General features: G+C 38.9%; 5 protein-coding genes across 16 annotated transcripts; 3 read left to right on the top strand and 2 right to left on the bottom strand.

Moving 5' to 3' along the window:
- Positions 1-14,261: 14,261 nt before the first annotated feature.
- Positions 14,262-28,647, top strand: LOC104437242 (protein FAR1-RELATED SEQUENCE 6). 5 transcript variants are annotated; one of them, XM_039308292.1, is made up of 6 exons: positions 14,262-14,732; positions 17,887-20,122; positions 20,878-21,339; positions 21,442-21,639; positions 27,785-28,006; positions 28,130-28,647. In XM_039308292.1, the coding sequence occupies exon 2, from the start codon at positions 17,934-17,936 to the stop codon at positions 19,968-19,970; it is 2,037 nt and encodes a 678-aa protein (XP_039164226.1). In that variant the 5' UTR covers positions 14,262-14,732; positions 17,887-17,933; the 3' UTR covers positions 19,971-20,122; positions 20,878-21,339; positions 21,442-21,639; positions 27,785-28,006; positions 28,130-28,647. The 5 variants fall into 5 exon arrangements, with proteins under 5 accessions (XP_039164226.1, XP_039164225.1, XP_018726447.2 ...); XM_039308291.1 differs by having other exon boundaries at positions 27,785-28,024; XM_018870902.2 differs by lacking the exons at positions 27,785-28,006; positions 28,130-28,647 and adding exons at positions 22,001-22,223; positions 22,347-22,864.
- A 2,913-nt stretch (positions 28,648-31,560) lies between these two features.
- On the bottom strand, positions 31,561-33,677 carry LOC104437240 (transcription factor MYB1). Its single transcript, XM_010050152.3, has 3 exons — positions 33,382-33,677; positions 32,552-32,681; positions 31,561-32,435 (listed from the first exon to the last, which is right to left on the bottom strand). Exons 1-3 carry the CDS (start codon positions 33,557-33,559, stop codon positions 31,775-31,777), a joined length of 969 nt encoding a protein of 322 aa, XP_010048454.1. The 5' UTR covers positions 33,560-33,677; the 3' UTR covers positions 31,561-31,774.
- A 9,151-nt stretch (positions 33,678-42,828) lies between these two features.
- Positions 42,829-46,431, bottom strand: LOC104437239 (replication protein A 32 kDa subunit A). The gene is made up of 10 exons (XM_010050151.3): positions 46,267-46,431; positions 45,988-46,098; positions 45,790-45,887; positions 45,532-45,573; positions 45,299-45,376; positions 44,081-44,159; positions 43,850-43,945; positions 43,657-43,730; positions 43,277-43,345; positions 42,829-43,130 (listed from the first exon to the last, which is right to left on the bottom strand). Exons 1-10 carry the CDS (start codon positions 46,348-46,350, stop codon positions 43,046-43,048), a joined length of 816 nt encoding a protein of 271 aa, XP_010048453.1. The 5' UTR covers positions 46,351-46,431; the 3' UTR covers positions 42,829-43,045.
- Positions 46,432-54,724: 8,293 nt separating this feature from the next.
- On the top strand, positions 54,725-59,056 carry LOC104437237. 8 transcript variants are annotated; one of them, XR_005549644.1, is made up of 5 exons: positions 54,726-55,063; positions 56,420-57,131; positions 57,265-57,340; positions 58,138-58,174; positions 58,426-59,019. XR_005549644.1 is itself a non-coding variant. In XM_039309107.1 (4 exons), the coding sequence occupies exons 2-3, from the start codon at positions 56,493-56,495 to the stop codon at positions 58,172-58,174; spliced, it is 885 nt and encodes a 294-aa protein (XP_039165041.1). In that variant the 5' UTR covers positions 54,726-55,063; positions 56,420-56,492; the 3' UTR covers positions 58,595-59,056. The 8 variants fall into 8 exon arrangements, 5 of the variants coding, with proteins under 5 accessions (XP_039165039.1, XP_039165040.1, XP_039165041.1 ...); XR_005549645.1 differs by lacking the exon at positions 58,138-58,174 and having other exon boundaries at positions 58,595-59,056; XR_724344.3 differs by lacking the exon at positions 58,138-58,174.
- Positions 59,057-65,838: 6,782 nt separating this feature from the next.
- LOC104437236 (COP9 signalosome complex subunit 5a) lies at positions 65,839-69,602 on the top strand. Its single transcript, XM_010050145.3, has 6 exons — positions 65,839-66,333; positions 66,613-66,894; positions 66,980-67,127; positions 67,235-67,317; positions 68,766-68,843; positions 68,960-69,602. Exons 1-6 carry the CDS (start codon positions 65,887-65,889, stop codon positions 69,047-69,049), a joined length of 1,128 nt encoding a protein of 375 aa, XP_010048447.1. The 5' UTR covers positions 65,839-65,886; the 3' UTR covers positions 69,050-69,602.
- The last annotated feature ends 1,099 nt before the right edge of the window (positions 69,603-70,701 follow it).

Raw genomic sequence — 70,701 nt, 5'->3', positions numbered from 1 at the left:
TTCTTTACCTACATAACTCACTGGAAAGTTGACTTAGCAAAGAAATGCAAAAATGACGTCATTTTGAAGCGGATTTGAATTTTAATATATAATTTAATTTAATTATAAAAATTAATTAAAATTAAATAAATTAATAAATTAAAAAGGGAGGGAGGGAGGAAGAAGGCGGTTGGCCGTGGCTCGGCGACCCCGGCCGACACTTCCCCCACCTTCGCCGGCCCTTCCCGGCGATGGCGGGAAGGCGGTGGCGGCGAGGGCTCAACCCTCGCTGTGTGCCTCCTTCCTCTTTTTTTTTTTTTTTTTAAATAAATTTTTAAATATTTTTTAAATTTAATTTAATTAATTTTTATATTAATTATTTATCACGTCAAAAGCAAAACAACGTTATTTTTGCATTTGTCTAAACGCGTCAACATCTAAAATGACATTGTTTTACACTTACCTCACCGAAAAATCGCCACGTCAACATTTTGGTCGGATTTTCTCGCAATTAGCACTTAAGTGATCAATTTTACTCTAATTTTGACACTTAAGTGTTACTTTCCTAACTTTTGGCACTTAAATATCCATCCACTCCAAGTGTCTAGCACTCGATCTTTGTACATTGTTTGAGTTTTTATAAATTCATATGGCACAAATCATTAAATGCATGCTTCACGAAAGTTTCAAACAACTTTTTAATCTTTTATTTGGCATTAGATTCGTTAAGTTTGAAATTCTTTATGGTATTCAAAAGAGAGTTTGATCAAAGTGCCATTAATTACGCACCCAAGTTCTCATTGGACACCCAAAGGTATTTCACAACTTTAATGAAATCAATGACCTTTTATGAAAATTATCAAAACCCAAAAGTTTTATATGTCGATCTAAGCTTTCTTTTGATATCAAGTTTGTCATGATCAAATCATATTTGATGGTTCAAAGGACCCAATTAGTGTGCCGACATTATTCGCACCCTGGTCTTGGAATTTATTTTCCAAGAACATCCAACCTGTCTCAAAATTTAAACAAACTTAATATCCTTGTTTGGTATCACTTGTAACTTGAAAACTTTCTTTTAAGGACTGAATTGCAATTTTAAAAACTTATGTCCTTGATTGCAATTTTTCAAAATTTATATCCTAGATTACAAATCTTTAAAAAGTTAAATCCTTTTGTCGCGACCTACCCCTCGAGGGGAGGGAGTAGGTTTATGGGGTATTGCCTAAAAGACGGGCCTATGGCTCATGATTAGGCTTGGGCTCTCCCAAGCCCATATCTTGTGCGACATTAAGGTATTTTCAAGAATTTTGTAAAAAAGAGTCGCCACTATATTGGGGTCGTCAAGAAACCAAGTGAGGCATAAGAGTGTATCTCACTTCCTATGCAATAAGAGAATCTAGGGTTGGAAACTTGATTACACTAATTGTCCAATTAATGTTATTTCGGTACCTAATTTTATTCATTTAAAAAAAAAATATTTTTGTCAAGCAATTTGAATTGATTTTAGGCATATCTACTAACACGTGAAGTGATCATGCATGTACATATTCATCAACATAATAATCAACAATCAAAGAAAGCATTAAATGCACATCATGGGATAGCAAAAATTTAACATTAAGAACATAAATACTAATCCTAGCTAGACTAAATGGAAGTCAAAATCATCAACATACCAAAATTGCAAAATTAAGGATATTCGTCCTTAAGGACAGCTAAAACCTCTTGAGCAAGATTCTAAATTGAAAGACTTCCATTTTTTTTAAAAGAAAAAAATAAACCAAGAGATTAATTTTAACATTTTTGAATATTTTTTTAATTTTTTAGAGTTTTTTTGGATTTTTTATTTTTTTTTTTTTAAAAGGTCGAATTTTTTTTTATGTTTTCTGAGTTTTTGAATTTTCAGAAAATTTTTTGAATTTTTTTGAAATTTTTTGAATTTTTAATATGTTTTTAATATTTATTATTATTATTATTATTATTATTATTATTATTATTATTATTATATTCAGGAAAACGGGTTTGGATCGGGTAAAACCAATTCGGCCCACTGATCCGATCCGAGCCCAGTCCAACCCACGTCGGATAAAAAAAGATTCTCTCTTTCTTTCTTTTTTAGTTTAGTTTTTTTTAAAGAAAAAAATATTTTTTCCCTTTTTTTTTCTTTTAATCTTATCCCGACTTTATCTTTTCTGCTGCTCCATCTTCTGCTCAATGGTCCTTCCCGAAGCCATTTTTTGCCATTTTATAGTTTTCTATTTTTTTTTTGTTTTGCTTTTTTTCTTATTCTTTACTTTTCTTTTTCTTTTGCTTTTTTATTTGTCTTTTTCCCATGGTCTTCTTCCCCACGAATTTTTTTCTCCGCCTGAAGCCTCCTCCTTCTGCACCATACATCAACGCCGGCCGAAGCAACTAGCGTCGACCGCCGGACCACCGCTGCCCACCGGTCATCCCCTCGACCGGCGCTGGCCATCGCCGGCTACCTATTCCGGCGACCACTAACCCATTTCCGATGCAACGAGAAGTTTCGTCGACTCAAATACATGCAAATATCTCGCGCAAATCGCTCGAAAACACGATGAATACAGGCAAGGCAACAAGGATTCAGCAAGCACGGGGGCAAAAACGAGCCGGTCCAGCGTTAAAACGCAGGCTACTTTTTGGTTTTCTCTAAGGCATTTTGTCGAGCACATGGTCTGCACTAATGAAACGAGAAGGTTTTCCCTCGATCGAAACTCAAATCGAGCTTAGGCTTCTACATGAGCATACTAGCACGCCCAAAAACATTAATGGAGGCTCAATGGGACCGAAGCTCGCTTGAACTGGTCAACCGCGAGTCCCGATCCGACGCCTTACAAAAATGGAGCATACATGAGTAGAGAAGACAAAACGAGAAGAGCTGCGACGGACAGCAACTCACGAACGGACGACCGATGGCAGCCAAAACCCTCCTTTGACTTCACTCTCTCGGATATCTCTCGCTTCAATCTCCCTCTCAGTTCTCTTGGTGCTTCCGTTCTCCCCCTTGCTCCCCTTTTGAGGGCATCGGCCAGTGCGCATGGCTTCTGCCATCACCAACTCGTTGGTCGGTCTGGCCCCGACCCACGGAACGTGCTGCCTTCTGCCGCTTGCCATTCGTTTCCTCTCTCTGACCTGTACTCCTCTTTTTTTGCAGAGCGTGACCAGCATGAGGAGGAAGAAGACTAGCACGCGGGCTGGGCTTATGGAAAAGTAAATGAAGCTGGGCTTGGCCCAAGCGAAAAGACATACAAAGGAGAGGAGAAAAGAGAAGGATCGGACCAAGCCCAATCTGCCTTCTTCTTTTTTATATTGTTAGATTTACTAATTAGTGATAGTTATGTAAATGCTCCTAATATCTATGCGTAATGGATTTTAAAGAAAATATACACGATGTATTTTAATGAAAGCTATTTATTTTACTCTTTGCTTCCTCATTTTTGTTAGTGACTAATTCCTAATATTGTATGCGATTAAGTCCTAAATAAAATAGTAAAATTTAGGTGTCAACATCCTTTTGGTTTTCTTTCTTGTGTGTATACTTGAATTTTTATGTTTGCCTTGATTGTGAAAGTGAACTGAAAGTGAACTGAAATGTGTAAGTGACCCATTTCAGTTCACTTTCATTGGTTGATTGATTGAGAACCAAGGTCTTATGACGTAAGTGCATGACTTTATGTTTCTTTTGCATGTGTTTTCTAGATGAACGGTCTAGGACTGATGCATGTACATGAGGTAAACCAAAGAGACACACTTAGACATAAGGGATGGCCAAATACTGATGGCTAAAAACAATCAATTAGTGGTTATAGGATGGCTCGAAATGCATGAATATCAAAGGCCAATCCCTAGGCCATGCCTTGTGTTTTGAATTGCTTTAGAATGTTTGCACTTGTTTAATTGTATTTGATTGCCCCCTTGATTGCTATTTTAGCATTAATTAGTATGAGACTAGTTCCAAAGGTGCCCCTTGGAGGAGGTGATTATAGGGACCTGAAGAGAGTGGAATAGCCGATGTCCAATTTGGTTTTGATAATTTGTATCAATTCATTTCTCGATATATGTGTTGGGCTTCCCTTTGTGTTGTATAAATATTCGACGAGTTGTGGGTTTATTTTCTTTCTTACACTTGGAATAATCATCTCTATGATTGTCTTGGTGTTTATTTCTCGTGATACAATTTGAATTTACTCGATTGATTTTTTCTTTCATTTCAATAGTTTAAATAGAATCACACGAATGGACCATCCATATGTGATCACTTAGTATCAAAATTTGAACTTTCTTGAAAAAGTAAAAAGGCCGCTTGATCACTTTAGATAATAACCATACTCATAGGTATCGAAAGGACGCCAATAGAAATCTTTAGTGTAACCCAAGTCTCCGAACCCATGAAATCTCTGGTTTCATGGAAATCAAGGGTGGCCTCTTAGCCCTTGATTGGGTTTCTAGCCGACCCCCAACAAAGAGGCTAGTGGTGACTTCTAGAAAACGTTTTTAGGTTGCCTAAGAACTTCTAATGAACCATTATCACGCGAAGCATGAGTTTGAGAGGACTCAAGTTTATAAATTGACAACATGATTGCGATGTTAGCAAATTGGGAATTCATTTGAAACTGTCGTTCATATGTACTATTCGGATTATACATCCGTTTACAAGGTTGAATGGTTTTTTTATTTGAGATCCATTTGCATGTACCATTCGGATTGACTTTACAAACAACTTTTAAACTTATTCCTTGGGATCAAAAGCCCGGAGAGGTAGATCGCAATAAGGTAGATTAGCTTTCCAATGAGCCTCTCATAGCTTGATGGGTCTTTGAGTAATGGATCATCATTGGGATAATAATCCTACATCATAATCAACCATGGTCAATTTGGCATTCTACTTGATGAGAATAATAGCTAGTTTGCATCCTGATAAGCTTGCTTCTGATGTAATTTCCAAAACAAATTTCCATTGGTTAAGAGAGATTCCTTGGTCTAATCAAGCAATCTCAATCCCAAGAGAATGTTTGGGTGATCCCAAATCCTTAATGTGGAAAGTGGAATGCATGGGTTCTTTAAAACTCTTAATGTTAGATTCATCATTTCCCATAATTATGGCATCAAAATATATTACTAAATAGATAGATACATACCTTTTGTTCATGTGAATAGTGCATAATCATATTTGGATTGCTCGAAGCTTGCAGCTGTAAGTGTACTAGTAAACTTGGCATACTCAAGAAGCTTGTTTGAGACCATATAGGAATTTACGAAGCGACATACTCTATACTCCCCCATCTCCATAAACCTTACTAAAGATCCATATAAAATTATTCATCTAAGTCACCATGAAGGAAGGCATTGTAAACATCCATTTGATGTAGTGGCCAATCATAAAAAGTGATAATCGATAAGAAGGAATGAGTTGTAACATCCTTTACTGCTCAAGAGAAAGTTTTATGGTATTCGAGACCCTCTTATTGTATGAAACCTTTAGTCATTAATCGAGCCTTGTATCGCCTATGTAGCATGGATACTCTCCGGAAGCCTTCGTGTCGTATCCGATACTCCGACACATGTCCGACATGTTCCGACACGTCCCGACAGGCTCCGACACGCGGTTAACGAGTGTCGAACAATCTGACACGTGGTCAACTCTCTCCGACACGCTCCGACACGCGAGTCCAAAATTCCGACACGTGATTCCGACACGCACGGGGTCAATTTTAAAAATTTCTAATATTTGAGGGGTCAAATATAAATATACACAAAAGAAGAAGTAATAAAAGAAGTAATAAAATTGCTATAAATATACACGCACGGGTCTTTTTTTTTTTCAGTTTTGTTTATTAAAAATTGTTTTAGTTTTTTTAAAAGTCTTTTACTGTGAAAGAAGTAATAAAAATGCTATATATGATAAATAAATAAATTTAAAAATATCATTTTAGCATTTTTCTTTAAACAATGTTTTTTTCCTCTAAGTTTTATGTATTATTGTAACAAATTAAAATAATGAATGATATTATTTAATATTTTCGTGTAAATTAATTCTAGGCTATTTATTATTATTTATTTATATATTTATATATAAATTTATATTTAATATATAATGTATCGAAACATGTCGAAATTCTCTATTTTTAAGAAATAACGTGTTGGTGTGTCGTGTTGCGTGTCGCGTGTCCATGTCGATGCTACATAGTGTATCGCTCAATGGAGCCATATGCCCCTTATTTAATCTTGTATACCACTTGCAGCCAATCGGTTTACAATGAGGTGATAGTGATACAATGTTTGAAGTATGATTTTCCATTAAGGCATGCAATTCTGCCTCCATAGCCCCTTGTCAATGTGGGTCACTACCTCATTATAGCAAGAAGGTTCTTGTTCCTTGGATAAACGACTAATACAACATATATGTTCCGACAAGAGTTAATAAAAGGAAACATATGATGAAATGGGATAACGAGTACCTGGTGAATTTAAGTTAGTACAAACATAGTCTTTAGTCTAAGTGGATGGACAAGTAATACAGCCTGAATGTTGTGGTGGATCATGCTTAGGCATGGAAGATGCTGACTCATTTGTAGTAAGCATAATGAGATAGGGGTGATCGGATCCAGGGTGAGTAGGGTCTAGACCTGGACCTTGTTCTCGACCCTGTTATAACCGGTTATCTTTTTTTGGATCATGTTCCCTACCCTGTTTGCATTGGACCCTATTCCCAACCCATCATGTTTTTCCAGTCCGGGAATAGGGTTAACCCTGTTTATATTGGAACCTGTTTTACAAAAATTTTCTGTTTTCACCCTTCTCACAGGACCTTGAAACGGCTCAATAACAAAGATGTTAATGGCAGACAGAAAAGAAGAAACACAAGTAATGAAAACAACTAAATGCAGAGAGTCCATAGTTAATAATTGTGGCTTTGTCAACCACTGTTAGTGAGCTTCTATTTCGAGAGGCAAGCTCTCACTCGATCATTGGCCACACCTCATACACAGCAATGACACATCAGAGTGATACGGACAGGGGAAAATGAGATATAATAGAGAAATTTGAGCATACAAGCAACGATTCCAATATTGAACTCCGTTTGTATAGAAGACTCAACTCAAACCAAAGAAATCAAGACGCAATTTCCAACATGAGAATCATAATGTCAATTCAATAACAAATGAGCATCGTATTCCAACTCAACTGGCCACAGTGAGATTTCATAAGTCAAGAATAAGTTGAGTTGATGCATTACGACTTTCGGCTCAATGATCCACTAGAAACACATCTGGATCTGGTTCCAGCATTTCATCAAACACGTGATATGCATTTCCATCAAGGAGTTTATACAAGAATATGAATCAATGATTCACTTTTAGAACCATATAATCCATGTTTTCACCATCTCCCAATCCAGATTTATCATTCTACATCCAGCAAAACCAAGTCAACCCACGAGAACGCCAGCAAAATTCACTAAGTAAGAAGCCCGCGGCTTGAATCGCCGTCCCGTTAGGCAGGGAACAGATACCAATGGCCTAAAAAGGGGGCTCGACCTCGTACCTGTAGGCTCTGTCGCCGGTGCGGGGCGACGAGGATGGCCGGGACCAGGAAAAGAAAACGGGTACAAATGCAAATCAGAAATGACGCTGCCAGCAATTGGGTTGGAGGCAGGATTCACAAACAAGGATTCAACAAGATCTTGAATTACAGAAAATTAGCACAAAGACTTCTTCGCCCGTCAAATTAAAAAACTGGAAGATCTTGAATTCGGAAGCGGCAGCACACGACGCTCGACAAAAAAAGCGAGTACGACTCAAAAACCAATCAGCCTATCAACCAAGTACCTGGAGATGCTGTAAGATGGAATCAAGAACTCAGAACAAAGCCACCCAGCGACAATCCCAAGAATCTACAAGAGTCCAAACACACAGAGAGAAGTACGAGTCAAGAAGAAGGGAAGGGAAAGAGACTTCGGGCCGTCAATGAAGGGAAAATGCGAAGTGTTGGACGGAAGGAGGAGGAAAAAGACGTGCTTAAGCCACGCCAATGCCAAGCACTCCTCATTTGAAAACCGAAACTCGCAAGGAAATTACAAGCCAGGCACTAATCTGGAGGACGGAGATGAAGCCGGTGCATGACGAGTCAAGCTTGGACCCGGGGGCCACGGCGTCAAAGCCCACCTTACCGCCCTGGAGGTCGGTGTCGCGGGAGGAAGGCGACAATGGGCGTAGCGCTCGGATGGATGGATCGGTGGAGGTGAGACCGTGAGAGCTTGAGAAGTTGAGAGTAAAGATAGAAAGAAACGAATTAGGGTTCTGCCTTAAAAACCGGTTCTCAAACCGATTCCCAAACTGGTCTGATCGATCCGATTCCCAGGTGGGTATTCCCTCGGAACCAATTCCCGGACCGGTTCAAACAGGGTCTGAACTTTGGGAACCGGTTCCCGGACCGATTTCAACCAGAACTGGTTCCCGACCTTGTTTTCCAGGTGGGCCAATCCGGGAACCGAGTTGACCCAGTCCAGTTGCACACCCCTATAAGGAGACATTGTTGATGAAGGATCGGTAATCTCTTCGGTTGATGTAGTAGGGTGCTCAATCGAGAGGCTCAAGTCCGATGTGGGAGTAGACATAATAGGGTGCTCAATCGAGAGGCTCAAGTTCGATGTGGGAGTAGATCTCATCATATATTGGAGGTGACGCTAAAGATGATGTCGAATGTTCTGGAGGTGCAATGAGAATATATGGTTGACCACGAGACAAATCTTCTTAAGATAGAAATCAATGAGAAGTAATCGTTGTGCTAGAATGTTTAGGCAAAGATATTTCATCATGAAAAATAACATCTACGCTCACAAATAAATCACCTGTCGAAGGTTCAAAAACACAATATTCCTTTTGGAGACTCAGGTATCCCATGGATATGCATCAATGGCCACGGGACCCCATACTGTCCCGAGAGCCTACAATAGTAATGTAACATAATCAATAAAGACTTTCAAGTGATGAAACTCCGGTTTCTTCCCAAAAAGTAGTTCAAAGGGAGTTCGTTCGTCAAGAACTTGAGTTGGCATGTGATTAATAAGGTAAGTTGCCATAACTATACATACTCATTTTCAATCCAAAAAATCCATTAGCTTAAAATGTTAAAGCCCACTTTTCTTCAATAGAGAGAGAAAGGGCACAGATCGCATTCGACAGTATCTCTTCACCATCGACAGCGGTAGTAAGACCTTCCACCTCAGCAAATCTGACTGGACAGGCTCGTTGAGAAGTCCATCTTCTCAGGAAAGGTATGCCTGTCTTCATCTACCAGGCTGGTGGGGAACAACTTGTGGAGTTAGCAGCTCTCGGAGGCTTCAGGGGAAAGGTCTTGTCAATGCCAAGTTCAGGCATGTGTATCCCACAACAGGTGGATCGACGTTTGCAAGCAGAAGAAGGGATGTTCATTAGTTCAATTCCGCTCGATTGTGTAGGCAGAGCTCGACCCTCAATTCATATTCCAGTTCAATGAGTTTGGGACACCTGGAGTACCATAACTTGGTACGGGGGAACACTTAAGTGTCATAACTTCGAAAATGTACACTTAAGTGTCAGTTTTGAAGTTAAATAGAACACTTAAGTGCCACTTTGGCGAAAATCCGGCCAAATGGCTGACGTGGCAATTTTCCGACGAGTTTAGTCCAAAACGGCGTCGTTTTGCATGTTGACATGGCGAAAAATGTAAAAATGACGCCGTTTTTTAAATCTAATGTATAAATAATAATATAAAAATTAATTAAATTCAATTTAAACTAAAAACTAAATAAAAAAAAAAAAAAAAAGGAAGCCGAAAGGGGTGGCTGAGGATTAAGCCCTCGCCTCTGCTGCCTCCCCGCCATCGTCGGGAAGGGTCGGCGACGAGGGGGAGGGTCGCCCAGTGGTCGCCACTGATCGACCTACGGCGAGGGCCGCGAGCCCTCGCCAGATTGCAGCAAGGGCCGCGACCCTCACCCTGCATTTGGGCAGGGCTCACGGCCCTCGCTATTGGTTGGCCGACATTGCCGACCCCTAGCCAAGGCCCAATGACCTCGGCCGACCCTTCCCCCTCGTCGCCGACCCTTCCCCAAAGGGCGGTAGGGAGGCGGTGAGGGCTGCTCCATCGCCAGCCCTTCCCAGCGACGGCGGGAGGCGGTGGTAGCTAGGGCTCAGCCCTCAGCCGCCCCCATCGGCCTCCTTTCTTTTTTAATTTTTAGTTTTTTAATTTTTAGAATATTTTAAATAAAATTAAGTTTAAATTTAATTTAATTAATTTTTATATTATTATTTACACATCAGACACGAAACGGTGTCGTTTTTGCATTTTCTCGCCATGTCAGCATGCAAAACGACGTCATTTTGGACCAAACTTGCCAGAAAATTGCCACGTCAGCCATTTGGTCGGATTTTCACCGAAGTGGCACCTAAGTGTTCCATTTAACTTCAAAACTGGCACTTAAGTGTACATTTTCGAAATTATGGCACTTAAGTGTCCTCCCGTGCCAAGTTATGGCACTTGAACTGTTCTTCTGCCCCAGTTCAACAGAGGGTTTAAGTGTAGCCCTCGGGCTTTCCAAATCCAAGGCAACATTAGGCTTGTCCAGCTTTAGATCCAACAATGGCACGCTCAGAGATCGAGGTCAATCTCCATTTCTCTCTACTAGGGGTAAAGGGATGTTTATTTTGTACCTGGCAAAGGCAAGGGCGGATTGTATTTCCATTTTTTTCTTAATCATAATTTTTTTTTATTTTAAATTTGCTAAATCATAATTTTTATTATTATTTTAAATTTGAATGGTGTATTATACATAGAGAAAAATGACATAAAGGGTCACTAGCCTTTGGTCCAATGTGCAATATTATCCATACACTTTCAATTTGTTAAATATAGTTTATGAACTATTGATGAATGTTCGATTTAGTTTCTAATCTATATGAGAATATTTAAAATCGTCCTTCCATTAATTCAAATTAATAGAATCTAATGATATGACCTCAAATTTATTACTTTTGAACACTAGACGACGACGACAACAACAAAAAAGTTACACATGGGTAATCCAAATAAGCTATTTATTTTAAATTAAGATAATCCAAATGATGGACATGTCAACACCCTAATTGTTTTTTTTTTTCCTTTTTTAGAGTAGATGGATAAAAACATGGACTTGTTGAATGTGGAATAATGTCTAATTTGTCGTTTGAGAAAATCAAAGAACTACATGAAATATTTATCAATAGTTCATTAACCATATTGAGTAAATTAAAATTTTAAAAACGACATTTCACATTAGACTAAAATTCGGGAATCATTCATATTATTTTCCCTTGTACATAAACTCAGCCTAAGAAAAACGGAATTGAGTATTCTGAAATGAAATTAGGAATGGATCCGTTCGAGTTACATGTTAACTGATACGATCTCCTTGGATGGGGAAGTACTGGGGTTCATCGCTCTTGTGATGCCAACCAACCTCAACATGATGAAATAAAAGATGATATTACAGAGATCGAAGCAACTGTAGTAACGGCCGACGCGATAGCAGTGCACTGAATGCACACGAACTACTGGATCACGTTCGTGTGGCCCGTTAGGGCCATTACCTGCCACCAAAGTGCAGCAACTTGTTCCATAGAGAGAATGTTGTGAACCCTCTGAGTCGAGTTTCGGATCACTCCTTATCGAACTTCAATTACATGCAGAGGAACATCTTCTAATCGGGCAGGCGTGATACTTCAGCATGTAGGATTCATTCCGCAGACCGACATTATCAACACCATTTCGCATCCTCAATCTGTTCTCCAGTTCATTGTCGGTATCATAGAAGTAAAACTGGGAATGACATAGACCACTTTCCGATGGCAAGAGTGAAGGAATATCGACATAAGCTTGGCCTTCTACATCACATTTTCCAGATAAAGCAAACTGTTGATCTGATCATAACGCGAAAAAAGTGAAAGAAAATGTGCTATTAGAAGCTCACATAGGCCACCTGAAGTTACTTATCTCTTCACTATGTGGGGTAAACAAGTCAAACAGTTGTGTAGGGTGTCAAAAATATCCGAATCGAAACGGAAATTTTGAATTTTTTCAATTTGGGTAATAAGTAAAGGAATTTAGGTAGTTTGACGGTTCAATTTGGACTTGATTTCATGAAAACTCAAACCGAACCGAATTGTTGACATCCATGGTTGAAAATGAAGGCAAAGATATATCTCCATCGCCTATACATTGGAATAAAATTATTGTGTAAAGAAATTCATTTGGTTTAATATTTTAATAATATGGATAAGGACAAAGTTCATGAGCTTTACTTTTTTCATATACGACTTCAACAATTCAAATGTTTGAGTTAAACTTGAAAATATAAATAAATAGAAAGAATATTTGCACATATTCTAAAATGATATAGTTTATATTGAAAAAATAAATTAGATAATTCAAGGACATCCATCTAATTTACAATGAGGTGCCCTTATTTATTTATATATAGGATTCCAAGTATAGCCTTTTTTGTTTTACTTATTATTTTACAACATGGCTAATTTTCACTTTATTTTAATATATTTGAACCCAATTAGTTATAGAAAAAGTTAAAATATATATGTATCAAAGTGAAATAGGAACACTATATTTTTTAATATTTTAAGTACGGCTTATAGAAATAATCGAGTAACCTCCATTTTAAAGATACCTGTTTTTTTTTTTTTAATATGTTATTGTTGGTTAAAGCATAAACAATATTATTCAAGTTGTTTGATTTAGTGTATTAAAATAAAATAAAAAATTATTGGTTAGTCCCAGGTTGACTTGGAAACCGAACCGAACCCATTGGGTCAATCTGATTCTCAATCGCTTTTTAAAGGAATATAAAAATGAAATAAAAAATTATCGGTTAGTCCCGGGTTGACTTAACCTGATCACCCAAACCGAACCAAACCCATTGGGTGGGTCCGGTCCTCGATCCCGAGCTCAATAGAGTCAGTCATTGGTCCCAAAAATTGAAAACCAGCACTATGCGAGTTGATCCTAGGGTTAAGGGGTGGACTAGCCCAACCCAGACCATGCTCACCCTTAATCTTATTTCATACATAAATTCCATCATTGGAGGCTCAAACTTTTTTTTCTTATTTATTTTCCATTTGATTAGGAAACATAGAATTCTTGAAAATTTTCAAATAAGGACATAAAATGTTTTTATTTTCTTAAATAAGGGCTTGAAATAAATTTTGTTTCAAATAAAAGCAAAAAATGCACTTATTTTCTCATATAAATGTCTAAAGTGGATTTTATTTCAAATAATGATCTGAAAATGATTAGTCAGCTTCAATGAAACGCTTGGCACTTTCATCATTTACTTTTTTTTTTTTAAATTCCTTATTTTCTTTTCTTCTTTCCCTTTTTTGATTTTTGCTTCTTTCTTCATTGCTGGCCAATTTCAAGTGCTACTTAGCCACCAACGATGGCCGGAGAGGGCTGGGTGAGGGTCATCCTCACTTAATCTAGGGAGGCAACCCTCACCTTGGGGGAGGTTGCCTTACCGGCCATATGTGAGGTCAGCCCTTGCTAGATCTAGCGAGCAAGGTGAACCTTGCCTCAAGTGAGGTTGCCCTCAAAAGTCACAAGTGAGGGTCAAGCCCTCCCCAGTGGACAATAAGGGCTTGCAAGCCCTTGCCCAATGGTTGGTGAGGGTCACTTGGGCCTCACTAAAGGAAAAACATAATTTAAAATCAAAATTGTCTTTAGACAAAAATGCTATTAATTGGCCAGTAACTAAGGAAATTAAACCCTTATTTGATATTAACATAATCACTTCAAAACTTTATTTAAGATTGATATAGTCACTTATTTAATATGAATTCACTTCATATCCTTATTTAAGAAAATGACAATATTTCATGTTTTTATTAGGAATTTTTCCTACAATTTTAACATCTTTTTCTCGCAACCCCATTATTGTTAGACCATATGTTTCTGGAAAACTGCATATATAATCTTAAATTCAATATTTTCTCTTACACCGCAACTCATTTTATCGGCATACCAATCATTCAAAAATATGTAAATAGATGTCCCCGCACAAAGGCTCATGAAATGGATGATTCAGGTCGGGCTTAGATTGAGTGATAAATTATCTAGCTCAAATTGGCCCATTTAATTTATATTAATGCAATTCTATACAATATTTCGACCAAGAAAAAAAATTCTATACAATATCAATTCTAAACTTTAGGCCACGTCAGCATTTCATCGGAATGAACTCTGTTGCACTTTCTTCTCATTCCTTTCCTCTTCAGAACGTAGCGCGACACCGGCCGGCGAAAATTTGAGCGGGTCGGGCGGCAGCGGCGCCGTCGACGACCGGAAGCCGCCGGCGGCCTTCGAATCAATCCCGACCCACCGTAGTTCCGACCACCGCGAAGCTGCCCATCTCTCTCCCTCTCCGTTGCCCGGCTTCTCGAAACCCTAGAAACCCTTTCGGATCCCGGAATCCGGGGACCCGATCGACCCCGTCGGAGAGCCGGCCGGAAGCCGAACCGGCACCGGCACGGTCGCTTCCGATCGAACGTCGCCGGATGAATCGGGAGGGGGCGGGCGGTTGAGCTGACGGCGATTTACCGCGGCGTCCGGCGGAGCCTCCAGTTCACCTGCGACGTCGGCCCTCCGGCCGTAGCTCGGGCGCGGCGCCGACTCGAGTGCTGCACTCGCGCTCAATCTCTCTTCTGGTGAGTCGCTCTTTTACAAAGATCATGTAGGCTGGGGTGTTGTTAGATTACATGCCTTAGCTGGAATGGATGAGATGGATATGATGAGATCGATGTTGTAGTGCTCTGTACATAGTTCCGCTAACGAATGAGTAGGAGATACCCAGATGACTATAAATCGACGTCGATGATCGGTTTGGTTCAGATGCCGAAGATTCAACTTTCATGGTTGTGGCGGTTCTGTGTCTGCATTTCCTGTGAACTGCCTGAAAGTGGGGTTTAGGTGAAACATCAAGCTCTGTTGGTGCATTGGGCTGCCAGGATATTAGAGAAAATCGGATGATATTATGCCTGTTACATGTTTCGAGTAGTCCGTGGCATGGGATGCGGTGATATGAAGGATACAGAGAGTTACTTATTATACTGGCATGAGGAGTGTACCCGCAAGTTTGGCTTCATTGCAGTGCCTTGAGCTTCCCAGCATCTTTTCTTGCCCTTTTTCTTTGGTTCGAGCGAGACTTTGACTACTTTTGTCGTCCAAAGAACTATGTATTGGAGATGGAGAGTCGAAATCTCTGCATGGGACATTCATTTTGTATATCTTCCTTAGTCTAGGTTATTCTGGGGGTGTCAAAATGCCAAAAAAGAAAAAAAAGAAAAATCTTCATCCGTTGATCTTCACTGTTTTTCTTCGATACAGTTTTCCCCCTCTTTGGCATAAGCTTTGATACATTTAGGTGTATGACTATGAACCTATCCTAGTTCAGCACTATTTAGCATTTTTTACCTTGGCATTTTAGAATCGTCTTTGGGGGCAAAAGGAAAGAGATAACTGGACCTTTACATTGTTAATGTGGAAATGCTGAGGTCTTTCCAACCCAAGGTTTAAGTCTGTGGAAGAAACAATCCATTTCAAGTCAATCGTCAGACTCATATCAATCTACTTAGCCAAAATCTTGGTCACTTGAAAACCCGTATCCTAGGTATTGACAGGGAAGTCACGTAGTAGCTACCTATGTATATGTGACAATTGGTTTGCTTAAAAACCTTGAAAACTCCTAGATTTAAGGGTTCAGGTGCGCGTGCAGGAGTGATTGTTTATTGCCCACAATGCTTTTTCGAGACCATGTTCATTGGGTATTTGTTAGGCATGCAATTTGTTTAATGATTTCTGAAAATCTTAAGAAACTTTAACTGTGAAGAATTATGAAATCCCACCAGGTCTTTCTTGATCCTTTGTTTTTCATTGATTTCATTGTTTTGTTACTTGTCTCAGGAAGAAGCTTCTCTTTTCCCTTCTCACATAATTGGAAAAGTGAAAGTTAGTTAATAAGCAAAAGGTTAATGGTTCCTGTCAAAAGATTTTGGTTGCCATAAATATAAATAATTGCACTTTGATGCATAGCGAGGGAAATAGACAAGGACGGATTTTATTGTGTGGTGGCACTTGCCCGGACTGAGCTCTCCAAAAATTACCATGATATATGGTTTTATTTATATGTGGTTCTTGAGTTTTGTCATGTTGCCTGCTTGTGGCCCATTCTTTTTCTTTAAGCAGGACTTCTAGTGGGCTGTTATATTCATTTGAAAATGTAAACTTAGACATTTAGCCCACTGGTCCCACCCACATCCCGAAGGAAAACTGTAGAATCTAAGTCAAAATGCAAATATAGGGAAATTTTGAGTCTGAAGAAAGCTGTCAAACTCTAGCACTTGACAGATTTTTTTAATTTGAGTAATGCTTGGATACCGAAGGTATTTTGCTACGTGATGTGCACTCCCTAAACAATTACTTAAGTTAGACCCATTTAAACATCTAAATGGAATCTGTCGCGCAACTTTGTAAACCTATTTGAGAGACGGATTTTAGTGTGTCTAACATTATTCGTCATGTTTTTACCTAAAAAATTGCAAAACTGTTGCAATGATGAGAGTTAAGATGAAGTCTTGATAGAAGATAAATTCTGGTTCTTGCTTATTTAAGAAGTTCAAGCAAAAGAAAATCAGGGATAAAGGTGCAAAGCACCACTTAAATTTTATACACTTTAGATATTTTGTTGGCTCTCATCTTTGGTTTCGATGATTTTTTTATAACAAAATGGACTACTTTACATGATTATTACCTTTTGGTTTATTGAAAAGTACCTGTTCGAATGTTCTGTATGCTTCGTAAGGGAGGAAATATTTGATTGATTGAACAGAGGAGTTTAAACAAAAATCTTTTCTCTCTTTTTATCTGCCTATAATTAATGATTGCGACATACGAACTCATAATTTACTTAGAAATCTAATCCAAGAAGGCCTTCATCTAAAATCAATTAACACAATGATTATATCATTAATACCTTTAATGATGGCTATTCATGCTCTTGTTGAAAGAAAGTGTAATTTGGACACATGAAAAAAATCCTGTTCTTTTTTCAAATGTTAACGGGGTATAAACTTAATAAGTGTCTTTTTATATCCCTTAAGTTTTGTCCCCAGTGATACATTGCTCTAGATCCATCCCCCGACAGAGAGCTACAGGTAATTTAAACCACATCTTTTAAAACTGGAAAATGTACATGTTTTTGGGAAAAGAATGAAATGCTTGAACTCCCATTTAATCTAACAATAGTGAGTGTTGGTGTAGAGTCATGGAAGATCAGACTATAAAGGTGTTTATACAAGCAAAAGTCAAATGCATATGTATTTAAACTTGGAACAGAGAGTATTGGTGTTGTGGCATGAGTGACCAGGATATATATGATTATCTTAGCAAACTAAAAACGTAAATATGTAGTTAAGTTATGATAAGTGAAAGCGTGCACTTTGACATTATTGGTGGGCATGTAACCAAGCTTGATTTAAGTAAATTTAGTGATTCTAGCGTGTAAATGTGTTGGGTGATGAAGAATAAATCATGTGAGCATCTAAATAAGCTCAAATAAAGTGCTTATAGGGGTTTCTAGTGATGGTGGCCCTATTATTATGGAGGATAACAGACTTGTGAGCTTGAACTTTAATCAAATATTGAGGTGCAAGCCACCGACTTATTCCCTACTTGAATTACTGAGTCATTGATATTTAATTGTTATCATAATTTAGTCTTCTGGATCTAGTCTCCCATGATCAATCAGGCTAATGTTTCTCTAGTTGATTGACCTTCAGAATGTTAACACTGTTTTCTGCACAGGTGACCTTGCCTTTGCCTTTGAGCTTGTATGCAAATGTCTCTCCATTATGTTTGAGATGGAAGAAGTTCATCTAAATAGTGAGCCTCTCTTTGATGATGGCAATGAATATGAGTTTGAGGAAGACACAAATGATATGGATAGCGGAGGTGAAGTTAGCAATGCACAACCAATGAAAGGACATGCACCACCTACTGTGGGGTTGGAGTTTGATTCTTTTGATCAAGCTTATGATTTCTATAATATGTATGGAAAGGAACAGGGTTTCGGAATCAGAGTAAGCAATTCTTGGTTTAGATCAAAGAGGAAAGAGCGTTATAGAGCAAAACTAAGCTGCAGTAGTGCAGGCTTCAAGAAAAAAAGTGAAGCCAACAACCCTAGGCCTGAAACAAGGACTGGATGTCCTGCAATGATAGTGATTAGACTTGTGGACTCTAATAGGTGGAGCATAGTTGAAGTCCAGCTTGAGCACAACCATAGGGTTAGTCCAGAAATCAAGCGCTTCTACAAGTCACATAAAAAGATGATTATTGCTGCCAAAAAGACACAACCACCGTCAAAGCCTGTGATGCACATGCATGTCATAAAGTTGTATCAGCCAGCTGCAATCAATTCTGGAAGTAATGGCTACTTGAGTATCAGTAGGGGCGATGGAATTGATTCCATTGATCATGCCAAATATTTGGAGCTTAAAGAGGGAGATGCCCATGCGTTATATAACTATTTTTGTCGCATGAAGCTGACCAATCCGAATTTCTTTTATTTGATGGATGTTGATGATGATGGGCGTTTGAGAAATGTGTTTTGGGCTGATGCCAGGTCTAGGGCTGACTATGCTTACTTTTCAGACACGGTTGCTGTTGATTCCATGTGCTTGGCAAACAAATTTGAGATTCCCTTGATATCCTTCATTGGCATCAATCATCATGGACAGTCGGTTTTGTTGGGTTGTGGCTTCATTGGACATGAATCAGTTGAGCACTTTGTTTGGATATTTCGGGCATGGTTGAAGTGCATGTTGGATCACCCTCCACAAGTTATATTTACAGACCAGTCCAAAGCCTTCCAAACTGCAATTTCTGAGGTATTCCCAAAAGCTCATCATTGCTTTTGTGCATGGTATATTATGCAGAGACTCCATGAAAAACTGGGAGGATTGAAGGGATATGAAGTAATTAAAAGACAACTGAATAGGTCGGTCTTTAATTCTTTGAAATTGGCTGAATTTGAAACATCTTGGGCTGATATGATCCATAGACATGGACTTCAGGACAATAAATGGCTCCACTCACTATACGAGGATAGGCAAATGTGGGTTCCTGTTTACTTGAAGGATACATTCTTCGCAGGGATGATTCTTATTCAAGAAAGTGAAAGCAAGAGTGCCTTTTTTGATGGTTATGTACATAAACATACGTGTTTCAAAGAATTTGTTGATAAATATGATCTAGTTTTGCATAGGAAGCACTTGAAAGAAGCCATGTCAGAGTTGGAGTCCAGAAATTTGAACTGTGAGCTGAAAACAAGATGCAACTTTGAGGTGCAGCTCGCCAGGGTGTATACAAAAGAAATTTTCAAGAGATTCCAGTCTGAGGTCGAGGGGATGTACTCTTGCTTCAACACAAGGCAGATAAATGTCAATGGCACAATCATAACATACATAGTGAAAGAACGAGTGGTAACTGGAAAAGAAAAGGAGGTTAGAAATTACGAGGTCTTGTATGAGACATCTCAAGTGGATATTCGATGCATATGCAGCTTGTTCAATTACAAAGGTTATCTTTGTCGCCACGCATTGAATGTTCTCAACTATAATGGTGTGGAGGAAATTCCGAGGCAATATATTCTTTCACGTTGGAGCAAGGATTGCAAGAGACAACCACTTGAGATACCTCGTGGTTCCAATGATGTTGATGTGCATAACCCAGCTTGGTGGCATAACAATCTGTATAGACGTGCCATTCCAATTGTGGAGCAAGGCGCTCGATCCAAAGACCACTATAAGATTACTTTGCACGAGTTGGAGGAGTTGTTGAATAAACTTGATCTTGTTGAGGACAACTTAAGTGCACCAGAAAATGTTTGAGTTTCCTCCTCAATGTGTTAGTCAGATATAGAAGAAGAGAAAAAATTAGATAAGTCGTAACCTTGCTGACCTTGTATGTGTTCTGATCTACTTCCAGCATCTCCTCCATGATCAATGCACGTACAAACAAAATATGGGGCTTAGACAAGAGGGTAAGTAAATCTTTTCCTGCATTTGTTGATTTTGGTTTGTAATTGCTACTCAATAATTTCTTCGGGATAGTGTTTGAATGCCTTTAGCTGAGTTGCCTATTGTGGAAGTAGACCTGTAAATACACACAAGATGATGCTTCTCATTCTTCTTGACATCGAACAAATTCGAAGCATTTTTGAGCAAGCTCAGGTTGTGATTTGATTTTTTTCCACAGTTTATAGTTTCATTTCTTGATTACGGAGGAGTCACAACCATGGATCCTTCAATAACTTCATTCTGATGTTTCCTTTTGAAAATTGAAATGGAGCAAACATTTATCTCTTTTTTTTTTTCTTTTTCTTTTTTTGGGTCCCTTTTTGTGCATCTTCTTGGCATTGAAGAAGATATGAATATATGAACATAGCAACTTTTTCGATCCTTCAACAACTTCATTGTGATGTTTCCATTTGAAAATCAAATTGGAGTGAACATCATCTTCTTTTTTTATTTATTTCTTTTTTGTTCTTGTGCACCTTCTTGACATTGAAGAAGATATGAATACGTGAAAACATAGCAACTTTTTCGTTTTTTTAAGCAAATCGTTTTTCTTATGAGGTCAGTGGGTATCTCATGAATCTGGTGTTTACTTACTTAAAGTGATTTTCTTTTTAATTTAATGAAAGGAGCCTTTGTGGCTCTATTGGTAGCAATTGTCTTGGAAAGGAGACTTGTTCATAGTGTTAATTTAGACAAATTTACTGGTGAACTTATACAGATTATCAGCGGTGAAGGAGTGGCTAATGAGCAATTGAGAACTGAACAAGATAAGTTGACTTCAGTTCTTGTACTTGCTGAGACATTGAAACAGGCCCCCACATGAATGAATTTGTGAAGGCTCTGTATGCTCTGCCTTTCAAGTGATATCCCAACGAATCTTACCAAGGAAGGATGCTGAAGAGACTGATCAATGGTGCTGCCAGCACTTCAGCTAGTAGTCATGAAGTGGAATTGGATATAGAATATTTTATTTTATTGGTCTCTGAGGAGCAAGAGTTTACAAGACCAGTTCTCAGTATGCCAAGGGAATTTAACGAAATTGCAAAGGTCGATTGAGCAGTGGCTATTCACCAGTTATGTGCCAGTGAAGTGAGGAATGTTGAGATCTCCAATACGGTTAGATAAAAGCTACGTAGCCCAGTAACTGAGTGAATCTAGGCAACCAACAACCATCTTTAAGGTATCAGTTTCTTGTTTATTCATGACTTAGATATATAATTGCTGTAACCTGGTTATGATTCTTCATGGGAGTTTTTGGTTTGACACTTTTTGTTTATGACAGTCTGAGAAGAAGGCTGAGATGGATAGAGGTTTGCGCGACAAAAGAAATAATTATCTGAACAAATTGTGGAAATATCAGCTTGAGTGGATTTACAGGGGAGCAAATTATACAGCTCACCTCTGAGAAAGAAGGCTCCTCAATATCGTCTTCATGGTGCTGAGGCACAACTGAAGACTTGTGAACTTGACGAGTTGAAAGGTACCTGGTTCTTCTGCTTCTGTCACTTAACTGATTAATTCTAAGTCAAGTTCTTGTGCTTGCTTTATATGTGCTTCTAAATGTTGCATTTTGTATGCTAGGGAGTAAAACAGTCGGCCCTGTCGTGATTTCCCTTACTGAGACTAGAGATCTTGGATTTGGTTTAGATATTCTCTCAACATCTCTTTTCAAAAAGGAAAGGAGTATCTATTGCCGTGCTTTTATCAATAAAAACATAAGGGAAAATATTTTTTGAAAGACCGGGGTGCAGATAAATGGACTGGATTCATTTATTTTTTTCCTGCCATTTGTGTAAATCCTAATTGTCGTCTTTCTGACCAAAATATGTTCAATGGAACAGAAAGTAGTAAAGGAAAAAGAATGCTCTTGTGGAAAGGAAGCAGAGTGATGAATCTGGGAGGAAAAATAATCGATGAAGAGATGAAGCGGTTTGTAACAGAGAACGTAGTCAGAGAAGACGCGGCAGTAACTCGAAGATCAGATTGGAAGACTGATCCGAACAGGGGACAAACGGAAGGAGAAGAGGGAGGAGGAGGATGGAAGCAGAATTGCTGGCCTGCTAGGTCTTTTCCCATCACATGGTCATGCATATGCAGTAGTATCCATTTGGGTTATCCTGCTTATCTTTTGGTGCTCAAGAAATTTCAAAATCTGGTTTCGCCTGAGTTGGTTCTTCCTCTTCGCAGCAAATGAATCCGCACCCTTGAGACTTCACTCAAAGAAGAAATGTCTATGCACCCTCCGGATGGTGCTGTTGCAAGGCGCTTTCGATGACGGGGATGGAGACAGTTTCGAGTGATCATGAATCCATGCCATTCAACAGCTCTAGGGCATTCCACTTGAAAGTCCTATCACGAGTTACCACGCACTTCCACGGCGCGATCATCGCTTTTATCCGACCACGTCCATTCCGATGGTGCCGGGACTTGCCCAAGTAGCAGGCTTATCAATGGCGCCACGGTTCCCTGGTTCGGTCACAATCCACAAGCGAGCCATTTGAGTGATGCCGGGGATGCCGGCAAGACACGAGTTCGCCGTATTTACCCAGCGCACGAGAAACTAAACGAGCAGGAACGTTTTTCCTCATTTTAACTGAAAAGTATTTTGTAATGGCGATTGCATGGAGACATTTGGTAATGAAACTGTAATGACATAAACACGATAACCCGAACAAGTCGTCAGCCCTAGTTGAATACGTCTTTTCTTAAACCCTCCAATGTATCGTTTTGGAAGTTAGTAACTATCTCTAAATAATAGACATAAGTGATACTATGATACCGGGTATGACGATGAAAGGTAAAGATATGTGATGAAAACCAATACGGACGAAGGCATACGAAACCAAGACTTGGTCATCCTTGCCTTCTCCTCTCTTAGATGGCCATGACGGACGAATCATAAGCATGTCGAATGAGGACTGAGAGAGGGTCATAGTCTATTTATGGTGGTGGGTAGAACCTTCCATCACAAGTCGTTGTTGAAACATTGGCTTATAGATACATTAATGGTTCAATCAAATTTTATAGTATTAATATCACAAAAAATCTCAAATTGATATATTTATGACAAATTTACCATAAATTAAATTTTTTACCGGAAAATTTCAAATTGATATATTTGAAACAAATTTATCTAAAATTCAAAAACTTCAAACTTGTACATTTATGATAAATTTACTCTATTAATTTCGATTGAATTGGATTAATATTACGAAAATTCATAAACTAACACCTGTGATGAACAAAGGGTAAAACCTGAAACTGGTATACTTATAAATTGCCATTTGTTATTCAACTAAGTAATTTGATTGTAAAATTTAACATAAACTAATAAATGACAAATTTGTCACTGGTATACCGATTTAGGGTTTAATTTGCGGTAAATTTGTTATAAATGTACTAATTTAGGATTTTTCGTGATAGCCTATCCACTTTTATAACCATAGAGAATCGTACTTGGGTTATCAATCATGTCTCATATGTTATTTGCTCTCGACCATCTTGTTTTTCCCAAACTTAAATATTATACGGCTACTGTTGGTCCCCCTTTATAATAATTTCCAACAACATATTCTGTAGCCTTTGAATTATAAGGTGATGATTTGTAGACATCTCAAGACGGCAATTTGATACAGTTTACCGCCTAATCGTTCATTTTATACGGCCGTTGACCCTACTTGTCGTTCCGCAAGTGTCTTTTTCTTGTCACTAGAAACGCCTGATTAGTTTCCCTTCCATTGTATCCACGAGGTCCTTCTCCTTCATTCCCTTTTTCAAAACTTATGATAATAGTCTTAAAATCCAATGCCGTATATATAATTGTGAATGATGTAAAATAGGTCAGCAACTTAATTTTTTTTTTTTTTTTTGGGTCGAAGGTCAGCAACTTAATTAAGAATACTCTTATTTGCATTGAATATTTTTCTGTTGAGTAAACCAACCAACATCCTCTCTTTTTTTAGCCTTTATAAGTGAACTCTTGACTTTTTTTTAAGTCCAGACTAGTTAAAATTATCAAACGAGCTTAATCTTGATTAAATGTTGAACAATGAGATTATCAAGCTAGTCATGAATGATTTTTCGATAACTCAAGGGCACGTATGCATGGTCTCGACTATCTAATGCTTATGAAATATCTCGATAGCGTGCGAATTGACTACATTTAGGCCTTTTGTTTATGTGCAATCAATAGAATTCGAGCGAGTGACTTTCGATTCTGGAGCCGAAAGAAGTTCAGTAACTAGGGATTCATCATGATCACTGTAGCTATTTGGGAAGGGAAAATTACATATATAGATCTCTAAGCATAATTTGCAAGTAATCGCTTTGAAATGGGAATCTGTTTAGGCTGATAGTGCTAGGGTTGCATTTGGTAAGGCTTTTGGAGAAAGTCGGAAATGCAATAAAAGTGTTTTTTCTAAATGTAAATAGCTAGTAAAGTGTAATGTAAAAGCGCATTGGAAAGTAATTTTGGCGTAAATACTAATTAGAAAAAAAAAAAAAAAAACTACACCTATGAGACTTTTGTTATTTAAAAAAAAAAAAAAAAAACCTCAAACCTATGTTGATAGGCTTAGGCTGCCGGCTAGCCTTGCCTGACGTCGCCTATTGCCATATTTGACTTTGCTGGAGACTCACGTGATGAAGGCATTTTTCAAAGTCTGAAAATTTGTCAAAGGAAAATTGGAAGAAAAAAATTACACGTTAGCATTTTGCAAGTACTAAACCACAATGTTTCCACGGACCTACCTCAGGCTAAGGGGAGAACTTTAGAGGACTTTGAAAATGCAATGCATTTATCCAAAGCTCTCCGAAACAAAATTTGCCAGAGGGCTTGACTTATGCCCGATGTCCTTTAGATGCCCAGATGCCCTTGCCAAAGTGGTTGTCGAAAACGACCATTTAGCCGATAAAAAGAAAAAAAGGAAAAATAAAGAACACACCAAAAAAATTAAAAAAAAACAAAAACAAAATAAAAATAATAAAAATATAAAATATAAAAACAAAGAAACTCTGCCGGCGTATATTCCACTGCCGGTCCTTTTTTGATCACATGCTTCTAGTCTACACGGTTGTATAACTAATGCAGTGTTAAGTATTCAAATCTGTTTTCTGCAAAAAAACAAAAAAAACAAAAAAGTACTCAAATCTGTCCGAAGTACTTGCCTGTCTCCCCCATGCATGAATTGCTATTGGCCCAGAACAGCCTCTGAAAGTTGGTTGGCCACCGTGCTATCCGAACGTCAAGCACGGAAAAACAAAAAGGACGCAGAAATTTATTATGAAGATATAATTAAATTTTAAGATTTTAAAAAATATAATGAAATCCTAAAACTTATTATAAAAGTGCAGTCGAATCCTTGAACTTATTACGAAAGTATAATTGAATCCTAAAACTTTTAAAAAAATGTTTTCGACAAAATGATTTGATTGAACTAATTTGATAAATTTTAAAATTTGATTGCATTTTCATAATAAGTTTTAAAACTTAATTATACTTTTTGAAAATCTTAGAACTTTATTGTATTTTCATGATAAGTTTTAGGATTTTTAATACACTTATCCCTTTAAATTTTATTCCACCATGCATGTTTACTTTGTCTTTTGCTCATTGAGCTTGAGACATGAAATGGATCTGACCCAGTGTTCTTGTGGAAAGGTTTGGGAGAATTGCAGCAGTGATCAATGCACTTACAAACGAAATATGGGGCTTAGACAAGAGGGTAAGTAAATCTTTTCCTGCATTTGTTCATTTTGGTTTGTAATTTGCTACTCAATAATTTATTCGGGATAGTGTTTGAATGCCTTTAGCTGAGTTGCCTATTGTAGAAGTAGCCCTGTAAATACACAAGATGATGCTTCTCATTCTTCTTGACATCGAACAAATTTGAAGCATTTTTGAGCAAGCTCAGGTTGTGATTTGATTTTTTTCCACAGTTTATAGTTTCATTTCTTGATTACGGAGGAGTCACAACCATGGATCCTCAAATAACTTCATCCTGATGTTTCCATTTGAAAATTGAAATCGACCGAACATCATCTTTTTTTTTTTTTTTTTTTTTTTTTGGGGGGTCTTTTTGTGCATCTTCTTGGCATTGAAGAAGATATGAATATATGAACATAGCAACTTTTTCGATCCTTCAACAACTTCATTGTGATGTTTCCATTTGAAAATCAAATTGGAGTGAACATCATCTTCTTTTTTTATTTATTTCTTTTTTGTTCTTGTGCACCTTCTTGACATTGAAGAAGATATGAATACGTGAAAACATAGCAACTTTTTCGTTTTTTCAAGCAAATCGTTTTTCTTATGAGGTCAGTGGGTATCTCATGAATCTGGTGTTTACTTACTTAAAGTGATTTTCTTTTTAATTTAATGAAAGGAGCCTTTGTGGCTCTATTGGCAGCAATTGTCTTGGAAAGGAGACTTGTTCATAGTGTTAATTTAGACAAATTTACTGGTGAACTTATACAGATTATCAGCGGTGAAGGAGTGGCTAATGAGCAATTGAGAACTGAACAAGATAAGTTGACTTCAGTTCTTGTACTTGCTGAGACATTGAAACAGGCCCCCGCATGAATGAATTAGTGAAGGTTCTGTATGCTCTGCCTTTCAAGTGATATCCCAATGAATCTTACCAAGGAAGGATGCTGAAGAGACTGATCGATGGTGCTGCCAGCACTTCAGCTAGTAGTCATGAACTGGAATTGGATATAGAATATTTTATTTTATTGGTCTCTGAGGAGCAAGAGTTTACAAGACCAGTTCTCAGTATGCCGAGGGAAGTCAATGAAATTGCAAGGGTTGATTGAGCAGCGGCTATTCACCAGTTATGTGCCAGTGAAGAACTATATGTTCACGTGAAGTGAGGAATGTCAAGATCTCCAATACGGTTAGATAAAAGCTACATAGCCCAATAACTGAGTGAATCTAGGCAACCAACAACCAACAACCATCTTTAAGGTATCAGTTTCTTGTTTATTCATGACTTAGATATATAATTGCTGTAACCTGGTTATGATTCTTCATGGGAGTTTTTGGTTTGACACTTTTTGTTTATGACAGTCTGAGAAGAAGGCTGAGATGGATAGAGGTTTGCGCGACAAAAGAAATAATTATCTGAACAAATTGTGGAAATATCAGCTTGAGTGGATTTACAGGGGAGCAAATTATACAGCTCACTTCTGAGAAAGAAGGCTCCTCAACATCGTCTTCATGGTGCTGAGGCACAACTGAAGACTTGTGAACTTGACAAGTTGAAGGTATCTGTTTCTTCTGCTTCTGTCACTTAACTGATTAATTCTAAGTCAAGTTCTTGTGCTTGCTTTATATGTGCTTCTAGATGTTGCATTTTGTATGCTAGGGGAGTAAAACAGTCGGCCTTGTCGTGATTTCCCTTACTGAGACTAGAGATCTTGGATTTGGTTTAGATATTCTCTCAACATCTCTTTTCAAAAAGGAAAGGAGTATCTATTGCCGAGCTTTTATCTATAAAGACATAAGGGAAAATATTTTTAGAAAGACCAGGGTGCAGATAAATGGACTAGATTCATTTATTTTTTTCCTGCCGTTTGTGTAAATCCTAATTGTCATCTTTCTGACCAAAATATGTTCAATGGAACAGAAAGTAGTAAAGGAAAAAGAATGCTCTTGTGGAAAGGAAGGAGAGTGATGAATCTGGGAGGAAAATAATCGATGAAGCGATGAAGTGGTTTGTAACAGAGAACGTAGTCAGAGAAGACGCGGCAGTAACTCGAAGATCAGATTGGAAGACTGATCCGAACAGGGGACAAACTGAAGGAGAAGAGGGAGGAGGAGGATGGAAGCAGAATTCCTGGCCTGCTAGGTCTTTTCCCATCACATGGTCATGCATATGCAGTAGTGTCCATTTGGGTTATCCTGCTTATCTTTTGGTGCTCAAGAAATTTCAAAATCTGGTTTCGCCTGAGTTGGTTCTTCCTCTTTGCAGCAATGAATCCGCCGCACCCTTGAGACTTCACTCAAAGAAGAAATGTCTATGCGCCCCTCGTGTAGTGCTGCTGTGAGGCGCTTTCGATGACGGGGAAGGAGACAATTTCGAGTGATCATGAATCCATGCCATTCAACAGCTCTAGGGCAGTCCACTTGAAAGTCCTATCACAAGTTACCACGCACTTCCACGGCGCGATCATCGCTTTTATCCGACCACGTCCATTCCGATGGTGCCGGGACTTGCCCAAGTAACGGCTTATCAATGGTGCCATGGTTCCCTGGTTCGGTCACAATCCACAAGCGAGCCGTTTGAGTGATGCTGGGGATGCCGCAAGACGCGAGTTCGCCGTATTTACCCGGCGCATGAGAAACTAAACGAGCAGGAACGTTTTTCCTCATTTTAACTGAAAAGTATTTTGTAATAGCGATTGCATGGAGACATTTGGTAATGAAACTGAAATGACATAAACATGATAACCCGAACAAGTCGTCAGCCCTAGTTGAATACGTCTTTTCTTAACCCTCCAATGTATCGTTTTGGAAGTCATCACTCCATGTATTAAAACGGACAACTATCTCTAAATGATAGATATAAATGGCATTATGATACCGGGTATGACGATTAAAGGTAAAGATATGTGATGAAAACCAATACGGACGAAGGCATGCGAAACCAAGACTTGGTCATCCTCTGCCTTCTCCTCTCTTAGATTGGCCATGACGGATGAATCATAAGCATGTCGAATGAGGACGAGAGAGGGTCATAGTCTATTTATGGTGGTGGGTAGACCCTTCCATCACAAGTCGCCGTTCAAACATTGGCTTATAGTTACATTAATGGTTCCATCAAATTTTATAGTATTAATATCACAAAAAATCTCAAATTGATACATTTATGACAAATTTACTATAAATTAATTTTTTTACCGGAAAATTTCAAATTGGTATATTTGAGACAAATTCAAACTTGTACATTTATGATAAATTTACTCCATTGGTTTCGGTTGAATTGGATTAATATTATGAAAAACCATAAACTAACACTTGTGACAAACAAAGGGTAAAACTTGAAACTAGTATACTTATCAACTGTCATTTGTTATTCAGTTAAGCAATTTGAATGTAAAATTTAACATAAACTTATAAAGGATAAATTTGTCATAACTATACCAATTTGAGATTCAATTTGAGGTAAATTTGTTATAAATGTACCAATTTAGGATTTTTCGTGATAATCTGCCCAATTTTATAATTATATCGAGATGTGTTAGAACCAAATCGCCTATGTAATCGTACTTGGGTTGTCAATCATTGTCCCATATGTTTATTTGCTCTGGACCATCTTGTTTTTCCCAAACTTAAATATTATACTGCTAATGTGGGTCCCCCTCTATAATAATTTCGAACAAGATATTCCGTAGCCTTTGAATTATTAGGTGCGGATTTGTCAACATCTCGAGACGGCAATTTGATACAGTTTACCGCCTAATCATTCATTTTATATGGCTGTTGACCTTACTTGTCGTTCCGCAAGTGTCTTTTTCTTGTCACAAGAAACGCCTGATTAGTTTCCCTTCCATTGCACGAGGTCCTTCTTCTTCATTCCCTTTTTCAAAACTTATGATAATAGTCTTAAAATCCAATCCCGTATATATAATTGTGAATGATGTGGATATGTCAGCAACTTTATTTTATTTTATTTTTCGGTCGAAGGTCAGCAACTCAATTGAGAATACTCTTATTTTCATTGAATATTTTTCTGTTGAGTAAACCAACCAACATCCTCTTTTTTTAAGCCTTTATAACTGAACTCTTGACTTTTTTTTCAAGTCCAAACTAGTTAAAATTATCAAACGAGCTTAATCTTGATTAAATGTTGCACAATGAGATTATCAAGCAAGTCATGAATGATTTTACGATAACTCAAGGGCACGTATGCATGGTCTCGACTATCTAATGCTTATGAAATGTCTCGATAGCGTGCGAATTGACTACATTTAGGCCTTTTGTTTATGTGCAATAAATGGAATTTGAGCGAGTGACTTTCGATTCTAAAGCCGAAAGAAGTTTAGTAATTGGGGATTCATTGTGATCACTACAGCTATTTGGGAAGGAAATTACATATATAGCCCACCAACCATAATTTGCAAGTAATCGCTTTGAAATGGGAATCCGTTTAGGCTGATAGTGCAATACAAGCATAGGCCCCCTCATATTTGTTGCATTTGGTAAGGCTTTTGGAGAAAATCGGAAATGCATTAAAAGTGTTTTTTCTAAATGTAAATAGCTAGTAAAGTGTAATTTAAAAGTGCATTGGAAAGTAATTTTGGCGTAAATACTATTTAGAAAAAAAAAATTACACCTGTAATGACTTTTGTTATTTAAAAACAAAAACCTCAAACCTTTGTTGATAGGCTTAGGTTGCCGGCTAGCCTTGCCTGACGTCGCCTATTGCCATAGTTGACCTTGTCGGAGACTCGGATGATGAGGGCATTTTTCAAATTCCGAAAATTTGTCAAAAGAAAATTGGAAGAAAAAAATCATACGTTAGCATTTTAAAAATACTAAACCCCAATGTTTCCATGGACCTACCTCTGGCTAAGGGAGAACTTAAGAGGACTTCGAAAATGCAATGCATTTTCCCAAAGCTCTCCGAAACAAAATTTGCCTGAGGGCTTGACTTATGCATGACCATTTAACCGATAAAAAAAGAACGCACCAACAAAACAAAACAAAAATTATAATAATAATAATAAATAATAAAACATAAAAAGCAAAGAAACTCTGCAGGCGTATATTCCACTGCAGAAACTAGCAAGGCCCTCCACGAGGAGTGTTCAAGGTCATTTTTTTATCACATGGTTGTACATGGTTATACAAGTGATGGAGCGGCAAGTGGACTTCTGCTCAAATCTATCGAAGGCACTTGTCTGTCGTCTCCCCCCGTGCATGAATTGCTATTGGCCCAGAACAGCCTCTGAAAGTTAGTTGGCCACCTTGCTAGTTGCTATCCGAACGTCAAGGATGGAAAAAGGGCGCAGCCCTTCGATGCAAAACTCGCATGTGTGATGGAAATCCTAAAATTTATTATGAATATATAATCAAGTTATAAGAATTTTCAAAAATATAATTAAAATCCTAAAGATTATTATAGAAGCGTAGTCGAGTCATTAAACTTATTACAAAAATATAATCGAGTTCTAAAACTTTCAAGAAAATGCATTCTACAGAAGGACTTTATTAGACTAATTTGACAAGTTTTATAACTCGATTGCGCTTTCATGACAAGTTTTAGGACTTAATTGCACATTTTGAAAGTTTCAGAACTCCGTTACATCTTTATGACAAATTTTAAGACTTTCTCCCGTACACTTATTTCTTTTAATTTTATTCCACCATGCGTGTGTACTTTGTTTTTTGCTCATTGAGTTTGAGACATGAAATGGATCTGATCCAGTGTTATTGTGGAAAGGTTTGGGAGAATTGCAGCAATGATGATTACAGAATTATTTTATCTCAAGAGAGTGACACGGAACTTCTTAAACCCTAGGGATGAAATGAATCTTCAAGATCACGATCGATTGATTATTGTCGTGACCAACTTCTCCAAGACTACACGCAGCTCTCTCCGCTATAGGCAAAATCAACCGTTCTTTCCAGGCAATGCAAAGTCGGCCTTATCACCGCCCCCCGTCCACTTCTCGTCGTCGGATTCGAATAACGACGCCAGTGACTGGAACGCCGAGACCGAATCATCTCGGATGCGTAGGCTGTTGTCCAGATCCTTCCCGGCTTCCTCCGGCGGCACGAGTTGCTGGTTCAAATAGGGCGGGCACTTGCTGCCTCGCTCCCCGTCATGGGAATAGCCGTTTTGGTCCGGACCGAGCTTGTAGAAATCCGAGTCGAGGAACTGGCTAATGTCGTCCACGTTGAAATCGATCATGAAGTCCGGCGATTCCTCCTCCGAGTTGAATGACAACGACCCGTCGCTCATATCCGAGTCTGAAAGCATTTGCTTCAGCAAGTAATTGCCATCTGGGGATGATCGCATTTCCCCATTAGCAGCATTCTGTTGAGCAACTTGTGGCTCTGGATTGGCAACTCCACGAATGTTGCTTTCCGGCACCCTCTGCTGTTCCAGCTCTTGCTGCGACGTTCCGGGAGGTTCGACCATCGGCTCTCTGTGCAAATGGTGGAATTGGATCGACCTCAATGCTTCGGGCTTCTTGGCCAAGTTGGTGTTCCAATAGTTCTTTATCTCATTGTCCGTACGCCCCGGAAGCCTTCCAGCAATCAACGACCACCTACGTGATCATAGATTCGGTTCACGGTTTATTTGTGTCCAGCTAGGGTTCCCATTGCTAGAATTATCAGTACAAATAAAAAACAAATAAAAAAAAAAGGACTTGATGATCTGTACCTGTTGCCCAATAGCTTGTGAAGCCGGATGATTAGTTCTTCTTCGTCGGGCGAGATGTTCCCTCTCTTGATGTCGGGCCTCAGGTAATTCATCCAACGCAGCCTGCAGCTCTTGCCGCATCTTCTTAGACCTTCACGAGAACCATCGAAAGTTAAAACCGAAGCACGACGACTGTCCTGATTTTACCGGATTAAACTCTCGGTCTAATTTGTTCTGAAATAATGGCGCTTAGCAGATACTATTGGAGGATAGATATCTGGAAAGACCAATAGAAATCCAAGAAGAAGATGACAAATGGAATCTGCGGCTACAAAGAAAGGAAAGCGGGCAACAGTACTGCCTGCGATTACGATAGGAGGCAATGAAAGACAAAAGGAGTACAAAAGAAGCTTAAAGCAGAAATAGGCCTAAAAACCAAGTCTTGACTGCGCGTTCCACAAGGAACCTTCCCAGCATATAATTCTGCTCTTTTAATTGTTGCGGTACGGTTTTCCCGGGGTACAGAAACTCTCATCATCAAAGGTTAACAGCGCTCGAGAAAGTCGAGGCCAGGTAAGGCTGTCGGCCGTCATTCACGAGAGCCCGTTCGAGCCATACTAGGATAGTAATTCCGATTGTTCGGAGCAACTGCCACAGCAACCACAGACGCTAACATCGAAGAAGACCGATTCGCATGGCGGCACGCGAGCCCTAAGCTCTGCGCATACCAGCCGGGCAAGAGGGGATGCATGATGTTCTACGGAGAGGAGAACCCCGCACCGAACCGCAGCATACAAAACCCAGAAAGCGAACCGGGCGGGCGCGGCTTCCCGTGCACGAGGAAAGCTTACCGGTTTCCCTGGAGAGCCGGCTCCATTTGCCCTCGCCGTGGAGCTTGACGTAGTCCATCAGGATCTGGTCCTCCGCGGCCGTCCACGCTCCTTTGTTGAGCCCGTCCTTGTCGCACCTCGGGCTCCTCCCCATGTTCAAAGCTCGCTCTCTCCCTCTCTCCCCCTCGAATTCTTGCATGTACCCGGAGGAGAGGAGGGAGGAGATAAGAGGGAGAGTGAGGGAGGAGAGGAGAGGAGGGGTCGAGGGGTCAGGAGTGACGATGGCCCTTGGCAACTGCTGGCACCCGACGAATTTAAAGGGACAGGGCGAGAGAGAGAGAGAGTTTAAAAGGCGCCACGCACACAACGTGCCCGATTTCGATCCCCCGCCCGTGATCATGTGACCGAGCCTTAAGCCCTCCTCCCTCCCGGCCCCACGATTCTCTCTCCCAAACGTGCCCTTTTTCGCATCTCTCTCTCTCTCTCCTGTTTCTCGTCCGCTTTCGTTTTTGTTTATTTCTTTCGGCACAGCCTCTTGCCTTCCCGTTCCTCTCCTCCTCTCTCTTCTCTCTCTTCTTGTAAGATTCGACACGTTCCGAAATATTTGTAGCAAGACCCCCCCGTGGGGGGACTAATACACGTACTGAATTGAATCCGGGATCGTCCCGAATCTCGGGTGGTTCGGGGCGTGAACCTAGTACACGTGCTGAACTGGATCTGGGATCGTCTCGGGTGGTTCGGGGCGGGCAGGAGCCCTGAGGGGACCTGACATATCTCGATGGTCCAGGTCGGGTCTCATTCACGTACCGGGTGCAAATGCGGACCACTCGTTTGCAAATGCGGACCACTCGTTTGAATTTTGTCTCGGTGTTTTCTCCTATCAAATGAGGTTAGTGAAATGTTTCGCGGGATGAAGATGAATCTGCACGGTCCGATGACGGGCTTCGGGACATAGGAAAACACAAAACATTGTAAGGTCTTGTTAGCTAGGCGCATAGACTGAGGAATTCATTATTATTATTTATTATTATTATTGGGCCCCGTTGGAGCGGATTTTGACCGTGAGAAAGGTATTTTGACAATCCACATTATTTTAATGCGACGGCTCCATGATTGAAATTGCCCAAAAGTCTTGACCTTGCGGGGGCTTCAGCTCGGGGAATTAGACCACGCGAGATCATCACGAAGAACATACACAATCGACCATTGTCTTGCGATGATTGATAGGATTGAAGAAATAGTGTAGCGTCATGCGTAGGTCAGTTGAACGCAAAATGGCTCGATCCGGGATTATCTAGACAGGCGGAACTTGACTAAATAAACTGCTCATCAATCATGTCTGAGTGATTGGAATGAATCCTGATCAACTGATTACATCTTAGGATTGAGGCAGTGTCGCATCGTGTCGGAAACTCTCGCTTCTTCAACATGAGGGGAAGCGATGCTCTATAATCTGTCGACTTCCAACTTTTGCTTACGACTCTTCCTCTAAAATTAGAGAATGAAAAAAAATTAAAAAGGATATTATTTGAAGTTTTACAAAATGAGAAAATTATATGAAATTTCAATATGTCGGCAATTAAATGTTTATGGAAGGCTATGAGTGCCTGGAATTAAATAAAATCAGTGCATAATTTCCCAAAAGAAAAACTAGAAAATTTTATTATTACCCTGAAAGGGGCCCCTCGTGTACGCGGTTTCCATATATCGTCGAGGCTGCAACTAGCACGTCCAATTATTGCCCTTTTTTGCACATGTGTACTTCTTTTTCACCCCCTCGTCACGAGTAAAATTGGGGACCACCCTTTGGAATTAACCCTAGCTAAAAACCTCATTTTCCACACAAGCATGCCAAGAATTTTGTGATTGAAGAGACGGGATTTGGTTGCCAATTGGTAATTGATTTGGATGCACCTTCTTCACCTATTAAAAAACATAAAAAGTGCGGAACACTCGGGGCAGGGAAATTTCATTATCCGGCATTGAAATTCAAAAGATGGACGTGAGAAAATATGGTCTGTCGAAGCATCTCGCACCACCTATTTGCGAGTTTTATATGTTCCTTATGGAAAGCTTTCGGATCGGGGCATTTCGATGTGGTGTCGGAGTCGAGTTCTGCCTCGGCTTGTTATACATGTGTGGCGGCCCCATTGCTCCGGTTTACATACGAAAGGGAATGTTAACGCATTCCACATCGCTTGCTTACGGGATTTATATCTTCTGCATTGAGTTTCATCTCTGTCCAATCCAACTTATACGTGAAAGGGATCGTCGAAGTATTTCGCATGGCTTGTTTTGGAACCCTAGTGGGTCGAGGGTCATTTGAGCATGTTGTCAATTATTTAAATCTTTGCCCACGCTGCCCCACGGAATGGGAGGATCTCCCCTATTTTTAAAGTGACATTTTCATGTGGGGGGAATCTGTGCTCTGTTCCCTCGTTGTAAAAACCAAGAAGACAAGATATCTTATTTTCTCGGACCAACCAAAATCATACATAAGGAGTAAAATCTATGTAAAGTAGGGTTTTTTTATTAAATTATTATATTTGTACCAGAAGTCGCCTACCATTCCTTCTGGATCTTTCCTTCCACACTTAAACTTCAAGACTTCGCTAGAAGCTAAGGAAAGTCCGCTAGCCACCCAGAAAAATATGATAAGCCAAAGAGTCACTTCTGCCTCCCAGGAGAATTTTGAAAGTTTGTTATTCCAAATGCCACAGCCCCCGACGGCGCGCTCCACCCAACAGCACGGACGTCGCGTCGAGCAATAAGTACGTCCTCGAGAGGAAGAAGAAGAAGGGAAGAAAAGGAAGAACTCGAGGGGTAAACGTTCTCCTGCTGTCGGAAAGGAACGTTGATGAAACGCCTATCTCCCCTAGGGCTCTGACTCTCAGCCGAAGGAAAGAACCTGGGGGTCGAGATTTCTTGCCGGCCTGTCTCGCTTACACCTAATGCACCTAATACGGCCATTCGGTTCACGCTGGATTCGCGCCATTGGGAGACAATATGGTCCCCCCCGTAGACACCGTTAATGCATTCCTCAAAAGCTACGTACAAAATTTCTACACGGGTGTCGTGGTCACAACTGGGGAGGAGAATTCCTATGACATCAAAAATTGATGTTGAATTTTAGAAACGGTGGGAGCCAATAATTAGGGCCTAAGGGGTTTCGTGATGGCCCGGTCACGTGGGTCGCAAATTCTCTTTCTCCTGTCTTGACAAGACAGAGTCCGTCAAATTCCTATTAGGCTGCCGAACATATATGTACAGGGTTTCTTCCTTGATGTTACGCATGCAATTATGCAAATCCTCACTTTACTTAAGACCCCTTGCACATTAGTCATTAAAGACAAGACAGCCTCAATAGATAAAGACATCCCAGGTTCACGTATCAGTGATCGCATTTATCATAAACATCGTTAAAACAATGGTGAGTATGGATCAAGATAAGATCGGAACCGGTCCTTATCCTAGTTAGTACAGTTATTGTTAGGGGAGTGCAAAACAGACTATCCAAGCCAAAAACCTTTTGGAATAGCTAGTTTGGTCTGGTTCTTGACACGGTTGGTCCGACTCCCGGTTCCTAAAAGTGGAATTGGATTAGATCAAACCAACTAAATATACTTTTTAATTTATTATTTTTTTCAAAAAAATTAGTAAAATATGAACTAAACATATTTCGGTCCCGTTTGACATAGTGTGAAAAAAGGTAATGGAAAAAAAAAACAATAGGTAAAAAAAGTGATCAGTTTGTTGGACCAAAACCAAACTGAATTAGACCATCGGTCTAGTTCCAGATCCTAGGACCAACTAGTCTAGTTCCCAGCTCCAAATTTTGAAATCAATCCAATCCCCAATTCCACCTTGAAATCGGACCGGTTAGTTATCAATTCGGCTCATGGTCATAATTTGGAATTGTTACTACACAGTTCCAACGTAAGAACCACATCAGACTGGACCGGATCAGGAGCCGAAGAAAACATACATTTCATGAACGGTGACCTACTGTTAGATTGTAATCCAGGTCATGGCATGTGGATCTTGCAGAATGAGAGAAAAAAAAAAAAAGAAGTGTTTGTAGGTTCTTGTAGCTCTGTGTGTTTCAAGGGGTGACTGCCACATCGTTCAAGCATTCTTTCTCACCCATCTCAGTCAAATCGCGCGTGATGCAAAATTGGATTCCCGTTTCCCAAGGCAATTGAAGTAACCCAAAATAGATGCCAACTGTTCGATTTCTTTCTTATCGCAATCTCGGGTTTTCTTTTACAATGTCAACTTCCAAGACTAAAATTGATAATTTTGTCTGTATAAGCCATTTTCTTACCTTACCTTACGTGCATGATAGTATGTTTCGTGACCTCTGCAAGGGAATTGGAGATTTACGTTCCGTTCATTTTGCAAAAATATAATATTTTCAGAAAAAAAATTCTAAGAAGTCATTTTTGGAAAAACAATCATATTTTCTAATGTTCAATTAAAATTTGAAAATGGACTAAAAATATTTTTCACTATTTAATAAAAAAAAAAAAATCTATTCCTACATGCACTCATCTTCAATAATTTCTTTATTATTTAATTTTTAAAATCAATTTTAAATTTTTAATTCTTTTTTCTTTTCTTTCTTTTTCTTTCCCTTTTCTTTGGCCTTGGCTGGTCACCCACTATGGCGACGGCCAGCAATTGGCCATTGGCAAGCTCCAGCCTCACCCCAAGTTGACAAGGCTTGAGCTCACCACTCCGACAAGATAGAGCCTCATTGGATCGGGCAAAACCCGAGCTCGACTTCACCAAGTCAAGCGAGGCAGAGCCTCACCAACCTATGGCCAATCGCTAGCCACCGTTGTAGTCAACAACCAACTAAGGAAGAAGAGAAGGAAGAAAAAGAAAAACTCAATTTAAAAAATAAAATAAAAAAGAAAACATAAAAATAAATGGAAAATATATTTGGTGAAAAAAATTGGGTAGAAGAAGTTATGGAAAATGTTTCCCAAATTTTGAAGAGTTGAAAAGTGGAAAATATTTTGTCCACTTTTAAATATATTTTTTCAAAAGCGGAAAAGTGTTTTTAGCTAGTTCATTTTCCGTAAAACGAATATTAGAATATTCAAAATTATTTTTTTGAAAATTATTTTTCAATGGAATTTTCAAATTGTTATAGTTTGTCAAACTTAAAGTTATACTTTTTGCTAATGTCGCGTGAAGGGCTAACGAAGAAAGAGGATCTTTATGGTATATTCTGCAGTTTTTTCTTGGCTTTGGTAAGGGAAAGTGACTGCTAAAAGGTTCCGAAGCTCGAGCAGTAAAGGTCCTTTCAGGCGAGTCTTAGATTCGGAGCTGATTATGGCTTTGACGGCACAATGAAGTTGCTTGTGATTTTTGTAGAGTTTTTCTTTTTTTCTTTTTTTATCGATCCTACTTTACTCATATTCTAATTTGCACTCTCAGATTTTTGCCATATCTCCTTGTAAGGCGTGAGATCCAAAACCCACGCTGAAAACTAATTCGTCCCCACCCCATGTCCTCTCATGCTTCACTTACTCCATATGACGAAGCAAATCTTTTTTGCTTTGATATTGTTGTACCGATTCATCCAATTTGCTCCTTTTGTCTTTTGCTTCTTTCTTTTTTACTTTCTTTCCCTGCAAAAATTCTCCGATTTTACCTCCCTCGCTTACTTGCACCTTCCTTAAATTTGTGTGTTGTTTATGGAAAAGAATCCATTAAATCCTCCTCCATTTCTTGAGCGTGCCCCTACAATCATGATCCCATCATCTCTAGTCTTCTTCACAAATCTTAGATGAAATCCTAGTTTTGAACGGTGACATGGATTGACAATTATTGACAATTCAATTAATCCAAAACTTTCGGCCAAGATAAGTTAATCCATTTGTTTTATTAGATTGCTCGGGTATTGGATAGGACCAATCGGTTCTATCTAAGGACCAAGTGGTTCGGTTCTCAATTCCAGAAATGGAGAACCAGTCCCCCTTGGTCCAATTCCCGATTCCTTTGTGGGTCTAGACCAAATCAGGAACCAGTCACCCTAGAACCGACCCCATTTTAGGGTACATAGGGAACCGGTCTCGACATGGTAGGTTTTAGTTTTCAAATGGAACTGAAACCTACTATAAAACCGCTCACCTTTATTGTTTGAGTTGTGTCAGTTTTATATATGGTGTAGTGTGCAACGTGTTTATAGTAACACCATATGCATGTGAAAAATAAGTACGTAAGTTTTCACCGGCATGGTTGAGGAATCCTCTCTACGGGTTGTATTATCCTCCATTCCTAGTTGGATGAATGCCTATAATTAACACATTTACAAGTTATGTGTATCGCTCACATGCCAACTGAACTGAAATTAAAAGTAGGTAATGTCCACATATTTAACCAACCAATCAAACACATGGTTGGAAGAAAATATTGGGGCTAGCCCATACATATACCCACCGCACGAGTGGAATACTACTTAGTCGAGTAGAATGGCCAACTCAAGAGCGAGGCAAGTTGGGACCCGGACGAAACGTGCGATTTGAAGACCAAATCAAAAACACCAATGGACGTTCTCGTGGAGCAACTCTCTACGAGGATGACTGAGACTTTCCGAACCCGTTCATAAGCCCCATAAAAAGTGCCATAACACACAAAAACTAAAACAGTAGCACTCCCTCAGATGGTCGTAACACAGAAAATACCGCCTGCCGACTGTAAATATTGCACAAGAACTCTCCCGGAAGAGCTTGCTTCAGCTCCGGTAATTCGACCGGTGGCCACTTGCCTTTTACCAGCAGAAGAGTACGTGGGAAACGACATGCCCTTCCGCTGCTCCATGATGACGTTGCCCTAAAATCGTGAATAAACAAGGGAACCTCTGTTGGCAGCAGACAGTCCGATGCATGACCGGTCGTCTCATTATTGTTCATTTTACCACGTTTTCCGGCCCTCATTCAAGATCCGTACCTAAAAAAAAAGAGTGAGCGAACTAACGTTCAAGAAAGAGGCCAAATGAGCGCGCGGAGGAGACTGCCAAATGAGGAAGGACCACCCTCCTTCCCCAGATCCAGAAGCGGGAAGGTGAGGAGAGAGACAGAGAGAGAGCAACGTTTATTATCGTTTTCGTGCGGTTGCATGGAACACGTTGGAGTTTTCTTTGTTAACCCAATTTTTACGGCCCGAGAGTTGGAAAGAAACTCCACGCCCTAGATGCACCAAAGTCAAAGCAGAGAGTCCTACGCCGATACCCTAAAGCTGAATGTTTAAACTGGCTATTATGTCCATTCACACAGAGAGAGAGATAGAGACGGGGGGGAGTTTTAACCGCGCAGAGTATGCTGTCGAGGCCCAGGCAAATCGATCCGACATGAAAGGAAGAAAGGTCTTTTACGTCAGCCTGCACATGGGAAGTGTGACGTGCGTCCTTCCTCTCGGCTAACGATTGGCTGTTGCGAAATTGAGATCGTTGATGCAGGTTAAATTAGTTGACTAAGGAACGGACTCCTATGCAGTCGTGTCCGCGGGAGATAAACGGCCAATATCGCTTCAACATGCTAAGGACTCGGCAGTAAGATAGGGTTGGCCACTGCCGACAGGTTTGGTAACGCCCATTTAGAGGGGAGCATGATTCCAAGGTTTTAATTCAATCGGTAGGAATCGACCACGTTTCAGGGTCTAGGATATACATGATATGTTTCAAATTTCAAAACTTAAGAAATTAATTTGATGGGTATATTTGAAATTTCAGGTTAAACTAAGAATTTAAACATCTTTATGTTTTTTTCTTCTATATCTTCGTACGATCCTGCATAATTATATGGCGTCCAATGATAAGTATGTAATTTGAAATCACTAATCTGAACTTCCATTTCCGACAATATCTAGACTTTTATTTTTTAAAATATTTCATAATATTCGTGTGTTTAAGTATGAGTTATGATTAATGAATTATAATAAATAGTGATCATTAAATATTATAATTCACTACACAGACCTTAAAACCTATGATAGGGTAGATTTTGCGTTCCCAAGTATGCAAAGTAAATTCCAAACTCTTGAATATGCAGAATAGGTTTCGAGTTCCAAAAATTAAAGAACTTATTTCGGTAAATAAGTTTTGAGAGTAATTTGGAACTGCTCAGTGCTCACCACCACGCTCATTCCAACAAGAAATTAGTATATCCCGAACCTGTTTGAACATGACTCGTGACTCAAAAAATTTGAGGTGACTCGAAAAATTTGAGGAGACTCGTTTTAGTTACAAGACTAGGAACCTGATAATCTCTCACAACCAATCAAAAACCCAGCCAATTTCTATCTCCGCAAGTGGGAAACCATGAGCACAAGAATTTACTAAGAGAAAATGAGCCAAACTAACCTAAACATGAATGATGAACTAGTCTAGCACTACGAAACCCCGAACTGCGAATGGGGGAGTACGAAGCTAGTTCTTCACTTCCTTTCCTTCATTGTTCCTCATTTGGTGCAAAAAATACTGCTCTTAGATCAGCTCATATCATCCACAAAATGAATTCACAATTTGTCCCTTTCATTCACCACTACGTTCCCTCCCCCAGAATCTGACCTTAATAACTTAAACGATACAAGAGAGATCTTTGCAATAGCAGAAAGTCAAATGTTTCAAAACTCGTGTAGCCTCTGCTGATCATTTATGAGACACAATAAAATAATTCTGTAGGATCAGTTGTGTCTTGAGTACCTATTCAGATCTTGCCTAACAATATTATGTTTTTGCGTGCATGTAAGACAGATAAGTATCGGCCTAACTACTCTTTAAAATGATCCGCATTACTAACCTCACGTGTAAGACATGTCAAATGAGTCATGAATAATACCTAAAGAGTAAGTTGCAGTTGACACACCTCTCGTTCTATTATCTCAAATAGTTTTGTACGGATCCATGATGTTCATGAGCACATTTGGAAACTTCTCGGCACGATGGAGCAACGGATGCATTATTGACCAACAGATGAGAGGCTACAATGTACTTTTTTTTCCATATAGGTCTCTAATGCGTTGGCGTCGTACTTATCTGTAAATATTTACTCCTAGAACCATCCACAAGTGTTTGCACATGCTCCTAACGTAGGATTGCCATCTTTAAAATCTATAAGCAAACAATATATACATGAGAAGCATTCATTTGGCAGTACACAGGCAAGAGAATGAAGCAGAGACTAGATTGATCAAGATCGCTAAAACAAGATATCGAGCAATTTGGTTGAGGAAAAAGGAGAAGATCCATGTTTCTTCGTCAAGCATCTATCTCAACTCAACGAAGGGCCATCTGAAAAAATAGATGCATTGCAAGCATACAGTAATTTATTCCAGATTCATTGCCCTGAACTCCATTGGGTTAAACACTAACTTGAACCATCTATCTACATGACCCTTGCCTTCCATGGGAGAGACATGTCCGTTCCAATTCACAATCGCCAAATGCAGAAATGAATGCATGGGTCCCCATGACAGCGGAAAGTCACATACTAACTTAAATTTCATGAGTCAATAATAATGAAGAGTACAGTGAACCAACAAAAGAAAGTGCTCTCCATACCCAACCATCCCGAAGATTGCCTTTCTTTTTGTACAGGGAAGAGGGAAGTGTGCAAAAATAAGAACAGACAATAGTACCCATAATTAAAGCAGAACTAGCAACTTGCTCTCCCGTTTAAGCATCCGTAGTTGATTTATAGTGATATTCATCAATAGTTGAGTAAATCAGACCTTCCTCTTCAAGAGTCCTGATTGATTCCCTGTTGACCAAAAGAAATTAAAGAGAAAGGGAAAACCATGTATGAGTCTGTGGTTAGTATGTGGTTAGTATAAGTGACAGTCCCATGCAATGCATAATTGTGTGCACGCTCTGAGAGAGAGAGAGAGAGAGAGAGAGAGAGATTACATGATCTTATTGACAGAAATTTTCAGTTGTTGCGCAATTTCATCTCTGTGGATACCCTTTTCTTGTGCACTACAGATATCAGCGAATGAGAAAGGTTCAGTAAGCTAAAACTGAATCAAGGATCAATATTGCCATTCAACACCAAGGAACGGCTTCAGTGATGTTGCATTCCGCTAAAGGAAAAAAATGTCATGCTAAAGTAATCAAAATAACAAAATTGATACACTGGGAAGCACCACATCTCCCCAAGATTCCCCAAAGCCAAGCAGTCACTTATAATGAAGAATAATTAGCATCTCTAGTGACTTTAAATCAGTATTGGCCTAATAGATAGATGGGGAAAACTTAAGGAGATAAAAGATTTCAGAGAATTATCTTACTAGTTTTGTTGTAGAAATTCAAGGACCTTCTGGTCACAGCCCTTGAGTCCATTGACGGAGAATTGTCCAGAAATCTATATGAAGAAGGAATACAATCTCATGAGATCATATACTTCAATGTATTCTGGATCTAATATGCAAGTAAATGGTCAGAAACTTCAAAAACCAAAACAAGTTCTTGTGTTTCACATACTTCACTTGTGGGAGCTACCAGAGACGCATTTGATTTATTACTGATTGGAGTGCTTGTGTTAAAATCTGCCGATTGGGAATGAGCAATGGCATCACCCTGCAACTCCAGCGTAAGTGGCTATAAGTGTAAACCATAAATTATCGTAATAACCAGAATGTTGCATCATGTAACTTCTTAGTCGACAATGACGTGCACCAATAAGAACATGAATTATAAGAATTTAAGCAGTACCTTTACTCTGCACTTCTGTAAATGCTGGTGTATGCAATCAATAAAGTGGAATGTAACTTCATCGAAGTTGGTCACAGGCCTGCAAAACCATAACAAAGAATTTTAAACAATGGTAAAGTTAAAGAGTGTAAAGAAAATATCCAAAATTAAGTTAATATAAGCTAAGAAGTGGCATCTAACATGATGCATTCTGACATTTTACATTTCATTAGTTTGCCGTGCAATGAGAGACTTGGTTTACAAAATAAGATCAATAATGCCCAAATAACTTCCTTTATAATCTCAGATAAGTAGCCGTAATGGATAAAAATGATTACCATCAATGACGAGATGTATCAAGCTTATTTAAAGGTCTCCTATGCCAAGGAATCTGCAACATTTCTCCAGAGGATCTTAAGCCACAACATCGGTAGCACCTTTAGAGGTACTTATTCTTAGTTGCGTCCAAATTTGTCATAACATACATAATTGAGAGCATAAAGCTCTTTCACACCATCAATTACGAGATGTATCAAGCTTATTTAAAGGTCTCATACAACAAGAAATCTGCAACATTTCTCCGGAGGATCTTATGCCACAACATCAGTAGCACCTATAGAGGTACTTATTCTTTGTTGCGTTCAAGTTTGTTATATACATAATTGAGAGCATAAAGCTCTTTCACACCATCAATTATGAGATGTATCAAGCTTACTAAAAGGTCTCATAGCCAAGAAATCCGCAATATTTCTCCAGAGGATCTTATGCCATAACATCTGGAGCACCTACAGAGGTACTTATTCTTTGTTGTGTTCAAGTTTATTACAACATACATAATTGGAAGCATGAAGCTCTTTCACAGATGTAACCCAGTGTTTTTATTTTTCCTGATTAGTATGTGTATAGTATGCCAAATTTTGGTTCATATCCTCCAGTAGAGAGGTATCATTTGCGGATCAACAATGAGAAATTTCCCCACAGGATTTAATATTGTAGTGTAATAACTCATTTATGAAAGGTTTACTATGATAAAGCTTCTCATAAATCTATAATAACCAGGGTTATGGATGATGCAGTATATTGAGAGAGAGAGAGAGAGAGAGAGAGAGAGAGAGAGAGAGAGAGAAGAGAGAGAGAAGTCTTCAAACTATGACTTGTTTCTGCACGAGTGCACACGCCAATATGAAGAGCTAAGCAAGAATATTTCTGGATGCATAAGAAGCAAATAACACGACATACCTAACAGCAAAGGCCGCGAGTTGCTTTTTCCCCTGAGAACTTCTTAAGTGCCCAACAAGACGGACATATAGACCATCACTAGCAAAAGATGCAAGGAAAAATCAGAATAATATATAAGGCTGTAGAATCTCACGGCCTGGTTTATCAACAAGCATTACAATTTACAGCGCAATCGTAATTTCAACAAGTGCAAAAGCAACCATATAAAAAATAAAACATGGATCAATACTCACTGAATTTCTTCCATTTCCTTGGTGTCTGAACTTTCATTCACCCTGTCCAGCGCAAAAGATATAAATTACTTGGTGCAACGCATTAACTAATTCAAGATAAAGGACAAGAGTATACTTTGGCCTCTGCACAAGACCTCATCTACCAGTACACAAGTACCAACCAATGAAATCACCTCTTCTTTGATGCCTTAGACTAAAACTCAAGTTGTAATACCCCAGCTAGCAATATTACAGTCAAAAGAGAAGGCCAGCACATACCATCTTCTGCATTCGACTCGTCCAGTCCCGTCATCCAAAGCGAAGCTGACATCCGTCACTCTCGCGGTCTTCTCGGACACCATCCCGACCAGCGTGACCTGAGACAAAACGGGGCAAATCGCAATGTCACTTCGTACAGAACAGAAACATCATCGACCCAGTAAACTTCCCCACAAATGAAATCCCTCCCCTACTCACGTTGGTCACGTCGACGCCGTCGATGGAGAAGTTCGATTTCTCGTCCCCGGACTGAAGGGCTCCGCTCAGCTGCTTCACCGTGACCGGCACCAGCCCCTGCGTCCCCCAGTTCTGCACCCACAAAAAAAGGCCCGGAAAAGAAGAACCCCGACGACGACGTCGATCTGGGTCAGTGAAACCTACGGCTAACGAGGCGAAAGAGGGAGATGGGTCGCTGCCCATCTCGACCCATCATTCGAACGCCACGACGCGGGCGAGAATCGGAGGGAAGATGAGCACCTTGGCGGGGTTGGGAGAAGCGGAATCGGCGGACTGAGTCGACTGGGAAGGCACGAAGCCGTCGAACTGGCTGCCCGAGAACATCTTCGTCTTCTTCGTCTCCGAACCAGAGAGAGAAGCTAGAGAGAGAGAGAGAGGCTATGGCGATCGGCGAGCGAGCGAGGACTGGTTTTGCGCGCCATAAAGGTACGATTTTTCCCGCTAAGAAGGGGAGAGAGAGAGAGAGAGAAGGAAGGGCTTCGGTGGAGTTGGGCCGGGTGAAAGGCCGGAAATGGGCTTTGAGTAGACATTGGGCTTTGCCAGGCCCAACTAGGGTTTGGCCCAGTATTCTTGTTTCGTATTTTATACGGTACGTAGTGTGCGTGCGCGCGAGCGTGCGTGCGCGCGTGCGCCCTCGGACTTACAAGAATTGCCCCCCCCCGGGCGACATTCTTATGTTAACCATGGCGATGAGGTCACGAATATGAACCGGAAGAAAGGCGAACCGAAAGGCCGAGAGAGCGATCGTGCGTGTCGTGGCCGAGTCCGGCATTTGCTTTTCCCCTTCCTTTCGAAGCACTACTTAGGTCGATATTTAACATACGGAATAGTCAGATCGATTGGGGAAGGATTGAAGAGCGCCCGAGGTCAATTCATGCCGATAGGCGAACTGATGGCACCTTATAAGGATGTCCATTGTCGTCTCGAAGGATACTCAATGGACCCAAGAGGTGTCGACCACTGTAGAAGAATATTTGGGTGTGGCCGACATATCTTACTAAATTGAGATAAACTATGGGAAAGTTTCGCCGAAAGTCCTATATTTGATGTACCATATGCAATAGAGGCCTCGATGTTTTAATGAGTTCAAACCTTTATTAAATCTTCGCTTGAAGATACAATTAAGTCCTAAACATTTCAATTAGAGTGACATGTAGGCAAATTTGAGCCACCGTTTATGGGAAATGATATAGCTGAGCTCTGTAAAAAGGGTGAAGGATGTAATTGCATTCCGTCCATAAAAGTTCGGTAATTTCAATGCAATTTTTTATATATAAATTTGAGTTCACCATTATTTTTAATTTCAGGTAAATGCTTCCTGTACTGTCACTACTTTTGACCTTGAAAACATATCAAGAACATTAGGAGTGCGTTTGTTTTAAGGAAAACTCAAAATTTGAAAAACACTTATAAAAAAAAAAATGATCAATTATATTGCATAAAAAAATTAGTTAACAAAAATATTTTTATTATTAATAACAATTTATATTTAATTATTTCCGTGTATGATGATGGTATTTTTTATTCATTCATTTTGTGAGTGATATAACCAAATATATTTTGGAAAATATTTTTCAAATCTTGAGTTTCAGTAAAACCTTTGGAAAATATTTTCCAAAAAGATAAATCAATTAAATCACTTACAAAAATGAATAAATGAAAAATATTTTCATTATTCATAAAATTATTTAAACATAAAGTGTTATCGATAATCAAAATATTATTCATTGACTGATTATTTCAACCAATACAGTAATCATTTTTTGAAAAGTAATTCTAAATTACTCATTTTCACAAGACAAACAAAGCCTAAAACTTATTGCTTCGACAACCTTCTCCGGTTCTTCATTATTGATCAAACTAATTAGGACATGCTAAAGCTCAAAAGCCAAGTTGTTTAAATGAAAGCTATTTTCTCATTTCCTTGATGATTTTTCGAACATGGGTTTGGGCTTTTTATAGCTGCTTTACGCCTTGCCTCTTCTTCTCCCTAGGTGATTGTTTAAACCTTCTTATGTAATTACTTTAAAAAAAATGCATCGGGGTAGAATTCCTTCGAGATTGCTCATAATTGGAGAGCAAATTATGAAATCCTCCACATAGATTTCTAAAACTATGAAGAAACCAAACAATTGAAAGAAATTTCATTATACCCCCGAACAATTGAGGTGTTTGGTTCTACATTTAAAAATGAGCATGGGTCAGCATAGGTGTTTGGCACAAAGTTGAGGAGTTTAGTTCGGAATTCCCAAAAGACCTTTGAGCTAAAATAAGCATTTGCAAAGCCTCTTGAGCTGGTGCTGCTCTCATCTATTATTGACATTCGACATTTTAGGGATGTTGTTCTTTACGAGTAAATGGATTTTTTTTTTTTTAACTTTTGCCCATGCTAACATTTTCGTCTTCTAGTATTGCCCCATTGTCTCTCTCAGCAATCTCAAATTTGGCTTGCCTTGTCACCTGATCAAGGCTCATTGAGGTTGAGGCCAAGGTCGACAGTCACCCCACTACGATCGATGCTCGCTGAGGTTGATGCTAGCCTCTACTCTCAAGATCTAGCTCACTCGAGCCTCTATCTCCATATCTAGATCTCTTGAGGACACGTGACTCCAATGTTGCCTAGCCTAGGGTCCCCCGACCTCGACGACAGGCTACTGCCGAATCAGCCTTCCCCATGCTGCCAAAGGTCTCCTGACCTCATCCATTCTTCTGTTGTTGTTTCTAAAGCTTTTAACTAAAGTCCTCTACAAGATATGAGTATTTACCAAACACTTTCTTATATTTGAATAAGATCATTTAGCGGGCAAATGCTCGTACATAACCCAAAGTGATTTTGTTGAAACGTAAATAGTATCTAATATCGAAAGAACATCATGTCCTCGTACATAATCCAACACCCTTGTCATAAAGCTGTAATTCCACGATGGACCACTTTCTTTGCACGCGTGCACTGTACAAGTGGATCGCTTCTAGTTGAACCAGATGGGAATTTTATAAGTCCGCTCAATGTTTAATAAATTGTACTTCGGTCGCCATCGTGCTCTTTTTTCTACATTCAATTTAGTTTAACTACACCAAACAAACTTTAAAAAAAAAAAAGAAGTTTAGAAACTGTACGGTACGCTACCGACGACCCTAGATTTTTGCAGCACAAATTGTCAATTGCTGGTGCGTAAAAGCTACCGGGGTGACGCAGAAAGATAAGCACAAGGAGAAATGAAAAAGCGTGTCGGAGTACGACACCGGGAGCAAAATCCCTGGCCAGAATAGCGGGGTGGAGAAAAATCATCAAGTGATTTCGCACTTCGGATCTTGATTAGTTTTCTAGTCCAAATGAAGTGTCACTTTTTCGCGAAAAACAAATAATTCGAAAATATTTTTTTCAAAAATGATTTGTTGTGTAATTTGAATAAAATTAAGTTAATGAAAAATATTTTCTTTGTGGGCAACAATTTATGTTTGGACATTTTTTGGATGATTGGCGTATATTTCGTTCGTTCATTTTTGTAAGTATTACATACAATCGTTTTAATGGAATTGTTTGTATGACCATTTATTCTTCGCAAAATAAGTGTATCGTTGGTCAAGGGTTAAGCAATGTAGTAGTATGATAATAGCTATCCACTGGATAAAATAGTCTGCAGCAAGATATACCTTATATTGCAATTTTCAAGTTTATGCTCACGTTGGTGTGGAGACAACATGATAATGAATGATGTATGACCCGTTATGGTAGAGGATGCCCACTCGATATGGGTCGTGCTCGTGTCAAGCCCCATTTGCCGATGTATTGGGTAGATGTTGCCCATTTTCATCTTTTAAGACCCCATTTATTTTCATAGAGAATGACTTATCTGAAAAATATTTTTCTAAAAATGATCAATTATATTTCTCTTACAAAAATTAATAAATGAAAAATATTTTCATTATTTACCAAAATATTTAGATATAAATTATTGTTGATAGTGAATAAATTTTTATAGGCTAATTATTTTAAATGACATAAGCGATCATTTGAAAAAATCATTCATTTATCATAAAGCAAAAGAACCTAAGAGGGAGGGAGCGCATAAAGTACCGCATTACTTAACTGATAGAAGGATAGACTTGTTTGTTTTAGTTTAACCAAAAGCAAAAGGTCCCGTCAAATTTCAAAAACTCATGAAAATATTATAAGTGAATTCACAAGTCAAATCAGACAAAAGAAAAAACTCATTAGTCAATATTTGTATTTTACAAAAAAAAATAGATATTTCAAATTTAGAAAAAAAAAAAAGTGCGCTAGTCGCAATATTTTAATTAAGAAAAAAATGAAAAATAAAAGTTAATTTAGAGATGCCCTAATCATAGCAAAGCTTCCCCTGTGAACTTTTTATGGGTTCAAGCTTATATTAAAACAATAACAAGTGAGACTTAAAAAGAAGCTTGGATAATCAGTTCATACATGTATCCTCCATTGAATATGTTTGAGAAGATAATTTATTTTCCATCTTTAAAGTACAAAAAAAAGTAATTTAAACGATAATGATGGCTCTTCTATCACCCTTCACACACACACACACACACACACACACACACACACACACACACACATATATATATATATATTATATTATCCTTAGAGCATCCAAAGGAATATTTCATAATTGTAGCTTTCTAAAACAATTTAAAAAAGAAACGAAAGAATAAATAAATAATCTGCAAAATCCTAATTCTTTGCTTCCACTGGTGGCATCTGACATCGATACCTTCTAGAAATGGAATCATTCCATTCTCCATGGAATGATTGGATCTTCTTGCGATTGATCGAAAATGATGTCGTCGTTTTATTATTCCTCTAATGGGGCCATGAACAATGATGAGATGAATTTTAAATAAGGAAAGAAATAAAATATTGAACTAGAGATTCGAAAGCAAAAGCTATATAGTTAGACTTTAATGATATATTAATTTCGTGAGAAATAAATATTTTGAAAAACATCTTTTCAAAATTTAATTATTTACAAAAATGAATGAAAAATATTTTTTCATTATCGATAAAGATGTTTAGACATAAAGTGTTATTGATAATTAAAATACTTTCATCAACTAATTATTTCAAAATATATAAATAATTACTTTTATGATTTTTTTAAAAATTATTCATTTTTATGTGAAACAGGTGGAGTCTAAAATTTGCAGCTTTTAAATGAGAAAGGCACACTGGTGTTTGACAAATTTGAAATGATGTAAGCTCAATTCCTACGTTTTCTCTAGATTTTTAAGTGTTTAATGTCAAACCTAGTCACAGTATACGTCATAATCAACCATGAAATAAAAAAGTTAATAGAGTTACCCCCAAGTTAAAAGTTAAAATCCACAAGTATTCTTATTGGTGGAGCTGAAAGTTTAGATCAATGGATGCTTATATTATGGTGCATTTAATGTTGCAAAATTAGTAAAGAATATATATATACATATACATATATGTATATATATCCACACACATTCGTACTTAATTTGACTAAACTTCGAGGCCAACAATTTCATTTTCCATGGAAAAAAAAAGTATCTAGTGATTTTTCTCCAAGCAAAAAAGATGTTTTCGTCAACGCCTAATAAACTCTAGATTTCGCTCTCAATCAAATTATGGAGAAAATTATCATAGTCGCGGTTCAACTTTTATTTTATAATCCAGTCGCACAATTATAATTTCTAATAATTTGGAAAGATAGTAGCATAGCAAATCGACGACATGATCCCCACTTAAATTTGAGTTCTTAAGTTAGGATCAAAACCATAACCATCGGTTCCGAAATGAGGAAATTGTGGTTTAATCCCCAAAAAAGAAGAAGAAGAAGTGACTGCGGTTCATTTGTAGGGAAATTGTCCCATCAATCTCAAACACATTATAAAAATGTCAATTTAGTTTTAAAATTTTCAATTTTATCAATTGAATTATAAATTTATTGTATGGATGCCAATTTAATTGTAAACTTTTTATTTTACTAATTGAGTCATAAGCTTTTCCACAACATTCCAATTTAATCATTTTGATCAATTTTCACTAGAATGATTGATGTGGTAATGTGTCGCGTAAAACGGTAAGCAATAATTAGATGGTCATATTAGTGAATTTCAAAGAAAATTGATTGGAATGATTATATTGAAATTTCCCATCAAATTGGTAAAATAAAAAAGTTTAAAACTGAATTGATATTTATATAATAGATTTAAAATTGATCAAATAATTTTCCCGAAGCGATTGCACATGCCATAACTTATAATTGGTAATTAAGGTCGGCTGCTGGACCGCCACCATGGATGCACAACTGATTGATGATCAAGAGCGCCAAAGGAAATTAAACACAATTACAAAGAGATTCAAAAATTAATTTGTGACGGCACCTTATTAAATAATAGACTTTTTTCTTTTGTAGCTTCTTATTGCCGTGGAGAAAATTCCTACCATCTCCTCCAAGTGGGGCCCTCCTTTGGAAAAGTGTCCCATGCACTTTAGCTTTTTGTGAAATTACACATTAGTGCTTGAAAAGCGGGGACCAGCGATTCCCTCTGATAGTGTCCCTTGAAAATTTGGCCGGCCAGCCAGCGACCGCCGGGCATCGCTCGTGCACGTTCTTCTTGAACTTAAGGACACTTACAGAAAAATTAAAAGAAAAAAATAAACAGTAAAGACGAGAGAAAGGGGAAGAGTTAGAGTGAAAATACGAGCTTGGGTGGCGGTGCCGCCACCACTCGAGAACTGTCGAGGGTCCAGCTTAGGGGTATGGATCACACTTAACATATCATTTGGCCACGAAGTTGTACAAAGTGAAGTGTTAAAAAAATGACCAAATTCTTCACCGCAATAAATAATTTTAAGGCTCAATGTTCTCTAATGTAAACTTCTACATGTTTTCGCATAACTGTTAACTTCGAAAATGTAACCCATGACTTCTAAGAAAACAATAAGAAAACTACCTGCTAAAGTCACGATAAACAACGAGATCATCGAGAGCGCCTAAAGCAACATTTTGGACCCTGATCAGTACGTGGCAATTCTCAAATCTAAGGTCACGACCTCAGCGGTGCGTACGCTTGAATTTGGTGGGGAACGCTGGACCCTCGCCGGTTCCCGATTAACATCTCCTTGGCCTCTATCTGACTTCCAATCATGGGGTTTAATTCTTATCTTAATTTTCCTGTGCAATGCGTTACGTTTGGGCAAATATGCCCCTGAGATCGGGGCCAAATTGTGCATGTACGATGCACGAGCTCGTCCCGCGACCAAAATTCTCATCAAATATCTAACGTAGGGGGCCCCATTAACCATGCTTGTCAAGTACAGGATGTTTGTGGAAAAAAATTCAACTTCAAAGGGTACTTTGAGAAAAAAAAAAAAAAAAAAAAAAAGGGGGGGCCCTCTTTTTGAGTTGATTGGAATTTTCACCGACTGTGTTCTCATGATATGTCGCAACTCCTTTATTGGCCCATGTCGTCATGACATACAATTAAATGTTTATTTCCTTAGAACTAAATTGCCTCATGACTATCTATAGTTCCTCTTATTGTAAGTACTCCATCGGTGCATGCATTTGGAGATTTCTTTACAAAAATAGGTCGAGTGCTTTTGACAAATTGTTACTTATTAGTACTTTCTTGCGTTTTTTATACTTTCATGGATGTCGGTCACTATCAAATGTGATACCATTTCTACGCGGAGATGATTAATCCTTTCATAGAATAACCTCGAGATGGGATCCATAGCAATGAAACTCGTGATCTATCAAAAATTTTCTTTTGGTTGGATGTGAAAATTTAGCCATCTCTTCAACTTGATTAATCGTTTGAATTAGCTCCTAATGAATTAACTAAAAAAAAGAGTGAAGGAGAAAGAAAAGTAAACGATATAGAAAATGGGGAGGAAAAAAAATTGACTTTGCTTTCTTTTTTTTTGGCGGGTGGGGTGTGGGCGCTAAAACAGAGGGGGAAAATGTGTGAAATGATATGAAGGGGAGAAGAAAAAAACGGATAAAAAGATCTATTGAGGGATAAGAAGTCTCGTAATGTCATTTTCATATTTCCTCTCAATCTGAAAGAAAAAGATTGATTGGAAATTAGGGAGCCCTTCAATGATGAAAATAAACACGATGTCTGGACTTTGGTCTTGGCTACCGTCGAGTAAGCAGATTTATAGCTTCCTATGCTTGAGGTGACAAGGGATAGGTGAAAAGCCCACTATAAGGCGGGCGGCACTTCAAGGCAAGGCTCATAACCACCGTCCGTCCTTATATCAAATTTTTTCTTTCGCCTAGATGAGAAAATTTCGCCATCTCTCCAACTGGACTAATCATTTGAATTAGTTTTTAGCGAATTAACTACGAAACCCCCCCAAAAAAAGAAGAAAGAAAAAGGAGATAAGGCGAGAGAAAAGTAAAACCTCTAGAAAACGGAGAGCAACAGAGAAACATTGACTTTCCTCCTCTCTCTCTCTCTGTTTTCTTTATTTTTTATTTTTATTTTTTCAGGGGCTAAAACAGAGATGGGGAAAATATGAATGTGTGAAATGATGTGGAGTGGAGGAGGAAGCGTGCGGACCTGGGAAAGTCAAAGCGGCGACCGCACGAGGGGCATTCCCGTCATGTCACCCCCCCGCCCACCTGCTTTCCCCTTTCTACCCCTCACTCCCCTTTCTCTCTCTAGAGACCCTCACTTCTCTTCTCTCTCTCTCTCTCTCGGTCTGATTCTCGCAGAGATAGAGAGAGAAAGAAGAGAGAGAGAGAGAGAGAGAGGTAGAGAGGTTCAGCTTGCCACGGGAACCGGCTTCTCTCGAGAGAGCTTCCGCGAGCAGCGCTTCCCCCTTCCTCTATCCATCCACAAGGAGCGGCGCTGCCCCCCCTCGATCCGCTCACTGTTCTATCGGTTCGGGTCGGTCGCGGGTCGGTGTCCGGAGGAATTTGCCGCCGCGGCGGCGCCGCGAATGATTTGCCCGCCGGGGGACGGCGAACTTCTTGCGGCTCTCCGACGACCCTTCTCCCCTCTTCGCCCCTTCTCCCAGGTGCGAGCTCAATCTGGTCTCTTGTGATTTCGGGTCGGTGATTGAAGCAAAGGATCAGTCTGGAGCTCGTTCCTGGTCCGCGCTTCCGTCTTTTCTTGTTCTTTTACTTTTTTGGGATAGTGGGTAGTCTTCGTCTTATCCGATGGGGTGTTACGTCTTCCCCTCTATTTATGGGTCGATCTTTATCCTGTTCCGGATAATTTGTGTGCTGCTTCAGCTGCATCTGTGGCTCGTTTTTTGCTTGGTTGCGATGTTTCTTGTTCCCCTTTGCTTGGACTGAATCTTTTTTGCGATCGGCGATGAACCCTTTTTAGCGGGAGCTAATCGATTCGATTTCGGGTGCGTATTGATGACTGCAGCGTTTCAATTGATGACCAATTTGATGATTGTCCGATGATCGGTGCCGAATGATATGTTTGACTTTCGTGTCGTTACTGCTTTAAAAGGGTTCTGTACATTGACATGATTGCTATGATGGTTGGGTGGGGTTGACCCTGTCTTTAAAGATGGTTTCTTTGTAGTGAATCGAAATCTTGTAGTGAAATGAGGGCTTTGAGGATTGTATTCGATCAGTCTCAAAGGATATCCTTTTTTTTTTTTTTTTTTTTTCTTTTGGGTTTGAAAGGATGGCTCAATTATCTGATAGAAAACAGGCTGACAACCTTTTCAACATTAGGAGGAATAGAGACCCTTAAGAAGGAAGACAATCTGGAGCAGTTGGGGTTCTTTTAGTGGATCCGGACATTCTGGACATTGAGTCTTATCATTATTGTGCCATGGAATTGCAAGGCTCAGTGCTAGGGCTTGAATTTTCAATGGGGTAGTCATACTGGTGTACTACGAGTTGACTGCACCTTTGTTTTATGTGGATTCTGAGATTGGATATTTTGTAAGATCAATAATAAAATGCTGATTTTTGTTTGCCCAAAGTCGACATTTGAGTTCAAAGATGAAAAGAAGTGTCATGTTACGTTTATTTGGGGACTGTACTAGAAACGTAAGTTGATTGTGGTTGTTTCTCAACCATTTGTTGTATATTTTTGCAAGGAGATATTTAATGTATCTTTCAAGTTTTAATAATATATTGATCTTACAACATCTTAATTAAGCTTGCAGGCATAGATGCTATTTGTAATCATGTTGTCATGGCTAGCTTTTCCTTCTTTAATAATTCCTTCATAATCTCCAAATGACTCGAACTTATGCTTGTAGAGCATGTCAGTCTCTATGAAGTATTTGGCCTTTGGGTTGTGACATAAGATTCTGTAGTTCAGGGTTTGTTCTCAACAAAAGCATCTCATTTCCAATGAGCTTTCACTACCCTGATACGCATTTGCGGTGTTTGTACACTTGCAGATTCCCATCAGTAGTCTCTCCAGTCTCGACAATCACAAAAAATTCGTTTAAAGGGATCTTGTTAGATTTTGCCATGGAGGGTAATCAGTTGGATATTGACTGGGAAGATGTGGTTTGTCCTATATGTTTGGATTGTCCTCACAATGGTGTTCTTCTCCGGTGCTCGTCTTATGACAAAGGTTGTCGTCCCTTTGTATGCGACACAGATCACTTGCACTCCAACTGTTTGGAACGGTTTAGAAGTGCATATGGTGTGAGATCTTCTTCATCTCCCGAAACTTCGTCCACATCAAAAACAGAGCCTGTGGAGTTGGATAATGGCTGTAGGCCGACCTGCCCATTGTGTAGAGGAGAAGTTACCGGATGGGTTGTTATTGATGAAGCTCGTGTTATCCTAAACGATAAGAAGCGTTGTTGTGATGAGTTCCGATGTCTGTTTAGTGGAACCTACTCTGAGTTGCGGAAGCATGCTCAAGTAGAGCATCCTCATGCTCGGCCCTCAAAGATTGATCCTGCTCGGCAGCTTGATTGGGAGAATTTCCAGCAATCGTCAGAGATCATAGATGTCTTGAGCACTATCCATTCAGAAGTTCCCCGAGGTGTAGTCTTGGGTGATTATGTTATTGATTATGGGGACAATGATACTGGGGATGAGTTTGAGGACTTCCCAGGTGATGAAGGCAATTGGTGGACATCATGTATATTATATCAGGTATTTGATAACTTTAGGAGTTCTAGGAACAGAAGAAGGTCAAGAGTTGGTGATACAAGAAGAGGAACTCGACATTCTACATATGATACATCAAATTCTGATGAGGGTTCTGTTACCTCTTTGGAGTATGCAGATTACCGACCAGATGATATAGATGATGAGTTTGTTGTTGCAAGGGGTTCCTCAAGGGCTAGCTCTAGGCATCGCAGGTTAGTGAAGCCCCTTGGTGCCTTGATTACTGCAGAGCTTGTTTGATTGAATATTGCTTTTGTTTATCAACATAAGCTTCTTTAGTAGTTGGCTCACTGACTTCAGGTTTTGTTTGTTTGTTTTTTTTCAATTAGTCTAATTTTTCTTCTTTCATTTGTTAAAATAGATTGCAGCCATTTTATTGATTAATTTCTGGGAGAGGGACGGTGGTAAAATGAATTTTTCTTATTTGATTGCAGCGGTACATTTTCAATGGAAGTTTCTGTTGAATTTTCCTTTTTGAATTCGCTTTCACCACGCATATGCATAATGGTTGCTGGTGCAAAAAGTTCTCTACCAACTTAGGGTGTGCTTATTTCTTAAGTTCATTTTGGAGTGGAACAATGGTAGACGAAATAATCTCAGGAATGTTTGGCTAGAACCCTGAACTTGATGCAACAAGAGATTGATATGGGAAACTAAGAAAATAGTACTTTTAGAGTGTCGGTAATTTCCTCTCTGAGGCTTTGGTGGACATGACTGTGTCAAGTGCACACCTTTCAGTAATCACAAGTCTCTTATTTCTCCTTGTTTGTTAACTGTTTTGAACCAAGGATGACTTAATTTGGTGAAACATCATAAATTAACATGATGCGAGATGGGTGCCTGGTCCTGCAGACCATTATATGTAGTTTGTAACCTCTACATGCAGCAATAGACACGCGCTTTGAATTAAGTCTTCAATTTTCTTTGTTTCTTAAAGAACTATTCTCTGAACTCTCTAATCCACATGTTTTTGCTTCATTAAATATCACAGCTCCCGGAGGCGGCGTTCTCGCTTCTATGATAACTAGGTAACTTATTCACCGTCCTTCTGCCCTGCACATTTACATGTGCATCTAAAACTTAATGAAGTTCCTTCTGTTTTAGGTGAATTTTGTGTCTAGGAGTTATATTGCGACTCTGCTGGGTTCAATTAATTGACCACAAATTTTTTCCTCAGTATTGAAAGATTAAAGTAGGACTATAAATTGTTAACACAGTAGCATCTCTCCATTTTAAAAACTTAACTATTCCATGAAACTTTGTTAATTGCTCTTCCCAGCTCATGGGGCCTGAGGGTAATGGACGTGGAGGTACAGACGAACGCCGATGACGAAATTGTGGGAATCTCCAACAAAACACATCGATTGGCTTTTCCTAGTCGAATGATGTTCTGACCTGTTCATTCTGTGGTTTACTGATGACTGATTTTGATATATAAAAATTCTCAGGATGTCCCCTTTTCACATTGTTGGTTGCTTTGTATCGCTGTATGTATGGAACTTTGAAGAAGTGGATCACTTCATAGACAAGGTACACTTGTGGCAAGAAAGCTATACCTGCAGTATCATGCATGGAATGTCCATTATTTGAAGTAGAAAGCCACTGAACTGTGGAGCTTTCACCTTGTTCTGGGATTTTGGGATATGCTCTCATTCATTGTACATGGCGATTGTTATATCAACTTTTTATTTGTCTTTAGAAAAGGGTGCATATGGGGGTTGGTGTGAACTTGTTGTGGGTTCACTTTTTAGATTGTTTGACCTTCACCATGAAGGGCATCAAAAGTCAGAAACCATTTCAAGGATGGAAAACGAGAGATGTTTTTAAAGAGCCGGAATTTGACCGGTGGAATAGAGGAACTTGGATTTGTATATTCTTATGTGAAAAGCATTGACTAACGACGGTCACCATCTAAAGTCCAAAATGACATTCCATCCTCATTTATTTCACCTATATATATTTCCTAAACCGGCTATGCCTTGAATCTAACTCATAGTGATCTTCCTAGAATTGCCCTTCAAATGCTTTCTTTCAAGTCAACCTGAGGTGAATAGATGATAATGGCATTAAAGATCTCTTCAGCCACAATCACGGCACCGACATTAATTTTACCACTTTCCTTCACATCACTCGCCCTCCGCTAAAGAGAGATGCAGACCTCCTGGATATGGTAGACGGGGTCAGGTTCAGAACCAAACATAATTAGGTGGTCTGCGCCACTGATTAAATAGTTACTCATAGCAAGCTGCTGTTTGCATTCACTGGGCAGGATGCGCAGGCATCTGGTGTGGTTGTTAAATGTACAGTGGACGTATTTTCTGTATATGCATATGTCATGTTTGATGTCGGTGCCACTCATTCTTTTATGGCTTGTGGGCTGATTTAGGGGTCAGATATACATGATTTTGACGTATCCTTGGCAGGGTGTCAACATCATGTCAAAATCAGACCGAAACCTGAACCGACTTGAAAATCTCTGGGTCTTTTTGGTTTTGAGTTTTCTTTCGGTTCAGGTAATGCCAAAAAACAAACTGTTTTTTGCCAGTTTGGGTCAGTTCGGTTCTGGTTTCCATTTGTTATTGAGAGAGAGAAAGCTGGACCAAACTAAGTACCGTTTATTATGAGATTGAAAGAGAGAAGGTGCGACCCTGTAGCAACCATGCCTGAAGCAGCACCTGCAGGAGGAAGCAAGATAGCGATGAGGATTTCGCTATCTTGAACATAAGAACAGAAGCCTCCATGGCCCATTGAGGCTCCAGATCTAGAGGGTCTCCACCAGATGAAAGGAGATGACTCTACCAACGACGACACACTGAGTCCTTCGTAGAGAATGGCCGGGAGGTGGGGTGGTGGTGGAGTTTTAGTGCCGAGAGAGAGGGGACTCTGTCGTTGGTGGCAGCTACGGCAGCAAGAGTGGTGCCGTGGAGCTCAACGGTGAGACGGTTGGGGTGGCATCCAACGGCGGTAGCAACGGGTCAGGTGGAGGGGTTTTGAGATTTGCGGTTAATGTTATTAGCCTAATTATGTTATAGAGTATGAAGATAAGAGTTAAGAGCCTCCGTGTCGTGTTGGAGAGCCTTCGTGTCGTGTTCGACATTCGATCACACGTGTCGGACAATCTGTCCGACACTTTCTTAACACTCTCCATCACTTGAGTCGGAATTCTAACATACGGGTTTCCAATACGTGATTCCGATATCAAGGTTAAAAATTTAATAAATAAGAGGTCAAAAATATATATATATATATATATGTGTATATATATATATGTGAAAAAATAAAACATAATAATAAAAATAATAAATGGAGAAAGAAGAAAAACACAATAATCTTTTCTTTTCTTATGACTCCCACTTTTCATGATACATAATTCACCCATTAAGTTTTTTTTTCTCATTTTCCAACATATCTAACATGGGAGTCTAAAATATGGATTGCTTGTTTTTTCTCCAAGTTTTATGAATTATTAAAATATAGTTGAATTTATCAAATTGAAACAATGAATGATATTAATAAATGACGGATTAATGTTTTTAATGTATATTCATTCTAGCTTTTTTAGTTAATTAATTATTTATGAATTTGATTCAAATTAATTATTTAATATATAACGTGTTCCAACGTGTCAGAATCCTTTATTTTTTGAAAAATGGCGTGTTGGCGTGGCGTGTCGTGTCGTGTCATGTCTAGTGTCGCATATTAGTGTTGGTTGTTTGGCTTTTCTTGAATAAAGAAACCAGTAATGCAGGAGTACTTAACTGTTCCCATTATCTTGTGGAGGACGAAGGCCAGAGGAAAAAAAAAAAAAAAAGACCCACTAAACCTAATCTGAACCGAACTGAGTCATATTTGATTTGGGTCGAAGCAAACACACATCCCTAATGGTTTAGTTTGGTTCCGGTTTGTGGAAACTCAAACCAAACTGTTGACATCCCTAATACTTGGGCGTGGATTGGTTATGGACACTTTATGCTATTATTGATTGTTGTGCAAAGAAAGTATACTTTCAGGTTTCAGGCAAACTTGTTATATGCTTTGAAGGCTATAAGATTGGGATAAGTATACTAGAAGTGCAATAACTTTCGTTTGATGCTCACTCAAATATAAATAAATAGATTAGGTTTAACATTTAAATGAGCAATTATGTGAAAATGACAAATGCATAAAGGTTGGTGCTTTTTCCATCCATTTTTTCGACTTTCAGGTTTCGGACAAACTTGTTATATGCTTTAAAGGCTATAAGATTGGGATAAGTATACTAGAAGTGTGATAACTTTATAAATAAATAGATTAGGTTTAACATTTAAATGAGCAATTTGAAAATGACAAATGCATAAAGGTTGGTGCTTTTTCCATCCATTTTTTTTCGCTCACTTGTTATATGCAATAAGATTGGGATAAGTATACTATAAATAAATAGATTAGGTTTAACATTTAAATGAGCAATTATGTGAAAATGACAAATGCAAAAAGGCTGGTGGACAAACTTTTGTATGCTTTGAAGGCATCCATTTTTTTGACGCTCACTCAAATATAAATAAATAGATTAAACTTTTGAGCAATTATGTGAAAATGACAAATGCAAAAAGGCTGGTGCTTTTTCCATCCAATTTTTTTTTTGACTTTTGACGCCCCTTATTACATTAAATTGATTGCAATATCTCTTGCAAGTCCTTGATTTAAGATAATTTCTTACATTTTTTTCCTTTCTTTAATGCATTTAAAATTGAGAAAAGTTATATATTTCCAATGGTTTTATTGAATTGTCTTATGATGCAATTACAATTGTTGTAATTTTCTTGTCAACAACTAACTTAATAATCCTTATTTTTTTTTTGTCAATATAGTCTTAAACTTTTTCACCATATTTCAAATATAGTCTTTCTTGTCAATTGCCACAAAAAATTAGCTAACATGGCATTTGGTTATTGCTGGGTGTCCTAAGTGGCATGCTAATGTGGGCAATTTTTGATTTGCATGTGACAATTAACAATGGCAATTGGCAGGAAAGGCTGCATCTAAATATTGTGCAAACGTGTATGATTATATTGATAAAATTAAAAAGTTGAAATTGAATGGACATTCATACAATATGTTCATGACAAAATAGGTAACATTTTTCCCAAATATTTAAATAATCATTCATTCAACAAACACATGTATAAGCCTTTTTGGAATAAGTACACTAGGATTATCATAACTTTCTTTCAGTGCTCACTTAAACGCCACAAATTTAAAAATTCGATGACTTGAGTGCCATTGGTGATTTGCTTTGCCGGAAAATCTAACGTGTATCCTAATGTTGATGTGGAAAATTAATAAAAAATTCAAAAATAAAAAAATCCACATTGAAATTGGAAATTAATAAAAAAAATCGATGTAGGAGAATTTGTCAAAAATGGTACTCAAATGATTGATTTTACTTTGATGTAACACTTAAGTGCGTGAAAAAGAAGAAGCTCATGGTGCTTAAGTGAGGACCATACAAAAGTTATGACACTCTTTTGTACTTATCCCCCACAAGATTAGTTGTCCTCCATCAATAATCTCACAAGCACACCACATTCCAAGTAAAGGATGTAATTGCGATAGTGAGATGTCAAGTAGGGTGATGCAAAATTTGAAGAAATTCTAATTGTTAAAGAGTATCCTGATGTTTTTCTAGAAGATTTACTTGGCCTGCATCGCGAGTAGGAGGATTAATTTACCATTGGCTTAGGTCCCGGCACAACTCCAATTTCAAATGTGCCATGTAGAATGGCTCTGATTGAATTGAAGAAAACGAAGATTCAACCACAGGACTTGATAAGGGTTTCATCTTGCCAAGCGTTTCACGTTGGGAGCCCCGGTTATCTTTGTGAAGGATAAGAGTTCCTACATCATATCAACCCTTAAAAATAAGAGTGCCTCCAACAACCCAAGAGGAACAGTGAACCAACAATAAGCGAACCAAGCATCATCATCATATCGACCCCCAAAAGAGGTATGGAATATGATATCGAACCTTGACGACCCCCCAAAGTCAAACAATACATGTGGAGCTTGTATTAGAATGCTCTCCCAACAACCGAGGACCTATGGAAGAGGAAAATCTTATCTGAACTCGTGTGCCCTCTTTGTTGACCACGCCCAAAAACGGTGGGGTATATCTTCCCTCTTTGTGAGTGGACTAGGGAATTCTCGAGACACCCCATGTTGAATATAGAAGTTTCGGATTAAGGTCTCAGTTGAATTGAAGAGCGGTTTCTAAATCAGAATTGATATTTAAGTGATTATATATATATTTTTTCAAAAAGTGACAATATCAAAAAATATTTATCCTTAAAGTGAGCGCTATGAAATTTTTAGCACTTCTAGTATCATTTTGTGAATGGAAATTGCAAACATGCCCTCGGAAAAAGGAATACCATTCGGTTTGCCCAAATTTAATGAAGGTTTAGCGAAGTTTATTTGGATAATCCTTGCATATTTGGCATCTCAAATACAGAATTAAAGAAGATATTAGCGGAATATTTGTAGAAGAAACTCGATGGAGACCCAAAGCCCCCCTCGAGCTACGGAAGTACCAAATTACCAATCAACAGTCGTGGATACGGCATGAGAAAGACGAAGAAAAGTAGGATTCTCGGAAGTGGCCCTGGGAGAATTCTATTATCGTGCAAGATACTCAGCACGGACCGATTCTGTTCAAGAGAGTAGCGGTACGAAAGACGACCAACACGTGAACAGGGATAAAACATAATCATGTTTAGTATGCTATGATAAAGATCCAGCCTGTTAGACTAATTTTGTAATGGAGAGGGCTTTCGATGGCTTTTGCAATCGGAGGTTTTCCTTCGATGAAAGATCGGGATATGTCCAGAATGAGGTATGATTAAATCGACTAAGACAACTTTTAAACCTCATGAATGTATTCGTTGAGTAGTTTCTCTCTTTTGATCCCTTGTGAGAGGAAAGCACCTCTTCCTTCGATACAATTAGATCAGTATTCTCCGTCTAAAACTGTATTAGTTTAATCAACTGAAGACATTTTTCTTAAGGACCAAAATGAAAAGATTGAAGGAAGTTTAGGGGGGAAAAGGAAATTACATTTGTTATAATTTTCGTATGATACTCACTTAAATGCGATAACTCTTTTTTATTATCACTTAATTGTCATAACTTATATACGACGCTCACTTGAATGCTATAACTTTTTTGTTGGTCATTTTTGAGTGCCATAACTTATATACAATGCTCACTTGAATACCACAACTTTTTTTTCGATAACTTGAGTGTCATATAATTTTTTAATCAATCACTCGAGTGTTGTCACTCCATGTGTTATGCCTTGTTGGATTTGGAGCAGTTAGGTGAATGCTTTTAAAAAATTTTGGCTTTCAATTGATTGGACCAATGTTATGGCACTTAAATAAGCGTTCGCATTCAAGTGAGTGCTAAACCAAAGTTATGGTACTTGTGATATTCTTATCACAAAGTTTAGGACAATCATAGTCATTTTTTTTACTCTTGTAGAGAATAAACTAATAAGAAAGAACTTGAAGGACAAAATTACAAATTTTAACGAAATATTCTAAATTCAATGGTGGTAACAATTGATTTTTTTTTTAGGACTCGCCAATTTGAACTTACTGAAATTTTCTCACGATATGTTTAGTCAAAGTTTTAAAACTTATCAAGAAAGTGTAATTGAGTCTTAAAATTTTTGAAAAATACAATTAAATCTTAAAACTTATTAAACTAGTGCAATTTTGTCATTCTCGTTAACTTCATCCAATTTAGTTAACGAAAAATGCTAACGTAATTTTTTAATTACTCTTTCTCTTCTATGTGGTGTTCACATGGCCAAAACAATAAAGATAATTCCAAAATGATGTCGTTTTGGTCTAAATTTAATTTTTAATATAAATATTAATTAAATTAAATTAAAAAATAGACTAATTTTTCTTTAAAAAAAAAGAAAGAAGCAAACTAGTGACTTATTGTTGTCACCCCAACATCATTAGAAAGGGCTAGTGATGGTGGGGCAAGGTTTGGTAGCTGTTGGCTTGGGCAGTGGCTAGTGACCTTGGCTGATTGTAGGCGAGGGCCACTGCTGGTTGTGGTGGGGTTGCCACCCAACCTTGCCATAGCTAGTGGCGACTTTTGTCTTAATCTGGGTGAGTGCTTGTAGGCTGCTGCGTAGCCAGGGACACTAGTTAACCCTCGCCTGACCATCGGTGGCTCTTTTTAATGATGGTAGACTGGTGGTGGCAAGAGCCTTTACTGCTTTGCTCTTTCTTTCTTTCTTTTTTTTTTTAAATAAAAAATATAATTTAATTAATATTTATATAAAAAATAAATTTGGATCAAAATGGTGTCATTTTGAGGTTATTTTTCTTGTTTTGGACGCAGGAGATGGCAAGTAATTAAAAAGTCAATTCAACATTTTTTGTTAACCAAATTGAACGGAATTAAAGGAAAGACTCGATTGCACTAATTTGATAAGTTTTGAACCTGAATGTATTTTTTTGAAAATTTTAGAATTTAATTATTATTCCATTCCAATTTTTAGGACATCTGATGCACACATATTCCAAATTTTCTTTTTGGCCCTCCCTCGGTTCCTCCCTCCGACCTCCGGTCCCTCGTCTTTTTTCCGTCTTTTCAATCGAGTCCTCAGTCCCTCTTCTTATACAGTCTCTCTCTCACTCCATCACGCTCGAATCAAAAACTCCAGAGGCGAAGAAGAGAAAAAACCATGGACGCCTTGGCTTCGCAAGCGGCCATAGCCCAGAAGACGTGGGAGCTCGAGAACAACATCCTCTCCACCACCGCCGCCGGCTCCGGCTCTGGCTCCGGCGCCGGCGCCGGCCCCGCCGACCCATCGAAGCACGACCAGTCGGACTCCATCTTCTTCTACGACGAGGCCGGCCAGGTCCGGTTCCAGCAGGAGAAGCCCTGGTCCCACGAACCCCACTACTTCAAGCGCGTCAAGATCTCCGCCCTCGCCCTCCTGAAGATGGTCGTCCACGCCCGCTCCGGCGGGACCATCGAGGTGATGGGGCTGATGCAGGGGAAGACCGACGGCGACGCCATCATCGTCATGGACGCCTTCGCCCTCCCCGTCGAGGGCACCGAGACTAGGGTGAACGCCCAGGCCGATGCCTACGAGTACATGGTCGATTATTCCCAGACCAACAAGCAGGTTCGGCTTTGGCCTCTTCGTCTTTGCTCCCTCTCCCTCGAACCCTAGTTTTCGGGCATCTGATCGTCCTATTCAATGTTTCTAAGTGGTATCGAATCAAGAATCTTGGAGTGGCTTATTGAATTCATTGAAGGGTATTGAGGCAAAACAAGGGTTTTTGTCAAGTTCTTTAATTTCGTTTTATGCCTGCGATGATTTTGGTTTGAATTGTGTGATAGCCTGAGATGGTGGCAGTGCTCGTTATGATTTTTAAAGTGAAGTACAAAATTCTGTATGTAGGCTGGGAGATTGGAGAATGTTGTTGGTTGGTACCATTCGCATCCTGGATATGGGTGCTGGCTCTCTGGCATTGATGTTTCGACGCAAATGCTCAACCAGCAGTTTCAAGAACCCTTTTTGGCTGTCGTCATCGATCCGACGAGGACTGTGTCTGCGGGTAAAGTGGAGATTGGGGCATTCAGGACATATCCAGACGGATATAAGCCTCCGGATGACCCTGTTTCCGAGTATCAAACTATCCCTCTAAATAAAATCGAGGACTTTGGCGTGCACTGTAAACAGGTTTTTCCTAGTTTTTCTTAGGTTTCAACTTTTTGAGCCTGTATATTGCTGCCGCTTTGACTCCTTGTCATGTTTGCTTCTGCAGTATTATGCTCTCGATATCACTTATTTTAAGTCCTCTCTTGATTCCCACCTCCTGGATCTGTTGTGGAACAAGTACTGGGTGAACACTCTTTCATCTTCACCTTTATTAGGAAATGGAGACTACGTTGCTGGACAGATTTCTGATCTAGGTATCTGTTCTTCTAGTTTCTCTCTGGCCAAATTATAACATGAGGTTGATTTGTTTGTTTCTATGTTTCTCATTACTCAAACATATCCATTTTCGTCCACTATGCAGCTGAAAAGCTAGAGCAAGCAGAAAATCAGTTGGCACATACTCGCTTTGGGCCATTGATAGCACCTCCTCAGAGAAAGAAGGAGGTGATTGTTGCTTTTTCTCATCCTTTTCTTGCTGTCTTGCTAGAGATTGCTCTTGCTTTTTGGGTTTCTGTTGTCACTATGCTTTTATTATGGTTATGGGCAATTTTACTAACTTCTACTACGTTCCTGAATCAGTTGTGGCCATTCCACGTAACCATTAGAGTGCTGTTGAAAGTTAATTAACTTTGCTATTTTATGTTATGGTCAGGGCCTTCTAAGGAACATGGGATGATATTTTTTTGATTTTCTTTGGAAATTGAGAGATGATGTAATGTTGAGATCATGTCTGCTGCTGCACTGACAACCCTAGAAATTGACATAAAGCAAGCCTTTTCTGCTGCTAGATGGGCACGTAAACCAGTTTTTGATTGTGAATCAGTGATTAAAAAGAGAATGGGAGTTAGAGAATTTGCTCTATGTAGGATGAATTCATGAGAACTTCGGTTTACATGAAGCCTGTTAAGAGTGATTCATTGAATGGATGGAACTTCAAATTTGGACCTCCTCTTATGTATGCTTGTTCTTGAATGCAAGATAACCTGTGCAGTCACTATAAAAGGTGAAGGATTTCAGAGACATCTGAAGATTAGCCTCTTGAAAAATTGCAAACTTCCAGGCTTCCATATGAATTTCAGTTCATTGCTTTCGGCTTTGTTTTCCCACGTTATGATATGGAAATCCATATGATTTCCTGTGATCTTGTTGGTAAAGTTCTCTAGAATGATCAATATACAATGTTATCGTGAATCATTCGCCGCAGCACCTATCTTCGATATTGAACTTTGGACTGAGCTTTCCCATGATCGTGAATCATTCCTCCGGGGACTTTAGCTTTCAACTTCCTTGGAAGGCACATTTGAATATACAATCCAATATCTGTGCTTGTTGCTCTCCTTGTTGCTTACCTGTGTTATAGCATGAAGTTCTGCAGTTTTCTAGTTTCTAGTTCAGTAAGCTTGAGTAAGCCATGTAAAGGTTTTACAGTTTTATGATGATGATGATGCTCTTATGAATAGGAGATCCCTGTGCAATTTTTTTTTTATCATTTATATAGTCGAAGTAGTTTGGTGGTTCTGTTCCCCTTTAAAAATGGATATGGTTCAGTGGCATCCTGGTTTTGTCCATTGTAACAAAGCTGGATGCCTGATTTTTTTGTGCTCTGGCCTTTTTCTTTTAGGTTATACCTAGTGCTTGAAATCAGATACAATTTTTTTTTCTCCGTCTGGATGAGTTATTGCTCCATTGAGCAAAGTCACTCCTATCCATTTTTGGGTTGGTGCTCATCTTATACATCATTTGCTTAGAGGGAAAAGAATAGGTTTATCTAAAGGTTAAAAAATTTTATGGCCAACTATACCATTTCTCATGAAGCACCCTGAAATTTGCTTTCTAGTCTGTCTCTTTTACAATTCAGAATATCTTGTTGACAACTTTTTGGTAAATTGCAGGAAGACTCTCAACTCACCAAGATTACTCGTGATAGTGCAAAAATAACCGTAGAGCAAGTGCATGGCCTAATGTCACAGGTGACCATTCATTCTTGAACTTTGGATTGTGCTTAATATCTGCTCATGATACGTGACTTCAATTTACATGCTTTGTTATTTAGCAATGCACTGACTGTTTCTTTTTGCTCATCTAGGTTATTAAGGATATTCTTTTTAATTCTGTCCGCCAATCCCAGAAATCATGCTCAGAGCCATCTGAGCCTGAACCCATGGTCGAGACGTGATGCCGACATTTATGTGTTACTACAGCTGATGTATGCATTTCCTTGGCCTTCATTTGCGGTAGACTATGACGGGGTTGAATCCAAGGGAATCAACTAGGATGCACATTTTTCATGGTTAATGATTTTGTAAATTATGCAGCATCAAGTGTCGAATTGGTTGGATTTTATGGTGGCTAATGAGAGGTGAGGGGTGGATTGCGGCGGATTATAAGATACAAACATTTAAGTTGGGTTTAGTTGAAGTGAGATGTCCTTGAAAGTCCTTGGCAATGCACGTGAAGTTTGAGTTCTTGCTTCTTTTGACCGGCGACTTTGGGCTTGTTCTGGAAGAAGTGTACTTCAACTCTGATCTTTCAAATGGGGGACGAGAGTATGACATAAGGCCTGCCATGATTATCAGGTGTCTTGACTCTGGTGTCCGACTCGTATCATCTCTGCTTCTGTGGTTCGGCTACCCCTATCATGCTCTCTGTATCTGCCTGAATTTTTTTAGCATAGTGTGACCTATTCGCTTGATCTTTTAACTATGATAAATGGTCTAATCTTCTGGGCAGACTCTGACCTTGTCTATCTGGGAATGTCCTGCTTGTCTTTCCCCATCGAAGTCCCAAACCTACGAGATCTCCAAATGTAGTTTTGGGAAATCTGTAAGTTAGGCCCGGAAAACAGGGTGAAATTTTGTGTTTACCATTCACAAAGCCATCTTCCACCCTGACACTGCACTCCTTAACCTCCTTGAGTTTCAAGCTAAACTTACAGCAAGATGCGTTCTCGATCTCCTTGTTCTTTAAGCTCTTAAAAAGCTCAAACATGGCATGCAAAACTTACATTTTCCAAAGCCATAAGACACATAGCCTATGCAGAAAATTCCATTAAGATTGATATGCTGAGAAACCAACATGGAGCTGGGGAGGGACAAGCAAGAGCTGTCGCTGCGCCCCTAGCCCTTGTAAGTTACTATGATTATCTTAAAAAATAAATGGTTAGTCGGCATAATCGGGGAAATTACAAAGTCGACCCTATACTACTATTCGAATTCACTTTTGGTCTCTGTACAGTATTTCGTTATGATTTAGTCCCCAAACTTTTCTCTGATGACTATTTAAGGGTATAATTCAATTTGCCGTCCAAATGTGAATGGAATATGCTGAGTCAGTACCGATAAATTGACATATGGCGTCTAAGTGTACAAATTTCTAAGAAGATCACACTTTTGATCCATGTGCTTTTAGAAATGTTCGGTTTTAGTCCTTGTAATTTGTTTTAGTTACAATACTAGCCTTCATGTTATTTTCTAACAAAAGCTTAGTTTCTTTCATCGCATCTTAATCCAAAATGTTATAAGATGTCAAATTAAAACCAGGTATTAATTGGTATTCCTACATTTACAAATTTGCCCGATTTGATTGAATGTCTTATTAAGATGGATGCTATCGTATGCAAAATATTTACGATCAATACAATATAGGGTTGTTGATGATATAATTTGAAGATTTTTTTTATAAACTTTCTAAAATATTTTAGCTTTAAAATAGTGAGTTTAAGCTATGGTTAAATTATTTAAAAATGATCCTTTTTTCTCCCCAAGTAGTCCTAGATACTATTATACGGATCTATAATAATAATGAGGATGTTAAGTTATTCATATGATG

Source organism: Eucalyptus grandis, chromosome 3 (assembly GCF_016545825.1).
Source record: "Eucalyptus grandis isolate ANBG69807.140 chromosome 3, ASM1654582v1, whole genome shotgun sequence".
Classification (NCBI taxonomy): Eukaryota; Viridiplantae; Streptophyta; class Magnoliopsida; order Myrtales; family Myrtaceae; genus Eucalyptus; species Eucalyptus grandis.
Note: the sequence above shows the minus strand (reverse complement) of the source record. Positions and strands in the feature narration are given on the sequence as shown.

What these genes read in the sequence shown, in the direction of transcription:
- LOC104437242 (XM_039308292.1), top strand. Translation starts at nt 17,934, where the DNA reads ATGTTTGAGATGGAAGAAGTTCATCTAAATAGTGAGCCTCTCTTTGAT.
- LOC104437240 (XM_010050152.3), bottom strand. Translation starts at nt 33,559, where the DNA reads ATGCAAGAATTCGAGGGGGAGAGAGGGAGAGAGCGAGCTTTGAACATG. An exon ending in CCGGCTCTCCAGGGAAACCG is followed by an intron (nt 32,682 to 33,381) that starts GTAAGCTTTCCT and finishes GTTCTCGTGAAG; the next exon opens with GTCTAAGAAGATGCGGCAAG. An exon ending in CACAAGCTATTGGGCAACAG is followed by an intron (nt 32,436 to 32,551) that starts GTACAGATCATC and finishes ATGATCACGTAG; the next exon opens with GTGGTCGTTGATTGCTGGAA.
- LOC104437239 (XM_010050151.3), bottom strand. Translation starts at nt 46,350, where the DNA reads ATGTTCTCGGGCAGCCAGTTCGACGGCTTCGTGCCTTCCCAGTCGACT. An exon ending in CGAGTCGAATGCAGAAGATG is followed by an intron (nt 45,574 to 45,789) that starts GTATGTGCTGGC and finishes TGCGCTGGACAG; the next exon opens with GGTGAATGAAAGTTCAGACA. An exon ending in ATTTCTGTCAATAAGATCAT is followed by an intron (nt 43,131 to 43,276) that starts GTAATCTCTCTC and finishes TTTGGTCAACAG; the next exon opens with GGAATCAATCAGGACTCTTG.
- LOC104437237 (XM_039309105.1), top strand. Translation starts at nt 56,493, where the DNA reads ATGGAGGGTAATCAGTTGGATATTGACTGGGAAGATGTGGTTTGTCCT. An exon ending in GCTAGCTCTAGGCATCGCAG is followed by an intron (nt 57,341 to 58,594) that starts GTTAGTGAAGCC and finishes AAAAATTCTCAG; the next exon opens with GATGTCCCCTTTTCACATTG.
- LOC104437236 (XM_010050145.3), top strand. Translation starts at nt 65,887, where the DNA reads ATGGACGCCTTGGCTTCGCAAGCGGCCATAGCCCAGAAGACGTGGGAG. An exon ending in ATTCCCAGACCAACAAGCAG is followed by an intron (nt 66,334 to 66,612) that starts GTTCGGCTTTGG and finishes TTCTGTATGTAG; the next exon opens with GCTGGGAGATTGGAGAATGT. An exon ending in TGGACAGATTTCTGATCTAG is followed by an intron (nt 67,128 to 67,234) that starts GTATCTGTTCTT and finishes TCCACTATGCAG; the next exon opens with CTGAAAAGCTAGAGCAAGCA.